The 72,089-nt window shown below is 42.7% G+C and overlaps 2 protein-coding genes across 2 annotated transcripts in view; one reads left to right on the top strand and one right to left on the bottom strand.

Moving 5' to 3' along the window:
- Window positions 1-20,138: 20,138 nt before the first annotated feature.
- ube2ql1 (ubiquitin conjugating enzyme E2 QL1) lies at window positions 20,139-53,255 on the bottom strand. The gene is made up of 2 exons (XM_073024365.1): window positions 51,726-53,255; window positions 20,139-21,529 (listed from the first exon to the last, which is right to left on the bottom strand). Exons 1-2 carry the CDS (start codon window positions 52,458-52,460, stop codon window positions 21,398-21,400), a joined length of 867 nt encoding a protein of 288 aa, XP_072880466.1. The 5' UTR covers window positions 52,461-53,255; the 3' UTR covers window positions 20,139-21,397.
- A 16,333-nt stretch (window positions 53,256-69,588) lies between these two features.
- Window positions 69,589-72,089, top strand: part of med10 (mediator complex subunit 10) — a 14,534-nt gene continuing 12,033 nt past the window's right edge. The window contains exon 1 of the mRNA XM_073024364.1: window positions 69,589-69,798. Within this exon, the coding sequence (XP_072880465.1) occupies window positions 69,677-69,798 (122 nt within the window). The 5' untranslated portion in view covers window positions 69,589-69,676. The remainder of the gene's footprint in view (window positions 69,799-72,089) is intronic.

Below are 72,089 nucleotides of genomic sequence, written 5' to 3'. Positions count from 1 at the left end.
TTATATTCCTGGCTAGCTTGCGTTCATACCTCATTTTTTCTCCCCGTATTGCCCTTTTAGTTAAGTTCTGTTGTTCCCTAAAAACTTCCCAATCATCTGTCCTCCCACTCACCTTAGCTCTGTCATACTTACTTTTGATAGGGATCCTGGACTATCCCTACTACCTTTTTTTAACAAGGGGACAACATTCGCCTCTCTCCAATCCTCCGGTACCATTCCCGTGGACAACGAGGACATAAAGATCTTAGCCAGAGGTTCAGCAATCTCTTCCCTTGCCTCATGGAACAGCCTGGGGAATAATCCATCAGGCCCCAGGGACTTATCCGTCCAAATGTATTTTAATAACTCCAACACCTCCTCTCCCTTAATATCAACACGCTCCAGAACATCAACCTCGCTCATATTGTCCTCACCGTCATCAAGTTCCCTCTCAGTGATGAATACTGAAGAGAAGTATTCATTGAGGACCTCGCTCACTTCCAGAGCCTCCAGGCACATCTTCCCACTTTTATCTCTAATCGGTCCTACCTTCACTCCTGTCATCCTTTTGTTCTTCACATAATTGAAGAATGCCTTGGGGTTTTCCTTTACCCTACTCATCAAGGCCTTCTCATGCCCCCTTCTTGCTCTTCTCAGCCCCTTCTTAAGCTCCTTTCTTGCTACCCTAGCTCCCTAGCTTCACAGTCATAAGCATAAAATGAGCAGAGCAGGGAACTATGCACGCAGCCATGTGGTGCACTTGTGCTGATGGAGATCGTAGAGGAGATATTGTTGCCGATCCGAACTTGATTGGCCATTCTAAGTTAGAAACATAGAAAACCTACAGCACAATACAGGCCCTTCGGCCCACAAAGTTGTGCCGAACATGTCCCTACCTTAGAAATTACTAGCCGCTAGTGTACAGTTGAATGGCAGAACGCAGGGTGAGTTGAGAGCAAGGAGAGGAGATTGTGCAGAGGGCACCTCTCACTGTGTTAAAGAGCCTGGTTCTGAGCTGTACAATTCCATATTACAGCCTTATTTCTGACACACCATGGGGAATTTTAGTTCAACGTGACAATGTAAAAGAAACATTGTTGATATTGTCATTGTTGTGTATTTGATATTTCAGTAATACTTGAGTAGTATTGTAAATATATTGCTTGATTAACCATTCTTTATTGTTTTAACGATTAATTATGGTTTATCAGTAAAAATATCTGAATGGCCCACGTCATTACACCACCACATCATAAATGCAGTCATTGCTAAAGTAAAATTAAAAAGTAGACACACATCATCCTGGCCCAGTGTTTCTCTTTCAAATTGTTTTGTGTTTTGGTGTTACAAGCCGATGTCAATGGACCGAAGCCTGCACCTTCTGACAAAGGTAGGAAGGCCACCACTGAACCGAGGTATTGTTCCTGTTACGTACCCCGTAACTGGGTCACTTACCAGCAAAGATAGAGAGGTCTGTTGAAGTCTGATGGTACTATTTTTAAACGTTTTTATTTATAAAGGGGCACAAAAATAAGATTAATACAAACATTCAGATAATATATGTCGTCAATACTCAATCTAAAAGCGAGGGTATAATCATAATCATCAATAAGAAATAACTCTATCGTTTGTCTAGGGGTTACTGTATTGTCCGATGAAGAAATAAAAGTCAATTGTCATTAAAGAAGCAGCTCTTTTGGGTTGTAGAGAGAGACAGTCTTAAACTTGCCCGTGTCTTTTATGAGGCCAATCTGTTGAGTCAGGGGAGTGGGTTCCCCGTTATTAGTTCAAAAATCGTCGTCCGTGGTACCAGCCACCGGCTCCCAGGCAAGGGAACCGAACGCACATGGCTTCCTTCAAATGGCTTCCCACTATTATGGGATCGCTAGCGTTTCTTCTGGTGCGTCTGAGGGGCCGTCTCTACAGCCCCTCTTTTATCTTGACTCGCAGGGTAGTAGATGTCAATCAGGTTGGGGGTGATGCAATCTCTCTCTCAACCAGCCCACTTTGCCCGAGGGCTTGCACGTAGCATAGTCCCCAATCCACAAATGTGTCTCCAAGAGACAATGGCCAATGTTGCGTTATTTTGCATCGCTGGGGAACGAGGCATCCTGCACGTCTCTCTCCCATTTCCTGGGTCCGCTGACCCAACCCACTAGTGCCCTTGCGATTCTCACAAAGGAGGGGGCTGCGGGCATAACATTCCGTATAGCATTACATCAAAGTTACACAAACATTTCAGCACAAGGACAACACATCGAGTTGATGACAGTGTTTTTGTGCCGCTTCCCACACGCTGTCACCTGATTGCAAGATAAGTATATATTGTTGAATGCTCTGCAGACAGAAGCTTTTACATTAAAAGTTATTCTTGCTAGTTCTTTGTGTGACTTTCAAGGATTTTCTTTAAAAAATTCAATAGCCGCCAAAAGCGACTGTTGTTGGTGTGGAGTCTGTACAACTTCCCTGTGATTGAACAGAGAACATCAGGGCACAGAACACCCCCTTCAGCCTATGATACTGTGCTCACCTTTTAACCTAGACTATGATCAATCTACCCCTTCCCTCCTACAAAGCTGTTCATTTTTCTGTCATCCGTGTGCCTAACTAAGAGTTTCATATCCTATATGTCCCTATGTATGGCAAGGCATTCCATGGACCCACCACTCTCTGTGTAAAATACCTATCTCTGACACCTTCCCTGTATTTTCCTCAAGTCACCTTAAAATTATGCCCCCTGATATGAACCATTTCTGTCTTGGGAAAAAAGCCTCTGGCTATCCAGTTCATCGATGCCTTTTATCATCTTGTACACCTCTATCAAGCTGCCTCTCATCCTCCTTTGCTCCGGAGGGTCAGAATCAGATTATCGCTGACCTACGTTGTCAAAATTGTTGTTTCTCAGCAGCAAGACATAAAATTTCCTCGAAGTTGCAAAACTGGATAAACGGTGCAAAAGAGGAATAATGAAGTACGGGGGCCCATAGACCGTTCAGGAATACGATGGCAGAGGAGAAGAAGCTGTTACTGAATCACTGGGTCCTCAGGTTCCTGTACTACCTCCCTGACGGTGATAGCGGGAAGAGGGCATGTCCCCGATGATAAGAGTCCTTATCATCAAGGTGCTGGCTTCTTGAATCACTGCCTTTTGAAGACGGTGGGGAGTGTTGTACCCTTGTTGGAGCTGATTGAGTCTACAACCCTCTGCAGGTGGAGGGACACAGGGAATCCAACGCCAGCAGCCAGCGGATGGGGAGAGGAATCTCTGGCAGCTCACCAAAGTGGAAAGTCACACCCAATTTCTGACGATCAGCCATCAGTTGAAGCCTTGATGGGGCTATTCATAGAAGAAAGCAAAGCTGTACTTGCAATAAACAATAATTTCTCAAACTTCTAACTTTCCTTGCTCCTTCCTCTCTTCTTCCATTCCCCTCTCACCCTTTAACCTGCCCATCACCAACCCCTGGTTCCCCTCTTCCCTTCCTAACCTGGTCTGCTGTCCTCTCCTTCTTTTTCAGCCAATTACCTCTTCCCCCCCCACCCCCCATCGCCGCCCAGCTTTTTACTTCACCACCCATCCACATTCCCCCTTACCTGGTCTCACCTATCATCTGCCGGCTTGTACACCTCCCTCTCTCCCACCTTCTTGTTCTAGCTTCTGCCATTTTCATTTCCAGTCCTGACGAAGGGTCTTGACTTGAAACGTCAACTGTATATTCCCCTTCATAGATGCTGCCTGACTTGCTGAATTCCTCCAGCGTTATGTGGGGGTTGTTGAGGTCCCCGCCTGTAGGACTGGCAGTGATTCTGTAAAGCTTGATACTCAGTTTCATGGTGTTTGTCAGCCACCACTGCCTCCCTGCCTGCTCCCCTGCTGTAGGTGGCCACAATGTTGCTGAAAAACTATTTTCTCATTTGCAACACACGCACAATGCTGGAGGAGCACAGCAGGCCAGGCAACAGCTATGGGAAAAAGCACAGTCGACATTTTGGGCCGAAACCCTCCGGCAGGTCTGGAGGTAAAAAGTTGAGAGTAGATTTGAAAGGTGGGAGAAACAGAAGGGAATAGGTGAAACTTGGAGGGGAAAGGATGTAGCAAAGGGCTTGGAGGTTGATTGGTGAAAGAGACAGTAGTCCATGGAAGGAAGACAAAAGGGGGTTGGGGGGAGGAGCACCTGAGGGAGGCGATGGGAGGGCAAGGAGATAACATGAGAGAGGGAAAAGGGGATGGGAAATGGTGAAATTCACTTCCCATTCCGAGAAGCACCCATTTAAATTCCACTTCCCATTTCCATTCCAATATGAAAAATCCCGCCATCAAACACATCTTTCCCTCCCTCCCCACTTCCTGCTTTCCATGGGGATTGCTCCCTACGTGACTCCCTTGTCCATTCATCCCTCCCCACTGAACTCCCTCCTGGCACTTAAAGTGGAACAAGTGTTACATTCGTCCCCACACCTCCTTCCTCACTACCATCCAGGGTCCTAGACAGTCCTTCCAGGTGAGGTGAAACTTCACCTGTGAGTCTGTTGGGGTCATCTACTGTATTCAGCCCTCCTGGTGTGGCCTCCTGTGTATCAGTGAGACCCGACATAGAGGGGGAGATCGCTTCACCGAGCATCTACGCTCCGTCCGCCAGAACATTGGGATCTCCCAGTGGCCGTCCATTTCAATTCCACTTCCCATTTCCATTCCGATATATCCATCCATGGCCTCCTTCACTGTCGTGATAAGGCCACACTCGGGTTGGAGGAACAACACCTTATATTCTGAATGGGTAGGCTTCAACCTGATGGCATGAACATCGATTTCTCAAACTTCCGGTAATGTCCCCCACCCTCACCATTTCCCATCTCCTTTTCCCTCTCTCATATAATCTCCTTCCCAGCCCATCGCACCCCCCCCCCCACCTCTGGTGCTCCTCCCCCACCCCCTTTTCCCTTTCTTATAAGTTATAGACAATGACGGGAATTGAACCCCATTCACTGGCACCGTAAAGCGTCTTGCTTACCACTACGCTCCTGATTCTCATCTGGTAATCAGTGAGTGAGAGACTCAACCTTAAGTTCCTCATGTACTATGATGACACCAGGCAAATTCTCAGCACCACAATTCCTCCGCTGTTCACTTCTTTAATCCTTCAAGCTGATGAAGACTGAATCCATTGCTTTTAGTCTTTATTGAAAAAGCTTTCTTGGTCTGTTACTTCCACCTCTATATCGTCACCCAACTCAATTTCTCTGTTGATATCCACATCCATACATATGTTACATCTGGATAATGCTCCCTTAGCTGCCATTCTAGCTTGCAAATACCACAAGCCTGATGCTCTAACTGGTATCAAGTTCTCCTGTTACATTGAAACTAGGTGAAGCACATTGCCACTCACACCATTAATATCTCATTCATATCTTGACCTCATCTATGGTATTCCAGCCTTAATCTCTACAAACCTTTTAGGTCTATTCACTCCTCTAATGCATTTCAGAAAACCATTTCACTAATGGTAGCCATGTGTTTCACTACCTTGAGCTTAAGCTTTGCGATTCCAGATCTCTTTACTTCCTTTCTTTCCCTCAGACTGAAATTTTGGTAAACGTCTGTTTAATATTGTGGGCATGCTATGTTGGCATCAGAATGTGTGGCAGCACTGGATGGTGCCCCTGATATATTCTTCTGTATATTGGTTGTTAAAGCAAACGTCACATTTCACTGTATGTTTTTGTGTATATGTGACAAGTAAACTTGAAACCTGAAACATCTTGAAACTTAATAACGCTCCTGTGAAGTGCCTGAGGGTATGTTAATACATTAAATACAAGCTGTTGGTGGCCAGCCAAGTTGTCCTCCTTTTCACGTCAGGACGGTACAGTCAGAAGCTTGGTTTTCCAGGCGGAGAGCTGCTGAAGTCACCCAGCAAAGGTCACCTCCAGCCCACCACTGGAAGTTGGCAGCCTGGCATGGTCTTTGCTGCAGCCAAAAGTGTGCTATTAAATATGAGCTCCAGGACTGTCAAAAATACATGAAAGGCAGGCACCAAAATAATACGTACACTCAGTGACCACCTTTTAAGGTATCTCCTGGATTTGATTTACTGCCGCCTTCCTGTCAGCTTGAAACAGTCTGGACATTCTCCTCTGACCTTTCATTAACGAGACATTTTCCCCCCACATAACTTCCACTCATTGAATGCCTACTTATTTTTTGCACTTTTTCTCTGTAAACTCTAGAGACTGTTGTGCATGAATATTCCAGGCGATCAGCAGTTTCTGAGATACTCAAACCTCCCTGTCTGGCACCAACAATCATTCCACCCTGAAAGTCACTTGGATCGCACTTCTTCCCCATTCCGATGTTTGGCCTGAACAACAATGGAACCTCTTGACCATGTCTCCATGCTTTTAAGCATTGAGTTGCTGCCACATGATTGGCTCATTAGATATTTGCATTAATAAGCAGGTATACGGTGCTGGGACAAAGATAATACCTATACTGAGTGATTACTTTATTATCCTGTATCTAATAAAGTGGCCACTGTATGTATTTTGATGCACTAGAGCTTACATAGATTCATCAACTTGTTCCGATACTTTTATTTATGCCGTTCACTTTAGCATCGTGGCCATATGCCTATTGTTGGGATCAGTAGCAGAGAGAAGTATCTAAGTCAAAGTCAAAGTGAATTTATTTTCAAATTAAATTATCAGGAGAATGATGGTTGGTGGGTAATAAATGTTCCTGAACTTGCTGGTATGGGACTTAAGACTCCTGTACCACCTCCCCGATGGCAACATGGAGAGCTTGGCCTGTATGATGGAGGTCCTTGATGATGGATGCTGCTTTTCTGTGGGAGCGCTCCTTGTAGATGTGCTCATTGGTGAGGAGGGCTCTTCCTGTGACGGACTGGGCTGTATCCACCACTTTCTGTAATTTTTTTTCGTCCCTGGGCACTGGTGTTTCCATACCAGGAATTCATTGGCGAATGGGATTGCAATGGCAAAACGTCCATCCTGACGGTGTTCCTCCAGCACGGCAAAGGATGGGCTCCTTGTGGGGGCGTGAATGTGAAAACCACTAAAAATAGAATGGGGAGTTGGAGTTTGAAATTATTGTGCATTCGAAAGAGCTTATTTCAAAGCCAGCTGCTGACAGTCAGATCAAAACAAAAGTCAGAAGCTCTTATCTCCTACATGTTGTTGGCTGGTGGCCAGCTCCAAAACAGAGACAGCATTTAGCAAAAGCAAATATGTAATTGTGCATGCTTTGCTTGCCAAGTTTATTTCAAAACGGAGTACTTATGGATATTGTGGGAGCACCATATTCAAGTGTTAAACATCTTTCACACTTATGAACTAAATAATCATTTGTGTCAGATATTAACCAAGAGCTAAAATTGAGGAGCATAATGCAGCCTAATTAGACACCAGTCACTTATTGGTGTCATTACTCTTCTCGTGAATCCTAATCCCATCTGAGTGATTGATATTTTTGTCATCGCAAGTCCCTTTTAAGTAGCATACACAAAATGCTGGAGGAACTTGGCAAGTCAGGCATGGAAGAGGATAAACAGTCTACGTTTCGGGCAGACACCCTTCATTAGGACAAATACAGGAGTGCAGTAAATGTTGGTCATGCAGAGATAGCTGGGTCCTGAAAATGATGATTGAAAAGATCTGTGGATTTATTTATTTATTGATTGAGATACAACATGGAATAGACTCTTCCAGCCTTTTGAGCCAAGCTGCCCAGCAATCCCCAAATCCCCAAATCTAATCCTATCCTAATCACGGAACAGTTTACAATAACCAAATAACCCATCTTCAAGGAGCGGTGTCTCAGAAAGGTAGCATCCATTAGTAATGACCTCCAGCACCCAGGACATGCCCTTTTCTCACTGTTACCATCAGGTAGGAGGTACAGGAGCCTGAAGACACACACTCAGCGATTCAGGAACAGCTTCTTCCCCTCTGCCATCTGATTCCTAACTGGACATTGAACCTGGGAACACTACCCCACCTTTTTAATATATATTATTTTGGCTTTTTGCACAATTTTTAATCTATTCAATATATGCATACTGTTATTTATTTATTCTCTTCTATATTATGTATTGCATTGAACTGCTGCTGCTAAGTTAACAAATTTCACAACACATGCTGGTGATAATAAACCTGGTTCTGATTCTAACCTACCAACCAGTACACGATTGGACTGAGGGAGGAACCCGGAGCCCTCAGAGGAAACCCATGTGGTCATGGGGAGAATGTCCAAACTCCTTATAGGCAGCAGCGGGAACGCGTTGTGCTAACCACCACACTAACGTGCCGCCCCATCTGAATGTAAATGTCCTTCACCTGCTCCAGATAGTAATATTTTGTATCTTATGGATAGGGGAATCAAAGGATATGGGGACAAAGCAGGAACCGGGTATTGATAGTAGATGATCAGCCATGATCTCAGAATGGCGGTGCAGGCTCGAAGGGCTGAATGGTCTACTTCTGCACCTATTGTCTATTGTCTATTTTGCTATTCATTTTTGCATTTACTCTCCTTATTTATCCTCTTGAAATGTATTACCGTCCATTCTGTGTTAAATTTCACTTGGCATTCATCTGGCAGATTTACTTAACTCTATCTTCTGTTACTTTCAAGTGCCGTTTACAATTAATTGCACTCCTATTTTTGTATTAAATGCGAATTTTAACATTGTGTCCTGTAGATCCAAGCCTAGATCATCTATATACTGTACTGAGTCCTAACTGAAGACTATGTGCTTACTTTTATTGTTTGCATGATTTGTTTTTTCTCTCAGCACACTGGGTGTTCCATGGTTTTCTTTTGTTTCAATGGGTTCTATGTCTTGTGGCTGCCTGTAAGAAGTTGAATCTTATGGGCGTATAAAGGATACATACTTTGATAAAAAGTGTAGTTTGAACTTTGACCCACACTCTGGCTCAGACTACTGTCTCCAACAACTGCAGAAGCACTGAAGTTGCTCTCCACTATGATCAGCCCATTGCCCATTGCACTATGTGTCTCTAAATTAATGTCCTTAGTATTAGAAGTATCTATTAACCATCTATTCTTTCGCAAAATGCCTTTCCTCTTACATTCATCCAACAAAATCACATGTCTTTCAGGAAGGCTAACATTATCAGCAAGGTAAGAAAGGACTCAGGAACAATTTTTTCCCCACTGCTATCAATGGTACCATGCTTCTGTTTAATATCAGAGAATGTATACAATATACAATCTGAGATTCTTACTCTTTGCAGACATCCACGAAACTGAAGAAACCCCCCCCCAAAGAATAAATGACAGGGAAAGGTTAGAACCCTAACACCCCCCTCACCCTCCCACGCACAAACAGAGCAAAGCATTAACCCTCCCCCTCCCCCATTTATTGCAGCAAAAAGCACTTGCCTCCCAATCACCCACCAGGCAAGCAATAGCAAAGCCCCCAAAGAGGCCAATATCTAGGGTGCATCAGAAACCACTGTTCTCCCAACAGCTTGACACGTCACAGGATTTCTCTCTCACTAACTCTCGCTGTTTCAATGTTGTGGAGAGAGAGAGAGAGCGAGAGAGAGAGACCGACCCCCAAAAGGGCCACACCCCAAAGACAGCACCAATCACCTCTTTCACATCTCCTTCCCAGTGGTGTTGCCACATTCACATTCTTGGATTCTTGACTCTATCTCTCTCAATTATTCCTTTATTTTCCACTTTGGCACTTCTTCAGATTGCATCTTCAAATCCTTAAGAGCACTTTGGAAAAGCTATTCAATAACACCTGAGCTGATTAACAAGGACACAGGCCCATAGATGGACAAACAAGGAGTTCAAAACCCACTGTGGCAGCTGTGGAATTTACATTCTGGATCTGAAAAAAAATAGATCATTCTGAATAACTGGATTGTAGCACAGATTCATTTGGTTCACTAATGGCTGACAGGGGAGGAAAGATCTGCCATCATTATTAGTCCTGGAGTAAGTATGACCAGAACCACTTAATGCTGTCTGGACTGGCTCAACCAGCCGTTCAGTTTTAGGGAAATTGAATATCGGACTGGAAAATTGTTAGCTTTGCAATCCAGATCCCAAAGCTAAGCCAACTTGTTAAAGATGGTCATTGAAATGATTTTAAAATAATTCATTACCAGCATAGCGGAGTAACATAAAAGTGGCTGTTATTGACTGTAACCGTCACAGATCCTCATAATTCTCAGCAATGGAAATCTGCCAGTATCAGTTTGACCTTGTGTGATCTGCCGTACCGTTCTGGCAGTCAGGATGTGCTGCTCTACCTAGGCTCTAACAATGGAAGAAGCAACTCATTGAGATTCACAGCTGGAGCTTGGCAGAATTTGAGATGTGGAGTGCTGTGCCTTTGTAATTTATTTTTTTAATCTTCTTCATAATTACGCTGCACATTAGCAGGCAATTTTTCAAACCTGAGGTTTGATCAGAAGTGGAAGTGAATCACAATGATTTCATTAGAAAAAAAAATATTCTGACCCTTTATATATGAAGAGGGATAACAAGTTCAAGGATGAAAGGTGCCCAAGGTCATTAATCAGATGTCAGATTTGTTTAATTAACAAGGGTAATTAATGCATTTATGAGCTCCATACGAGTCATAGTTATCAATCTAATATCGAATTGTGAATTTCTTGTCAGACTACATTAATATAACTTAATTAAATTTCTGAAAGGGTATTTTTTCTTGGGTAGAACGTCCCAAGAGAGAAATGAGCATAAAAAGAGATGTTTAAAGGAAATTTCAATAAAACATCATATACAATAATATTGCATAATGGTATTCAAGAGAATGTGTATGTTAATGTAGATAAAGTATTTTTATCTTCATGCATACTATTGCCTCTGAAATAAAAACAATATTTCATTTATACATTTAATGGCCACTTTATTAGATACTTCCTGGAGCTTCTGCTGCTGTGGCCCATCCACTTCAAGGTACGATGCGTTGTGCATTCAGAGATGCTCTTCTGCGCACCACTGTGGTAACACGTGGTTATTTGAGTTATTCTTGCCTTCCTGTCAGCTTGAATCAGCGTGGCCACTCTGCTCTGACCTCTCTCATTAGCAAGCTGTTTTCACCCGCAGAACTGCAGCTCACCAGATTCTTTTTGGGTTTTATTAAACTCCAGAGACTGTTGGGTGTGAAAATCCCAGGAGATCAGCAGTTGCTGACATAGTCCGTCTGGCACCAACAATCATTCACCAGTCAGAGTCACTCAGATCACGTTTCTTCCCCATTCTGATGTGTGGTCTGACCATCAGCTGAACCTCTCTACCATATCTGCATGCTTTTATGCAATGTCTTGCTGCCACATGATCAGATATTTACATTAATGAGCCGGTGTTTCTAATAAAGTGGCCATTGAGTGTATATTGCTAAACGGGGGCATAACCTCCAAAAAAAATTCTGTGATTCCTCCAATACTTCATCGACACTGCCTGTGTCTCTGCAAAAGAAAAATAGGGCTGCGACCTCACACTACGAGCATGGCAGATTCAACCTGTCAGGGTGGTGTTTGTACGTTCCCCCTGTAATTACATGAGTTTCCTTTGGGTGCTCCGGTTGCCTCCCATGTTGCAAACACTTACTGATCATTAGTTTAATTGGCCACTGTAGTGTGTATGTAAGCGAGGGATTCTGGTGAGATTAGAGTCTATCGATGGGAATGTGGGTAAGAGGATAGGTTTTTTGGGTGGGATTCGTGCAAAATGGGGGCTTGCACACTCAGTGGATCAAAGGATTTATTTCTGTGGTGCATTTCTCGGAGGGGGAGGGAGAAGGGGAGGGGGTGGGGAGAGGAGAGAGGGAGGTAGAGTGGCAAGGGAGAAACGGAGAGGGAGAGGAGAGAGATGGAGGGAGGGGGGCAGGAAGGAGGGAGAGGGAGAGAGCAGGAGAGGGAGAGAGCGAGAGAGGGAGAACATTCCATTATCCTTGAGAGGTTGTGCCAGGAGCAGACAGGTTATCTGTAAAGGCATAAACAGCGATAATTGCTGGCAAAGCAGCTGAGGTGATTATGAAAGCCAGCGGGAATCAGAAGGAAGTTAAGAAAAAAAACAAGGACATATAATGAAAGTAATCGATAATTTGAATTACGATAGTCCATGAAACCAAAGCAGTGTCTCAGAGGTATGCAATGAAACGTGCCTCACAGGATGGGTGGGAGGAACAATTCTGAAGAATAACCATCTCAGCAGAAGATCCCGAGCCTGGCACGTGGAGAAGAACTTACTACGTTGAAACTCATGTAAGGTGTGTTACATCTGATTACAAGTAGTGCGTTCGTAAATTGTGATGCTAAAGAGCTGTTTAATTAAAAGAATTGTGTAACAACAGCATTAATGAGTTTTCTTTGAAACTATGTAATGAATCTTCAGGTTGTTTGTTCAAATCCTGATTAATAAAGTAGTCATTAGGCAAAGTAATTGCTGTGGTTTATTGTTTGCTGAATCTAACTGGCAAAAATATGATGTTTTCATTCTTAAACAGGCCTTCCCTGGGTGGCTGTACTATCCACCTACCGATGGGGTTTTCTTTACAAAAGATTAGCTTTATTTGTCACATGTATGTCAAAATATCGAAAGATACACTGAAATGCGTTGTTTGACTTTATGACCATCGCAGTCTGAGGATGTGCTGGGGGCAGTTTGCAAGCATCGCCAACTCAGCATCCCAGGACGTACTAACCCTAACCTGTACATCCTTGCGATGTGAGAGAAAACTGGAGCACTCGGAGAAAAGCCACACACTCACAGACCGTGGCAGAAATAGACAATAGACAGTAGGTGCAGGAGTAGGCCATTTGGCCCTTCTAGCCAGCACTGCCATTCACTGTGATCATGGCTGATCATACACAATCAGTACCCTGTTCCTGCCCTCTCCCCATATCCCTTGACCCCGCTATCTATAAGAGCTCTATCTATAAGTTTATTTCTATCTAAATGAACCCAAGTCGCTGGCGCTGTAAATACTACACTAGCCGCTATACTACTGTGCCACCCTTTATGGAAATCATGAGCCTGGGTTGTAGCTTGGATGCCGATTGCAATTTTCAGAGGTAGATGGCTGGAGATAAGGCAATTCACATCTCATTTTCCAGTCCTATTTCAGATATCTAACCTACAGTCTTTAAAGGTTCAAAGTTCAAAATGTATATATGGCACCATCTATAACCCTGAGATTTATCTTCTCGTGGGCATTTACAGTAAATAAAGAGAAACATAATAGAATTAATGAAAAACTGCACGTAACAAGACAGAAAAACAACCAATATGCAAAAGATAACAAACTGTAAATGCAGAAAGAAAAATAATAATTACTTTATTGATCCCGAGTGGGTAATTCTTTTGTCACAGCAGCAACATTTAAAAACACACTTAGCAGTGTGCAGACTTAACTAATAATAAAGATTAATAACATACACAATAATAATGTACAGAATAATAAAGCAGACTATTGTAGTATGATATGTGTTCTCCTGTCGCACAGTTGAATATCCCTATTGCATTTGGTAGGAAAGATTTTCTGTAACAATCCTTGTGACAGCGGAGCTGATTGAGTCTGTTGGAAAGGATGCTCCGCTGCTTACTCAGTAGGTCATGGAGAAGATGTGCCAGATTGTCCATAATGGTTAACGGTTTATTTAGTGACCACCCTCCCCCACCACTAACTCAGGGTCCAGTTTATAGTCCGGCCTTTTGATGAATTTATTTAATCTTTTTGCATCATCAGCATTGATACTGCTCCCCCAACATAAAGACACAAAGAATAAATAAATAAGCAACACATTGAGTCCATAGGTGTGGGAACAGGTCAGTGCTGGGGCAAGTGAAGTTGAGTGACGTTATCCCCTCTGGTTCAAGAGCCTGATGGTTGAGGGGTGATAACTGTTCCTGAACTTGGTGGTGTGGGTCCTGAGGCTCTTGTACCTTATTCCTAATGGCAGCCGTGAGAAGAAGGCATGGCCTGGATGGTGGGGGTCCTTGATGATGGATGCTGCTTTCCTTCCACTGCACCCCGTGTGTGTGCTTAATGATGGGGAGGGCTTTACCCATGATGGACTGGGTCATATCCACTAATTTTGTAGGCTTTTCCATTTCATGGCATTGGTGTTTCCACACCAGGCCATGCTGCAGCCAGTCGGTATACACTCCACTGCACATCCATAGAAATTTGACAAAGTTTTAGATGGCGTGCCAAACATCTAAGAGAGTAGAGATGCTGCCGAGCTTTCTTCATTATGTGTGGGACCCAGGACAACCCTCTGAAATGACAACAGATGAATTTGAAGTTGCTGACCCTCTCCACCTCTGATCCCCTGATGAGGCCTGGCTCATGGATGCCTGGTTTCCTCCTCCTGAAGCCAATAATCAGCTCCTTGATGTTGCAGGCATCGAGTGCAAGTTGTTACTGTGGCACAACTCAGCCAGATTTTCGATCTCCCTCCTATATGATGATCTGTCACATTTGATTTGGCCAACAACAATGGCATCATCAGCAAACTTAAATATGGCACTGGAGCTATGCTTAGCTTCCCAGTCATAAGTACAAAGCAAGCAGAGCCCAGGGGCTAAGCACAGCCTTGTGGTGCACCTGTGCTGATGGTGACGTGGAGGTGATATTCTTACCAATCCGAACTTACTGGGGCTGCAGGGGCAGAAATGGAGGATCCACTTGCACAAGGAGGTATTGAAGCCAAGGTCTTGGAGCTGATCACTGAGGGGGATGATAGTATTGAGAGTAAGATGAGAGAACACACATCACTCCTCATAGAAGAATCAGAGGTGGAAAGGTTGAGCAATTTCAAGTTCCTGGGTGTCAGCATCTCTGAGGATCTATCCTGGGCCCAATGTATCGATGCAGAAACAGCATGACAGTGGCTATATTTCATCAGGAGTTTGAGATTTGGCATGTCACCAAAGATACTTGCGAATTTCTACAGATGTAACATGGAGAGCATTATAACTCACTGCATCACTGTGCGGTGCGGGGAGGGGGGGTGGGAAGGGCTACTACACAGGATTGAAAGGAACTGCAGAATGCAGCTCCGTCATGGGCACGAGCCTGCACATCATCCAGGACATCTTCAAGAAGCAATGCCTCAAAAAGGCGTCATCCATCACTAAAGACCCCCATCATCCAGGACATGCCCTCTTCTCATTGCGACCTTCATGAAGGAGATACAGGAGCCTGAAGACACACACTCAGTGATTCAGGAACAGCTTCTTCTCCTCTGCCAACTGATCTCGGAATGGACATTGAACCCATGAACACTACCTCACTACTTTGTTATTTCTTTTTTTGCACTATTTATTTAACTATTTTATATATGTACTTACTGAAATTCCATTTTTATTAAGTATTGCACTGTACTGCTGCTGTATAACAATAAATTTCACAATATATTAAACCTGATTCATATTCTGATTCTGAAATACTGAGCTGTAGTCAATGAAGGGCATCCTGATGTAGGTACCTTCGCTCGCACAGCAGCCCAGCAAAGCTAGGATCTATATTTTCACACAGTTGATTGGCATGTTCCGCTTTGATCCATCAAAGCAGGCCGATTTATGATCAACGCCTTCTAGGTACCTACCTGAGCTGGTAAACTCATAATCCATCCACCTGGAGTGGGTGTGCCCCTCTGCGATACCAAGTCGACGAATGCCAGTTCCGGCTGGATGAAAATTATAGCTCTTGTGCTTTTTTCCCTGCAACAGCTAAGTCACAGTTCTGCTTAAGATTCGCCCTCCAAACAATCCATCTTTGTTAGCGTCGATAACATTGAAGTGTATTCCAAGCCTCCATTGAACTTTATTCTCAGAGTCTCTTTGACGGCCCTTCTGCCCCTGATAACATCAGTTACCAGCAAACAGGCTATGAACTTATCTCCCCTGTTACTTCCCAACAACATCAATGGTCATTTTCCATCCTCTTGCAAATTTCAAGTCATTTTAGGTCAGCCAGCATTTCAAAGATAAAAGTTCACAAATAGTTATTGGAGTGCAAAGTTAATTACACTGAAAAGAAAGGTCATCTGTCTGGAGAAGGTGGTGGGTATTGAACCTAATTAAAGTACAAGTGCACTTCATCCCTTGCTGGAACATTCATTATCAATAGAATAATGGACTGTTTTCAATGTGACACAATGCTATAAAGCAATCAGAACCCAGAGAAACATTGTTGGCTGTAATAGTGAATTTCAAATGATTTATGAAGTCTTCTGATCTCTCAGACTCTTTTGTGGCTTCATTGTAGACAAAGGCACTTTTTTTTTGTGTTGTGTCCACAGCTGCTGATTAGCTTTGTTATTTCAGTTTTGTTTCTGTTCAGGGCGCCGCAGTATCACATGACCGTAATTTTCTCTCCGTTATTACAGAATTCTTTATTCTTCTACTATCATTTCTTGCAGAAATCTAGAAACAAATGACTTTCTGTTGTTTTGTAACTCTTAACCCATGATCAAGCTGTCATGTCAGGATATTTAGTACCATTTTTAATATGCTGAGACTTATACAGCCATGGAATAATATAGGATGGGTACAGGCCATTTGGCCCATCTGGTCCATGCCAACCACTGTGCCCACCCAACTTGGCCCAGTTGGTTTTCCTCTAAGCATCTCACCCCCATTATGCTCACGTGATGGAGATACCATTGAGAACTGGGTTACCCAGCGCTGGATTAGGCAGTGACCATAAGATATAGGAGCAGAATTAGGCCATTCAGTCCATCAAGTCTGCACCACCATCCAAGCATGGCTGATTTATTATCCCTCTCAACCCTATCCTCTTGCCCCCTCCTCATAATCTTTGATGTCCTAACTAATCAAGAACCTATCAACTGGGTGTCGAGGTGGAGATACATCTCTATCAAAGGAAGTGCAAGGTGTTCGTTCCCTCTGCTAACCAGCAGGTCACCCTTGGGCAAGGTGTAACACCTGCTTAGCCCCCCGCCCCTCTCAGATCATGGTCACGTGAAGCAATGGGTGGTCATATGAGCAGCCTGTGGATATCACAAGTCCTGGTTGTGCGACCACTGGCACCAGGCAGACAAACTCTGAAGAGTATTGATAATGGCTGGGGTCACCCACCTTGTAAAGACACCGCCCAGAAGAAGGCAACGGCAAACCACTTTTGTAGAAAAATTTTGCCGAGAACAATCACAGTCATGGAAAGGCTGCGATTGCCCATGCATAGCAAATAATCAACCTCAATGGACCCAATGACTTGGGCTCAACAGCCATCTGTGGCGATGAATTCCACAGATTCACCGCTCTCTGGCTGAAGAAAATCCTCATTAGACTCCCTCAGGGAGATTACAAGGGTTATGCTTGGAGTAGGAGGAATGCAACTTTACTGGAAGACCAATGTTGACTATTGATCAAGCTTGGTGGGTCATGGGACAGAGTTTGCAATTTCAATAAACTACGTATTACTTCTAAATCAGGGGGTCCCAACCTGGGGCCCACGCACCCTTACTTAATGGTCTCGGTCCATGGCCTAAAAAGAATTGGGAACCCCTGTTCTAGATAAATGCAAGGGAAATTGAGAAGGGGTTGTAACGGTGGTAATAGATTTGGGGATCCTTTTATGAGAGGCGTTTTAAGGGAAGTGAGGCTTCTTCCATAAAACCAAAGGCTCAGAAAAATTAACTGGATGCCGAGGAAAATTTGTTCTCACTTGTCAATCAGTTGTTAAGTGTCTTCACAATGAGTCAGATGCATGCAACATGGAATGTAAACCTGACGGGTTAAATTGAAATAAGTCACTATTTTGTCAAATCTTGACATCAATTATGGACGCAATACTTACTTGAATCACCCGTTAAAATAGTAGAACACAGCAGGCTAGGCAGCATCTATAGGGAGAAACGCTGTCGACGTTTTGGGCTGAGACCCTTCATCAGGACTGTCCTGACGAAGGGTCTCGGCCCGAAACGATGACAGCACTTCTCCCTATAGATGCTGCCTAGCCTGCTGTGTTCTACCAGCATTTTGTGTGTGTTGTTGTTTGAATTTCCAGCATCTGCAGATTTCCTCGTGTTTGTAAGTTAAAATAGTATGGTTTGACACTGAAATACACAGAACAAAATAGATAATGCTCAAGATACTCAGCATCTGTGGAGAGAAAAGGAAAATTGCTGTTTTCTGTTTTTCTTTCAGATTTCCTTAATCCACGAATATTTAGCTTTGTGATGAGATTCCCAAATTTGGCTTTCCTTTTCATAAGCCAGCCATCTCGAATGTATATCACAGTGAGATATCAAACCAATGATTCTTCCCGTATTACATGTGCTGTTTATAGCATTGCACTCACGTCTTTGTAACTACTAATAGTGGCATGATACAGCAGCATTGTGAATGCACTAGCAGACAGGTATTCTAGCAGATTGGACTGATAAATTACCAGACTTGGCATGGGAGTTTGTGAACACAAATTCATTTTAACAAGCCGTGTATATTAACACTGGTCATCTGCGATAACAGAACTGAAACTGACAGTATCCTTTAGGGAGTAAATTATGTTGTCCTCAAGTTCTATAGCATTGTGGTTGCCTCTTAATTGTTCTCTGGAGTAGGCTGCAAGATAGTCAGGCATGTCTCCAGCTGGATGGATAATGAGAGATGGTCATTAAAGGATTGCCTTGTGGGTATTTTATCATTAAGGACTCTCGCCACCCCAGACATGCCTTCCTCTCATTATTACCATCAGGGAGGAGGTACAGGAGCTTGAAGGCACACTCAGTGTTTTAGGAATATCTTCTCTTCTGCCATTGGATTTCTGAATGCTGCATGAACCCATTTCACTCCCTATTTATATTGCTTTGCATATTTCCTGTTAAAACTTAGATCTTTAAAACTGTTGCCACAAAACAACAAGTTTTGTGATGGTGATAATAAACCTGATTTCTAATTTCAAGAAGTCAGGGACAGTTCATGCCGGGGCTCTGAGCTTTCTAGGGAAGTTAAAAAAGGATTTTGTACATTTAAGTTATACTATCGATATACGCTCAGTGGCCACTTTATTAGGTACACCTGCTCGTTAATGCATCTATTTAATCAGCCAATCATGAGGCAGCAACTCAATGCATAAAAGCAAGGAGACATAGTCAAGAGGTTCAGTTGCTGTTCAGACCGAACTGCAGAATAGGGAAGAAATGTTTTCTAAATTACTTTGACTGTGGATTGAATGTTGATGCCAGGCAGGGTGGTTTGAGTATCTCAGAAACTGCTGGTCTTCTGGGATTTTCACACGCAACAGTCTCTAGAGTTCACCGAGAATGGTGCAAAAAACCCCAAAAAGCATCCAGTGGGCGTCTGTTCTGTGGGCAAAAACACCTTGTTAATGAGAGAGGTCAAAGGAGAATGGCCAGACTGGTTGAAGCTGACAGGAAGGAAGCAGAAACTCAAGTAACTGCACATTACCACAGTGGTGTGCAGAAAAGCGTCTCTTCATGCACGACATGTTGAACTTGAAGCAGATGGGCTACAGCAGCAGAAGACATCTCAGAAGCGATGTGTTGTCTTTGGAGGAAGTCCAGAGGAGGTTCAGGAGGATGATTCCGGGAATGAAGGGGTTAACATATGAGGCGCATTTGGCCGCTTTGGGCCTGTACTCACTGGATTTTAGAAGAGTGTAGGGAGGGATCACATTGAAACCTACCGAATGTTGAAAGGACTAGATAGGGTGGATGTGGAGAGGATGTTTCCTATGGTGGGGATATCCCGAACAAGAGGATACAGTTCAAAATTGAGGGGTGACCATTTAGAACAGAGGTAAGGAGGAATTTTTTTTAGGCAGACAGTAGTAAATCTATGCAATGCTATGCCACAGACTGCGGTGGAGGCCAAGTCCATGGGTATATCTAAGGCAAAATTTGATTGTTGATCAGGGCATCGAAGGATATGGCAAGAAGGCAAGTGTGGGATCTGGGATCAGCCATGATGGAATGGTGGAGCAGACTTGATGGGCTGAATGGCCTAATTCTGGTCTAAGGCCATGAACATACACTCAGTGGCCACTCTATTAGGTACAGGAGGTATCTAATAAAGTGGCCACTGAATGTAGTTTAAAATACGACTAAAAATACAAGAGAATGAAAAATTACTTACACTGGAACAGGTTAAAAAGAGCATTTATTTTCTATCCAATATGATATTTTTCATCCATTCTTCTTTCTTTCTCTGCCTTTTACATGCCGCTCCAAATACTTGGTCACTAAAGAACTGTACATAAGTGCGATTGACCCCTCACTACACTTCTATCAAACTTGGTTATCTCGAAGATTTGTTTTCCCCCTTCAGTCAGAATACCCGTCACATGCTCAAAAGGTTTTGCATTTGGCAAACCACAAATAAATTAAACAGAAAGACACAAATGCAATTACCACTTGACAAAATGTAATAGCTCTTGACACAGAACGAATGACAGCAACATTCTTTCAGCAAACTAGCAACCACTTATTCCTTAAACATGCAGATATAGTAGGAATTGAAACATCGGAATCGTTTAAGACATTGAGTTAATGCAGGAATTGGAATCGTATCTCTGCAGTGTCTTAAAATCTACTCCTCTACAATCTATCATGAGCATGTTGCTTTCCTTACTTCCACACACATTTGATGTACAATTCTACTATTAACTGTGACATTATTTACCACATTGGCACATTAACCCTATGAGATGTTGGTTTGAATGACAGGTGCGACTAGCCCTGCTAAAGACTGCTTTCATAAATAATGTATAGGGGTGCCAATCAGCAAAGATGCTGAAACATGTTAAACCTTCTTCTTTCATTTCACTGGACTTGAAGTTAAAACAGTTCACTTTCAGTGATCAATAGCCAGCTACAAGACAGAATTTTAAATTTTAGCACAATAGAGCACAGCTCCACACAAATTACGATCTTCAAGTTGCATTGACAACTGACCTGTGAAAAAACCGCACAGCAAAATGTCAACCTATGCTTGCCGCCTGGGTATTAAATATTAACTGCTTCATTTAAATTTAAATTAGTAGAATGGTGAGGAATGAAATACATGATGTCATCTGTTTATCATTAGCATGGAGAGAAGCAAACTACAGCGTAGTAGAATGGGCAAAATGATGCAAACCTGATGCAGAAGAAAACCAAATTCAGGTGAACTCAATTCCAGCAACAAGCAGGTCATTACCCCCCTCCCCCACCCCTCCCCACCCCCAAAAAAAACAAATTCCCTTCAGGCTTTTATCCGTAAACATCTCTTTTCATAAATACAGTAAATGTTTCCTTTGCGTTGCCATGTCTAGTTGAAGCTGAAATAGAAAGAATGGATCGTAAACAGCACTGAGAGGGTGGAAGTGTTTTTTGGGTTTGAAAACTTTGGGAGTTCAGCGGCTCAGCCATCGGACACGGGGGGAGTAACCCAGCCGTACTTCTCGTGCGTCTTCACCAAACTTTTAAATGTCGCCTCGGCTTCTTTGCGAGTGAAGGCTTTCTTTGTCTTCCCCACTTTTCTGCAAATTCGACCCTACGTCAGAGAGGAAAACACAAAGTAAATCAGACCACTTAGTCAAGAGACAGGAAGCAACCAGTTTTCACATAATGATGCATGGAAAGGTGAACGATAAGGAAAGCTTGATCCAGCACTTTCTCCAGGAGATAGTGCATTTTTAAGTCTCACCACTATTCCACAGAACCTTGGTAAACATTGCAACTTGGGATCCAGTAGTTTGGGCAATTGCATCATCAATCGTCAGGGGCCTGACCTCCTTAAATTTGACAAGCATTTGGTGCACGTTGTCTTACTGATAAAGAGGATGCCCATACCTAGAGAGATGCCAGCACAAGTTTCTTACGGGGTGATGGGCAGATTGGTTGGAGGGCGACAGTGAGAGGTTTAGTTAATGGAATAGGAATTTAGTAGGAGATCCACACTTCCAGATTATTGTCTGGAGAGTTGCAATAGTTCTCTGGACTAGAAACACTAAATCTGGCAAAATTTCGAAAAGCATGTTCTATCAAAATGGTACCTTCAATAAATTTACAGGTCCCACAAGAGCGTTATTAGACAATAATTTGTTCAGCAAACCACTTAATATCGTGGTATATAACATCAAAGAAGTGGGTGCACCTTCACAGAGGATTTCTCCTGGATCCAACACATTGATGCATCACAGTGTGCAAGGATTGCAAACGCATTCTGACTGGTGGTATCAATCGCCTGATTTGAAGGCTCCAATGCACAAGTGTCTATAGGATATAGCTCCATCAGAGACAAAGCCCTCCTCGTCACTGAGGACATCCTCAAACAGCTATGCCTCAATAAGGCCGTATCATTATTAATCACCGTCACCATTCAGGACATACCCTCTTCTCATTACTACCGCTGGGGGAGGGATGGGGAGGCACAACAGGCACAGGAGGCTGAAGACGAATACTCAACATCTTAGGAATCCCTTTGCCCTCAGATTTCTGAAAGGTTCCTGAACCTACAAACACGACCTCACTATTCTTCTTTTGCACTGTTTATTTTTGGTTGTAACTTACTGGATATCTTTCTATGTCATGCATTATACTGCTGCCACAAAACAACAACCTTCATGACTTATATCAGTGATAATAAACCTGATGCTGATGAAGAACACAGAACAGTACAGCATCGCACAGGCCCCTCCACCCACAGTTTCATGCCAGTCTTTTAACCTACTTCAAGATCAACCTAACCCTCCCTCCTACATAGCGATCCAATTTTATATCATCCATGTGCCATCAAATAGTTTCTTAAATGTCCCTAATGTATCTGCCCCTACCATCACCCAGGCAACATGTCACATGCCCTCTCTCTGTAACAAAACTAGCTCTGACATGGCCCGTGTAATTTTCTCCAATCACCTTAAAATTATGCCTTCTTGTATTAGCCATTTCCACCCTTGGTGTTGTGGTTACATTAAAAGACCAAAGCTGTTGAGAGATTAAGCTAGGAGATCGACACTATATGATGTGCTTCCAAAATAACTTAAATCCAAAGTTGAAAAAACTTTGATCCTTTATTACGAAACCAGCAAAGACGAACGACCCTATAGTGATAACAAACTAACTAAACTAAATTAGCGATATAGCAGTCTTAGCATTCAAACTGGTGCAATTACGTGATATTTGAATGAGCATTCTATATGCATTTAAACATTCCAGTTAGCATTCCAACAACGTCCCAATTAGCGACTGAATAGCGGGTCGAACTAAATTAGCGTAACAAAAAAAAATCACCCCACATCTTACCCCCTCTCAACTAGACTAAGGCTACGTCCACACTACACCGGATAAATCCATAACCAAAGCTTTTTCTCTTTGTTTTTACCCTCCATCCACACTAAAACAGCGTTTTCATCCCCCGAAACCGCAGCTTTTCAGAAACGCTTTCCAGGGTGGGTATTTTTGAAAACGCCGCTTGGGCAGATCAGTGTGGATGAGGTAACCGGAGAAATTTTAAAACGCTATCAGACGGCAGCGCGCTATTTCATTGTTTTCTTGAACGCAACCTAACAATTTCAGAACAGACAGAAATGAGACTGAAGCCAGAAGAGTTAGAAATGTGCTCACCAAATACTTTCACCGATAACTCACTGAATAAATAAGTATACTCACTTTGCCGTTTTCTGTCCTTGCTTGTATGAAGGTGGTTTACCTATTTATGCAAGTACTTCTCTGACAATAGATGTGTAACAGCCTAATGTAACATTGTATGGAAATACAAGATAATACTGATGCAGACATGTTTTACACATTTAACAAAGTGCTTTATTAATGCAACAGAGTTAGTCAGTTTTTCAATGTTCGTAGTCAGCCAGGTCATTCTATCTGTGAACTCCCTGTCGGTTGCCTCCATACACTTCAGTATTTGTTTTTTTAACTTTTAAGTCCTCCTGTGCGAGAGCCAACAGCTGCCCGTCGTTTGAGTTTTTCTAGTCTGTAACTACACAAACGCGCACTTTCACAGTGGGATTCCACACCAAACATGTCGCTTGTTTTCGGTAGATGTGTCTTGCACATGCGCAGTAGGAGGAGATTCGCTGAAATATCCATTTCAATGTGGACGGAGATATTTTTAAAAACACATAGTGTGGACGCCTATCATTTTTACGCAAAACCAGCGTTCTCAAAATTATCAAGTCTAGTGTGGATGTAGCCTAACCAACTAGCTAACCACAAACATGAATATGTAACTATATTCATTTGCTTCTACCACGCCCCACCCCATGTGACAGATTACCATAATAAACTGCCACAAAATACAGTACAGAGAATTGATACGTGGCTCCAACGGACATGAAATAGATATGTGGCTCCTACACTGGATGCCCACCATATTTATGCTTATCATCTTGTACATCTCCATCAAGTCACCTCTCATCTTCCTTCACTCCAAAGAGAAAAACCCTAGTCGCTCAACTTTTCCTCTGCAGACATGCTCTCTAAAGCTGGCAGCAACTCCTCTGCACTCTCTCTAAAGCTTCATAAACACAATGATGGAAACAAAAGTCAAGTAGGGAGGTAGAGAGATTCTATTTGCATAAATAATTAAGTCTTCCCTCAAAACTATACTGTCAGAAACTTGAGGCACTGATTGTAGTTTACGTACACAACGCTGGAAGGACTCAGCAGGTCAGGCAGCATCCGCGAGAAAAGAGTAGCCAATGTTTCGGGCCGAGACCCTTCATCAGGAATGCTGATTGTAGTTTTATTGGCAAATATGGTGCAATGCAGACTTCAAAATGAAAATGTTATAATTTTGCATTTTTACACAATTATTTTAAGTAATTTAATTGACATTGATGTCTAAGGTATCAGTGCAAAAACAGAAAATTCAGGAAATGTAAGTAAAGTGGAAGAAATCAATTACTTTATTTATGGGGAAATATTGGATAGACTGGGTTTGCTTTGCTTGAGTAGAAGGAGACTCAGGTGTGACTGGGTAAAGGTACATACATTCAGTGGCCACTTTATTGGATACCTCCTGTACCTAATAAAGTGGCCACTGAGTGTACGTTTGTGGTCTTCTGCTGTTGTAGACCATCCAGTTCAAGTTTCGATGTGCTGTGCATTCAGAGATGCTCTTCTGCACACCACTGTTGTGATGTGTGGTTATTTGAGCTACTCCTGTCGCTTGAACTACTCTGGCCATTCCCCTTTAACCTTCCTCATCAACAAGGCGTTTTCTCCAACAGAACTGCCACTCACTGGATGTTTTTTGTTTCTTGCACCATTCTCTGTAAACTCTAGAGACTGTTGTGCATGAAAATCCCAGGCGATCCGCAGTTTTTGAGATACTCAAACCTCTCCATCTGGCACCAACAATCATTCCTTGGTCAAAGTCACTTAGATCACATTGCTGCCATATGATTGGCTGATTAGCTATCTGCATTAACGAAAAGGTATAGGGGTGTACTAATAAAGTGGCCACTGAGTTTAATAAGAGGGAAAAGCAGGATAGGTAGCCATAATCTTTTGCCCATGATAGGAGTATCAAAAACAACAGGGCATAGATTTACGGAGAGAGGACAAAGTTTTAAAAGCTTTTTTACATATTTTTACATATGATCCATAATGAATAATTTAAATGAATAAGAATGCTTAATCAAATAATATATAAACAGGATTACTCAAACATTACTTAAATATTAAATATACAATACGCACTTAAATCGGCCAGGTGTGGTGTGGGCAAGTGGGATTAGTATTAATGGGCAATGGGCCCCATTTCAGTCCTGTACAATTTTATTGCTTTGATATTTCCACTTGATCACCTTTCCCCTTTTCTGCTTGTTTCCCGCTATCACCGGTAATTTAATATACCTAGTACAGAGCAGGGCCAGGCCATACGTGCCTGTGCTAACTATGAAACAAATTTAATCTAACCCCATCCGTTCCATATCCTTCAATACCCTGCCTGCACGTGTGCCAATCTAAAGGCCTCTCAAAAGCTGCCATTGTAACTGCTTCTCTACCGGCAGCTCATTCCGGGTGTTGTAATGAGAACAAAGTCACTGAGAGACACTGAAACTCGTGGATACAGAGTTTTTTATTCAACAAACTGAGACACTCTTGGAGGAAGAGGCCTTCCAGCCCAATATTATGTGACATTTTTATATGCTAAAATTCAAATGTAACAACAGGGCAATTCTACAGTTACGATGTATCTGCAATGCTTCCTTTGAATTACATATAGTTTTCACACGCATCCTTCTTCGCACCCACACGCCAGACGCCCAAAATGAATGTTAATCATCACTGTCCGGTTTGCAATCAACTCCAGCCCACAGCTCCATGAAAATTATTGTTCAGGGCTGCATTTTAAATTCAATCTACAATCCATGTCCATGTCTGAAGATTGGTTGCTGTTGAAGTTCATATTTGCGACGTACCTAAACACCAGAATAGAATGCACTCTAACACCAGGCACCTGCCACTCTCTGTGTAAAAAATTGCCTCATAAATCTCCTTTAAAGTCCCTCTCTCTCACCTTAAACTCTAGTTGTTGACACCTCCATCCTGGGGAGGAAAATAGAACTCCTCAATCTTTGCCTCTCGCAATTTACAATACTAACAGGTTGCCCCTCACTCTCAGAATCAGAACCAGGTTTATCATCACCGGCACGTGACATGTAGTTTGTTAACTTAGCAACAGCAGTTCAATGCCATGCATAATCTGAGGGAGGGAGAGAGGGGGAGAGGGGGGAGAGAGAGAAATAATAAATAGAATAAAACATAATAATAAATAAACAAGTAAATCAATTATGTATATTGAATAAACTATTAAAAATGTGCAAAAACAGAAATACTGTGTATTAAAAAAATTGAGGTAGTGTCCAAAGCTTCAAAGTCCATTCAGAAATTGAATGGCAGAGGGGAAGAAGATGTTCCTAAATTGCTGAGTGTGTGCCTTCAGGCTTCTGTACCTCCTACCTGATGGTAACAGTGAGAAGAGGGCATGCCCTGGGTGCTGGAGGTCCTTGATAATGGACGCTGTCTTTCTGAGACACCGCTCCTTGAAGATGTCCTGGGTACTTTGTAGGCTAGTACCCAAGATAGAGCCAATTAAATTCACGACCCTCTGCAGCTTCTTTCGGTCCCGTGCAGTAGTCCCCACCCCCTCCCCCATACCAGATAGTGATGCAGCCTGTCAGAATGCTCTCCAGAGTACAACTATAGAAGTTTCTGAGTGTTTTTGTTGACATGCCTAATCTCTTCAAACTCCTAATGAAGTATAGCCACTGTCTTGCCTTCTTTATAACTGCATCGATATGTTGGGACTAGGTTAGATCCTCAGAGATCTTGACACCCAGGAACTTGAAACTGCTCACTCTCTCCACTTCTGATCCCTCTATGAGGATTGGTTTGTGTTCCCTCGTCTCACCTTTCCTGAAGTCCACAATCAGCTCTTTCGTCTTACTGTCATTGAGTGCAATGTTGTTGCTGTGACACCACTCCACTAGTTGGCATATCTTACTCCTCTCTTGTCTCTTGTCTCCATCTGAGATTCAACCAACAATGTTTGTATCATCAGCAAATACTGATTTGCCACATCACCTGATACTACAACGTCCATGCCTGATGGATCATTACTTTTAAAGACAACAGTCCTCAAATAAAATAGAAGAGATTTCTACGATACTGCCCACTCATCTCTGGTTTTAAAGGTCCTTACATATCATATTTAATTTTTGCTTGACATGTATGTGTGAAATTTCAAGTGCAATGTTTAAGTCAATTAAGTTAAAACAAACGTGAAAAAGCAGTAATTTAATGGATATATTTTCCAGTCCTCGAAAATGACAAAGGACGTTAAATAAAAGATAACTCAATTTCTCTGCACACTTTGAACATATTTCCGCTCGGTTGTACAGAGTTAACTATCAATGGATGTAATTAAATCACAAATCCTCAGGAGATGGGAGAGGTGCAGCAAGCCCTTCGTGATACACTGATATTAATATTGAAGTAAACAACATATGTTGAATCACAGCACTAAACTGCTCATTTTCCAACCTGAATTCCCCACCAGGTATCCTGCCTGCTGGGATCACATATTGAAGATGCACACATGCACTCTGCATGTTCTTCTGAGTAATTTGTCATTTTTTTTTTCACCTGTCTGCACTCCCAACAACTATTCCTGCTACATGGCGGTAGGGGATAGCACAATGGTTTACAGTATGTACAGGCAACCAGGGTTCAATTCCCGCCGCTGCCTGTAAAGAGTCTGTACGTTTTCCCCGTGACCACGTGGGTTTTCTCCAGTTGCTTCTGTTTCCTCCCACAGACTAAAGGTTAATTGGTCATTGTGAATTGTCCCGTGATTAGGCTAGGATTAAATTAGGAGATTGCCGGGGGGGCAGAACCCAAAGAGCCAGGAGGGTCTATTCCACACTGTATCTCAGTAAATAAATCGAAACTCCCGAATGCGAATGTGGCATCAAAAAAGTGGGCAGAATAAGACATTGCTGCTAAGTTGTCATAATTTTGGTTGGAGCACAGACCTTCGGCCCATCTGGCTCATGCCGACCCAGATTTCCATCTACGCTAGTCCCATATGCCCACGTCTCTCTGAACTTTTCCTCTCCATGTATCTGTCCAAGTATCTTTGAAGTAAATAACATTCATGACATGTCTTAGCACATGGTCATCAGATGAAATTCGGAATTCTAAGGAACATCTGTCACAAATTAAGCATCATATTAAAATGGTTATTTTCCTAAATGGGAGGAGATTGAAAGAGGCTATTTGGCCCCATTCCCATCTGAGGATTGCATACTGCATACATACTTTGATAATACATTTACTTTGAATAGTTTAGGAATTGCCTGGTTAAACTAAATTGCACTAACGTTCAAAGCCAAGGAATACAAGCTGGAGGAGGAGTTCATCTCAATAATATTTTCTTGGTTGACATGGAAACAAAGGACTGAATGACCCCTTTAGTGACATATATTTGGGGGGTGGTATGGTAGTATAGTGGTTAGCACAACGTTTTATAGTACCAGTGACCCAGGTTCAATTCCCTCCACTGTCTGTAAAGAGTTTGTACTGCATGGGTTTCCTCCTACAGTCCACAGACCAACTGGCTGGTAGGTTAACTGGTCATTGTAAATTGTCCTGTGATTAGGTGAGGGTTAAATCAGGGGTTGAAGTGCTGCGTTGTATTTCCATAAATAAAATAAATAAGTAACTTTCTACTGTTCCAGTTTCTGGAGATATTCTGCATACAGTTCTGTCATGCAATGTTGAGTTTTCAACATTCTCCTAACTTTACACCTCGTATTTCCATACAACATAGGCTGAGCCAATTCAACCTGTTGAGTGTCTGCTGGTTTCCTGAGCAACCCATCAATCCTATACCCTCATTTCTTTCTTGTTACCTCTCCCATGACCATCAACACCTGCCCCATCTTCCATCACTCACCTATCCCACCCTGTAGCCAAACTCACCTACCAAACAGAACATCTTTGAAATGTGGGAGCTGCTTCTGTTGAAGTGCAATGCATCTGTCATGAGTTCTTATCTCCACAAGAAATACCGTACAGTGCAAAAGTCTTAGGCACATATAACTAGAATGCCTAGGGCAAAAGTCATTTGATTCTAAACAATTGGTTTATTGATATTACTCAATGTCTCTCTGGTGCTTCCTGCTCCCTCCCCCTTTTCCCAACCATGAATCCCCTCTCCTTGCCACCCTCCCACTCTCAGTCCACAATGGAGACCCATATCAGAATCAGGCTTATCATCACTCACATGTGTTAAAAAATGTGTTTCTTTTTGCAGCAGTACAGTGCAATCCATAAAATTACTACAGTACTGTGCAAAAGTCTTAGGCACATATATGTAGCTAGGGTGCACAAGACTTTTGCACAGTACTGTAATCCTAATTGCTTAGAAATATGAAGCCTTTCTTCTTACATCATCTCTTCACGCAAGTGTTCATCTGTTTTATCTTCCTATTCCTGTCCTCACCAGCAAGTGTTCACTTGTAATAATCAGCAGATTATTACTTCTGAGATCCTACTTTTTAGCCTTTATCCTAGAACCACAAACTCTATCTAGAGGACCTCATCCCCTTTCTACTTCTGCACGTTTCCATTTCTGAACGCTTCTCCCTCCGCAGAAACTGCATGACCATCAGTTTTCAGCTTTTGCTTTAACAGTATCTGCGATTTCCCGTGAAACAAATTCTCCTCTTGCACGAGAGATATGTTCTGTGGTTTTCTCATTTACTCTCGATACCTGGCAGGTGACCTCTAAATATTCTGCCAACTATTTGTCTCTACAAGAGAATCATCCAACAAACTTCACAGGAGCTTTTTGCCACTGCAGCCAATAATTCCAGAAGCATTTCTTTAGAGTACAAGCTTTTGTTTTAAAAATAAATCTCCATAGGGTAAATTTTCTGTTTCTGTTTTCCAAGTCAACACATTCAAAGCACCCAAATAGGGCCCAGTGTATTGAAACAGGCAGGAAGATGAGTTGCTCCAACTTGCCAATGGCAGTTTGATAAATGGTATTGAGGTCTACACTCTTCTGCCTTGTAAACATCAAAATCAATTTAGGTCAATGGATATATCACCTGAGTTATAGGAAAAGGTTGAATAGATTAGGACTTTATTCATAGAGCGCAGGAGAATGGTGGGAGGTCTTATAGAGGTCTTCAAAATTATGAGGGCTCTAGATAGGGTGAACGTTTGTAGGCTTTTTGCCTCGGGTTGGGTGAGAGTAGAACCACAGGTCATTGGTTTAGGGTGAAAGGAGAAATATTTAAGGGAAATCTGTGAGGGGGGGGAATACTTCTTCACTCAGAAGGTGGTGAAAAATATGGTATGATCTACCAGTGGAAATGATAGATGCAAATTCATTTGTAACATTTAAAAGAAGTTTGGGGGGTACATAAAAGGCAGAGAGAGGAATGGAGGACTATGATCTGGCTGCAAGTAGATGGGACTGGGCAGAAGAGCAGACTAGCATGGATAGATGGGCCGAATTGCCTGTTTCTGTGCTGTGGTGCTCTATGACAAAAGAATCAAACTGCAGGAGGAGCTTGGTGGACCCAGTAACATCTGAGGATGGTCGGTGTTTCACGTCGAGGCAATGTTGCAAGTTCTGTGCTCCTTTTAACTAACTTCACCCATCTCCCTGTTAACAGATAATTTGCATGACTAAATCCACACTCTGCGCAATGTAATTGAACAGAACCCTGCAGTCCTTCAGCCCACAATACTATGCTGACCTTTAAACATATTCCTAAGACAGGAGTCCCTTACCTGGGTCCATGGACCCCTTGGCTATTTGTATTGGTCCATGGCATAAAAAATGTCGGGAACCTCTGCTCTGGACTACCCATCTGTTATCAAAATTCCTGCTCTCCTTCTTGCCATAGAAGATGCAAAACTTGCCCTTCACCTTCTCCCTTCCCGCTGGTCAGGGTACCAGCAGTTCCTTCCAGGTGAAACCTGATAATCCTGATATTTCATTAGCTGGTCACTCTGTTCCTCTACAAAGTTCAAAGTAAAATTTATTATCAGAGTACAAACACGTCACCACTTACAACCCTTTTCCTTTTTCCTGTGGGCATTCTCAGCAAATCCTTAGAATAGAGACTGTAAACAGGATCGATGAAAAAGCAAGTAGAGCGTAGAAAACAACAAACTGTGCAAATATAAATAAATAGCAATAAATAATGAGAGCAGGAAATAACAAGCTAAAGAGTCCTTAAAGTGAGATCATTTGTCATGGGAACATCTCAATAGCTGAGCGTGGCAATCACCTTTTGTTCAAGAGCCCGATGGTTGAGTAATAATAACTGTGCTCAAACCTGGTGGTGCGAGTCCTGAGGCTCTTGAACCTTCGACCTGATGGCAGCGGTGACAACAGAGCATGGCCTGGGTGGTGAGGATCTCTGATGCTGGATGCTGCTTTCCTGTGACAGTGTTTCATGCATACTGGGGAGAACAAATGCCAAAACTTTCTCTTTAGCCTCCTACACTGCTCCAGTGAAACTCAGCCGAGCTTTAATGTAAACCACTTTGAACTACATTGTTTGCATGAAAAGTTCTCTATAAATAAATTATTATTATTTAAAAGCACTTGACCTATCAATATGACATTTTGCAGATTCAGTGGTGTTAACCAATTCCAACATTCACTCCTTCCATTTTTTCCCTCAATAACTGGTATGGGAATTAGCTCCTCTTGATCTTTTGTTCTTGTTTTCTTATTCAAAAACTAGCTCATTATTGTCCTCCCATTACCTAGAAAACATTGAAAGGACATGGAGAGGATGTATCCTGTGGGGGTGGGGACGTCCAAGACCAGAGGACACAGCTCAGAATAGAAAGTCAGAGGGCGGTGAATCCTGTGAAGGACAAGTCATTGGGTATACTTAAAATGGAAATTAATGGGTTCTTGATTAGAAAGGGCATCAAAGTTTATTTGGAGAAAACTGGCGAATGGGTTGAGATGAAAAAATAAACCAGCCATGATTAACTGGTGGAGCAGACTCGATGGGCTGAATGGCCCAATTCTGCTCCTCTGTCCTCTGTCCTACTTGTTCATTCCCTGGATGTCCACCGACACATCGGCAACACTTTAGAAGATTAGTTCTTTCTTGAACCAAAAACTTCGGCTGACCTGCAGGACACTTCTGGCATTTTCAGATTAACTTTCTCAAAATTTTTGCTACTCAATTTTATAACATTACCATGATTTTGATGTGTTTGTTTATTATTTCTTTCTTTTTTGTATTTGCACAGTTTGTTGTCTTTTGTACACTGCCCTCCCTATTGGTGTGGTTTTTCATTGATTCTAGTATGGTTTTGGATTTATTGAGTATGCCAGCAAGAAAATTAATCTCAGGGTTGTATATGATAACATATATGAACTTTGATAATAAATTTACTTTGAATTTTGAGCTACACTCTCTAGCCAAAACCTAATCTATGCTTTAATACAACTTCCTGATGTCTATACTTTCCCCTGGCTATCCTGTCAGTGCTGCTTAAAACCTTATTCCTGATACATCTGTTCACAGTTTGTGAGCACTGTAATAGATCAGCAGGATTTCAAGTGTTTGTCTGGGCTCGGCTCATGGTCACTTGACCAATACCTTTCTGTTATATTGAGTGCAATTGCCCTGGAGTACTTGTGTTTAAAATATGTTTTCTTTACATGATCATTGCAAACAAGGTCAACCTTATCAATGTCATCTGTGATCTCTCGTGAAATGGCAATGCTCAGCCTCCTGCTTTGTTTAAGTTCAAGTTTATTGTCATCTGACTGTACATATATACAACCAAACAACATTCCTCCAATTCACATCAAACACAGAACATGAACCTGAATATTATACAATAACTTTATCAGGGTGGCACGGTTGTGTAGTGATTATCACAATGCTTTACAGTACTGGTGACCTGTGTTCAATTCCACTGCTGCTTGCAAGGAGCTTATACATCCTCCTCACGACCGTGTGGGTTTCCTCCGGGTGCTCTGATTTCCTCCCACAGTCCAAAGACATACCAGTCGGTAGGTTAAATGATCATTGTTAAAATTGTCCCATGATTAGGCTGGGGTCAAATCAGGGGTTGCTGGGCAGTGGTGGCTCGAAGGGATTCCGTGCTGTATCTCAATAAAAAAAATTCAAACTGTGTGTAGTAAAGTGCAGCACAGATAATCAGCCAACAGTAAGCAGCTTGCTGTCAAGGTGATGAGAACTTCAGAAGTGCGGCAAAATACTCTGGTGATGCTCCCAGGTAAAGATTTCTAGAGTTTAGATGCAGTGACAGTGAAGGAGCGGCAATGTGTTTCCGAAGCAGGTTGATAGGTGAATTGGAGTAGAAACTGCAGGTAACTCCCGTCTCTTCTGTTGACAGAGTTAATGTGGAGTAGTGCAGTTATGGAACTACAGTGTACAGGTGATGGCCCCCGCTGTTTGAACGTTCGCTTTACGACAGCTCGCTGTTACGAAAGACCTACATTAGTACCTGTTTTCGTTAACCAAAGAGGATTTTCGCTTTTACAAAAAAAAGATGCGTGTGTTACCCTGAGAAAGACTACCATGACCGTGAAGCCTTGTGCAGGCAGTTGTGCGCGCATGCGTGTACGTGCGTAGGCGTGTATGTGCGCTTGCGTGTACATGCTGATTTTTTTTCTCCACATTGATTTTGGCTCACTGTCTTCCTGATTTTGATAAGTGAAACTACACCGTACATTCAATATTTCTATTTTATATAGGCTGTACAGGTTTCCCCTGCAATCCGAAGGTACAGCGTTCCTATGAAACCATTTGTTATCCAAAATGTCATAAATTGAAGAAGCAATTACCATTAATTTATATGGGAAAAACTTCTGAGAGTTCCCAGACCCAAAAAAATAACCTACCAAATCAAAACAAATAACACATAAAACCTAAAATAACACTAACATATAGTAAAAGCAGAAATAATATGATAAATATACACCCTATATAAAGTAGAAATATTGTAGGTATGGTGTAGTTTCACTTATCAAACTCGGGAAGACAGCGAGCCAAAATCGATTTGGAGAGAAAAAAAAAATCGGCACGTACATGCATACGTACGCACATGTGTAAGCACGTACATGCATGCGCAAACAACTGCCTACACAAGGCTTCACGGTCATTGTAGTCTTTCTCGGGGTAAACACACGTATAAAGCCGGCGTCTTTTGTTTGTAAAAGTGAAAATCCTCTTTGGTTAGCGAAAACAGGTACTAATGTAAGTCTTTCGTAACAGCGAGTTGTCATAAAGCAAACGTTTAAAAAAGTGGGGGCCACCTGTATACTTATCATATCATTCCTGCTTTTACTATATGTTTGTGTTATTTTGGGTTTGATGTGTTATTTGCTTTGATTTGGTAGGTTATTTTTTGGGTCTGGGAACGCTCAAAAATTTTTCCGTATAAATTAATGGTAATTGCTTCTTCACTTTACGACATTTCTGCTTACGAACGGTTTCATAGGAATGCTCTACCTTCAGATGGTGGGGGAAACCTGTATGTTGTACACAATGATGAAGGTTAACCACTGTGTCTGATCACATTTAACGTAAAATCTTTTTTGAAAATACTTGACATACTTTTTAATAAAGAGGTTAACTTTATTTGTCACATGCATGTCGAAACACACAGTGATCCTTGTTGCTTTGCGTCAACAACCAACACAGTCCGAGATGTGCCATGGGCAGCCCACGGGTGTCACAATGCTTCCGGCAACATAGTCACATGCCCACAACTTACTAACCCTGACCATACATCTTTGGAAATGTGGGAGGAAACTAGAGCTCCTGGAAGAAAACCACTCAGTCACAGGGAGGATCACTGAGGACCTGAATCACCCCAACCACAAACTGTTCCAGCTGCTACCATCCAGAAAGGTTATGGCAGCATTTAAGGCAGGGCCAACAGGCTCCAGGACAGCTTCTTCCATCAGGCCATCAGACTGATTAACTCACACTGACACAATTGTATTTCTCAGCTATATTGACTGTACTGTTGTATACCTTTCTGTACATACTACTTATTACAAATTACTATAATTTGGACATTGTACATTCAGACGGAGACATAATGTAAAGATTTTTACTCCTTATGTATGTGTAAGAAGTCAATTCAATTCAAACTCCTTACAGACAGGAATCCCAGGTAGACACTGGGAGGATGTACAAACTGGGCAGCAGTGGGAATTGAACCCCAATCTTAGAGCTGGCGCTGCAAAGCGTAACACTTCGCTACCGTGCCACCGTACTCCATGCGTGGGACATACTCAACCGTGGTTAGTTGGTGGTCGACGGAATCAGCGATTCAGATGGTGGAGGGGGTGCCACTCAAGCAGGACGATTTGTGCTGGAGGGTGCTGCACTCACCCATGGCAAGCCGAGACATATTACCTTTCTCCTGTCCACTGATCACCTACTTTTTTTTTTTAAATGTAGTAGAATAAAATGAAATAATCAAACCAAAATAATCACAGATTCCTCTCTAGTGGCCTTGGGCAGCTACAAAAAGTGTGCATTGTCTTTATCTTATTTATGAAATCAGCCTGCACAAGGTGTCCAACACATGAAGCTGCTCAGAAATTCGGTTTAGCTTTTGCTTACAACAGTCTCCACAAGGACTGAATTTATTTTTAAATCCTGCTTCTTTATGGATTTTCCCTCTACCCTGTCATCTTTCATTAATATTCTGTGCTATTTCATCTGCACTTGCTTCTCAAACAATGAACCTGTCCTATAGTTTCACAGGAGAACTGAACACAATATAGTACATGATCAGAAACACAAGAGATTTTGCAGATACTGGAAATCTTGAGCAGCACACACAACATGTTGGAGGAACTCAACAGTTCAGACAGCATCTATGCAGAGGAACGAACAGCTGGTATTTTGGACCAAGACCCTTCATCGGGACTGGAAAGAAAGGGGACAGAAAAAATTGGTGGAAGAGGTGAAGGGCTGAAGGAAAAGGAATCTGATAGGGGAGGACAGTGGACGGTGGGAGAAAGGGAAGGCAGAGCTGGACAAGAGGGAGGTGATACTCAGTTCAGGAGAAAAGCAAGGGTGAGAGGGGAACCGAGAATGGGAAATGGAGAGAAGTGGGAGTGGGGAGAAATTACTGGAAGGGAAACTGAATTTCATGCCATCCTTTTTGGCAAAAGTATAAATATAGTTTGAGAGGATGTTTTCAAAGATCCAAAGGATCATAAAACCAAAAGAGATAGGAGGTGAATTAGGCTATTTGCCCATCAAGTCTGCTCTATTGTTCCATTGTGGCAAATTTATTAACGTTTTCAACCTCATTCTCCTGGTTTGCCCTGGCAAATAAAAACCCACCAACTTTAAATTTACTCAATGATTTGGGCCTCCACAGCTTCCCCGTGGCAATAAATTCCACAAATTCACCACCCTCTGGCCAAAGAGATCCCTCCTCATCTCCACATCTCTCTATTCTGATGTGTGCCCTTTGGTCCTAGACTCACACATTATATTCTCTCCATATCCACTCTAGACAGATAAATAAATACTTAATTGATCCCAAAGGAATTTACAGTGCCACAGTAGCATTACAAGTACACAGACATACAAATATTACAAGTAAGGAAGAATTAAAAAAACCTCAAACAGTCCAACAGGAGGGGGCATCACTTCCCCAGCAATAGGTTGACTCATTATAGAGCCTCATGGCCAAGGGTAAGAATGACCTCATATAGCGCTCTTTGTAGCGGCAGAGTTGTCTTAGTCGAACTAAAAGTGCTCCTCTGTTCAGCCAAGGTGGCGTGCAGAGGGCAAGAGACATTTTCCAGAATTGTCTGGATTTTCCACAGGCTCCTTTGTTCTACCACAGCCTCCATCCAGTGTGTCCAGTTTGATTTTCTAGTCAGTTTATTGAGCCTTTTGGCATCACCTGTGTTGATGCCATTGCCCCAGCACACCACCGCACAGAAGGTTGAACTGGTGACACCAGACTGGTAGAACATGTGAAGGAGAGGCCTGCATACTCCAAAGGACCTCAATCTTCATAGGAAGAAGAGGTGACTTTGGCCCTTCTTGTACATGGCCTCTGTGTTTGTGCTCCTCTCGAGTGTCAACCAGTTGCACTTCCAGGTACTTCCAAGTCCTCAGTACATTTAAGTCCTCTCCATCTATAGTAACCGGGAGCAGTGCAGGTTTAGTCTTCCTAAAGTTCATCACCATCTCTTTTGCCTTACTAATGTTGAGCTGCAGGTGATTCAGCTTGCACCATTTGGCAAAGTCCTTCACCCAGGCCCTGTATTCATCCTTTCATTCTCCCTTTATACACCAAACGATTGTTGAGTCATCAGAGAATTTCTGCAGATGACATGACTCAGTGTTGAATCTAAAGGCCAAGGTATACAGGGTAAGCAGAAGGGAGCCAATACAGTCCCCTGTATCTAGGGCTTTCAATATTCTATAGGTTTCAATGAAATCCCCCCCTCCCCACCTTCTTCCAAGCTCCAGCAAGTACAGGCCCAAAGCCATCATATGCACCTCATACATTAACCCTTTGATTTCCAGAATCATCCTCATGAACCTCCTCCAGACCCTCTCCAATGCCAGCACATAATTTCTTACATAAACTGCTCACAATACTCCACGTACAGTCTGACCAATGTCTTATCATGCCCTGGCATTGCATCCTTGCTCTTGTATACCAGCTCACTCAAAATAAATGTTAGCATTGCATTTGACTTCCTTACAACTGTTTCAACCTGCAAGTTAACCTTCAGGGAATCCTGCACAAGGACTTTCAAGTCGATTTACACCTTGGAGTTTTGAATTTTCTCTCCATTTAGAAAATAGTCTACATCATTATTCCTTCTACCAACGAGCATGACCATACACTTCCTTACACCATATTCCATCTGTCGTTTCTTTGCCATTCTCCCAAAATGTCCAAGTCCTTCTGTTTTCTCTACACTACCTGCTCCTCAACCTATCTTTGTATTATCTGAAAACTTGACCACAAAGACATCAATTCCGTCATCCAAATCAATGACATATAATATGAAAAGAAGTGGTCTCAAAACCGACCCGTTAGTTAACATCACTATTAACTGGCAGCCAATCAGAAAGGGCCCTTGTTATTCCCACAGTTTGGCTGACAGGCAGGAAGCAATCTCCTATCCATGCAAGTCTCTTTCCTGCAACACCATGGGCTCCTGTCGTGTTAAGTAGCCTCATGTGCGGCACCTTGTAAAAGTCCTTCTAAAACATCAAGTAAACAAAATTTATTGACTCTCCTTTGTCTACCTTGCTTGATGTTTCTTCAAAGAATTCCAACAGGTCCACTGGATGTGATCTTCACAGTTACTCGAGGTACCAATACACGTACATTTCCAATGTCTTCCTGCCTTATACAATTATTTATTTTATCATCACTGTAGAAGGGACAATTTCCAGGCCTATCCACACAGACATATATATACACCTTCTGACTTTCAAAGTTGAAAGCCAATTTATTATCAAATTGCATATATGTTACTATATACAACCGAGATTCACTATCTCACAGATATTTACAGGGGGAAAAAAAGAAATACAATTGAATTTATAAAAAGCTATTAATAAACAAAGACTGACAAACAACAAATGTGCAAAGGAAGACAAATTGTGCAAATAAAAAATAATATTGAGAGCTGTAAAGAGTCGGTGAAAGTGAGTCTGTAGGTCCTAATGGAATCAGTTAGGAGTAGTGGTGGTTGAAGTTATCCACACCAGTTCAGGAGCCTGATGACTGTAGGGCAATAACTGTACCTGATCCTGGTGGTTGTGGGCCCCCTGTACCTCTTGCCCATGTTAGTAGTGAGAAGAGAACATGGCCTGCATGGTGGGGGTCTTTGATAATGGATGTTGCTTTGTTGTGGCAGTGTTCCATGTAAATGTGCTCAAGGGTGGGGAGGACTTACATAGAAACATAGAAAATAGGTGCAGGAGTAGGCTATTTGGCCCTTCGAGCCTGCACCACCATTCAGTATGATTATGGCTGATCATCCAACTCAGAACCCTGTACCTGCCTTCTTTCCATACCCCCGATCCTTTTAGGTACAAGGGCCATATCTAACTTCCTCTTAAATATAGCCAATGAACTGGCCTCAACTGTTTCCTGTGGCAGAGAATTCCACAGATTCACCACTCTCTGTGTGAAGAAGTTTTTCCTCATCTCGGTCCTAAAAGGCTTCCCCTTTATCCTTAAACTGTGACCCCTCGTTCTGGACTTCCCCAACATCGGAAACAATCTTCCTGCATCTAGCCTGTCCAATCCCTTTAGAATTTTATACGTTTCAATAAGATCCCCCCTCAATCTTCTAAATTCCAGTGAGTATAAGCCTAGTCGATCCAGTCTTTCTTCATATGAAAGTCCTGCCATCCCAGGAATCAATCTGGTGAACCTTCTCTGTACTCGCTCTATGGCAAGAATGTCTTTCCTCAGATTAGGGGACCAAAACTGCACACAATATTCTAGGTGTGGTCTCACCAAGGCCTTGTACAACTGCAGTAGAATTTCCCTGCTCCTGTACTCAAATCCTTTTACTATGAATGCCAACATACCATTTGCCTTTTTCACCGGCTGCTGTACCTGCATGCCCACCTTCAATGACTGGTGTACAATTACATTTCCTGTGATGGACTGTGAACACAGAAGGCAGTGCAGCACCTCTACTTTCTTAGAAATTTGTGAAGATTCGACATGTCATCTAACACTTCGACGAACTCCTATAGATGCAGGGTGGAGAGTATTCTGACTGGTTGCATCACAGCCTGGTATGGAAACACTAACACCCTTGAATGGAAAAGCCTGCAAAAAGTAGTGGATATAGCCCAGTCCTTCAAAGATAAAGCCCTCCCTACCAGTAAGCACATCTATAAGGAGTGCTGCTGCAGGAAATCAGCATCCATCAAGCCCCCACCATGCTCTCTTGTCACTGCTGCCATTGGGAAGGAGGTACAGGAGCCTTAAATCCCACACCACCAGGTTCAGGAATAGTTATTACCCTTCAGCCACCAGGCTTCTGAACTGGTGTAGATGCCTTCAATCACTACAACTCCAATCCTCCCAACTCTGAACTGATTCCACAACCTACAGGCTCACTTTCAAGGACTCCACAACTTATGTTTTCGATATTATTTACTTATTTTGTTTTGTTTTGTATTTACACAGTTTGTCTTCTGCACTTCTTTCGTGTGCAGTTTTCACAATACTATTTTGTTCTGCTGTGAATGCCTGCAAGAAAATGAATCTCAAGGTAATAAATGGCAACGTATACATAACATACAATAAATTTCCAATGAACTTTGGAAATCTAGAACAACAAACAGAAAATATACAGCAGGTCAGGCAGCATCTGTGGGAAGAGAAACAGATAGAATGCCTCAAGTTGGAAATGCTTCATCAGAATATTGTTACCTCCCTAGACTTCTTGATTGCCAGGCTAAACATCAAACACATCAATCTGATTATTTGAAATATGACAATCAATTTAACCATCCTTTAACTCTACCATTAAAGTCGCCATGTATTTTCTCGGGCACCTCGCACTCACATTCACAAGGAGTATAGATGGAAGGTGATGTTAAGGATACTTAGCGCTTTGCTCTATCTGCCACATCAGCCAGGGTCTCTCAGTGGTCACCATTTTAATTCCATTTCCATTCCCATAACGACATGTCTGTCCACAGTCTCCTCTACTGCTAGGTTGAGGCTAGACACTGACTGGAGGGACAGCATCTTATATTCTGTCTCGGTAATCTCCAACCTCACAGCATGAACATAGATTTCATCTCACGTTCTCAATATTTATTGCTCCTTTTTCTTCTGTATTTGCACAGTTTGTCGTCTTTTTCATATTGGCTGACTGTCCGCCCCGTTGGGTGCAGTCTTTCATTGATTCTATAATGGTTTGAGGACTTACTGAGTATGCCCACAAGAAAACAAATTTCAGGGATGTGTACGGTGACATATACAGTATGTACTTTGATAATAAAGTTATTTTGACCTTTGAACTTTCAGTAACCACCCCACTTCTGTTCCCTTTTTTCCCCTTTGTCCCATCACACCCTCTTCCCCTTCCTCACCATCTGTCCATCCCTCCCTCCAGTTCCCCTCCCCAATTCCTTCCCATTGTTCTATGCTCCACCTTCGCCTCTCATCAGATTCCAACTTCTTCAGCCCTTTGTCGCTTCCGCCCATCATCTCCCAGCTTCCTGCAGCATTCCCACCCTCTGCTTCCCTCACTTGCCCATCATCCCTCTCACCGAGCGGCAGGCAAATCCTGCTGTACCCCTCCCCTCCCACCTTTTCATACTGGCTATCTCCCCTCCTCCTTCCCAGTCCTGATGAAGAGTCTTGGCCCAAAATAATGACTGTGGAGGTTTTTCTCCCCTTGGTAGATACAGCCGGACCTGCTGCTGAGTTCCTCCAGCATTGTGTGTGTTGCTCCAGATTTCCAGCATCTGCAGTTCCTGTTGTGACTCTGTAATATTATCCCTGTTTCTGGCACATTCCTTGAAGAATATCAGGACACCTACTTTTGGGTTTGATCCAGCAAAAAGGATTTTGCCTCCTGTAGCTCTTTAACTTGCTATTAGCTGTCATAGCAAGCTTACAATCAGTGGCCACTTTATTAGGTACACCTGCTCGTTAATGCAAATAACTAATCAGCCAATCACGTGGCAGCAACTCAATGCACAAAAACACGCAGGCATAGTCGAGAGATCAGATGTTGTTCAGGCCAAATGTCACAATGGGGGAAGAACTGGGATCTAAATGACTTTGACCGTGGAATGGCTGTTGGTGCAGAAAGGATGGTCTACTGATCTGGGTTTTTCAAGCACATTTCTCTAGAAGTTACACCAAAAAAAACATACAGTGAGGGGAATGCGCGGTAGATCTGCCTTATTAATGAGAGAGGTCAGAGGAGAATAGTCAAACTAGTTCAACCCGACAAGAAGGCAACAGTGACAAAAACAACCAGGCGATACAACAGTGGTGTGTAGAAGAGCATCTCTGAATGCACAGTGTTATTTTATTGAGATACGGCATGGAATAGGCCTTTGTGCCACGCCTAACAACCCCCGATTTACCCTACCCTACCCTACTAACCAATCTATCAAACTGTACACCTTTGGACCGTGGGAGGAAACGGGAGCGCTCAAAGGAAACCCACGCGTCACAAACTCCTTCCAGGTAGCAGCGGGAATTGAACCTGGGTTGCCTAACCGCTCTGCTGCCATGCCGCGCTGTCGAAGTACGTGTCGAACTTTGAAGTGGATGGGCTACATTCACTCAGTAGCCACTGTACTGGGTACAGGAGGTGCCTAATAAAGCAGCCACTGGGTATAATTTTGGATAAAAGCTTGACTGCTGTCATTTGAGGGATTACTTCACTTTCAGCCAAGGTATGGATTTGCAGTGTGCGGTACTACCAACAATTCATTCAAAGAAAGGTTTAATACACAATACATTTCTTCAAACTGGCTTTAAGGTCTGCCAACAACTTTGTTTTGATTGCATTGCCCACTGCAGATTTGATTATGTGCATAAATAAATCCTTCTGGAAAGCTGCAACTATTCAGTACATTCATTTGACCTTTCATAGAAACAGGGCTCCTTGCTTTGTATTTTGCTTGTTATTTATTAGTGATTTTATTCTAAGGTTCTGCAATGTTATTGCTTCTTGCTACAACACTGCAGGGCACGAAAATCTACATTCTGCAAACCAACAAATCGGGAGCAGGTGCGGGCCATGGTCGTCAGGTCCATTCCGCCATTCAGATTTATTACAAGTACATCGAAGATTGGGTGGCGGGATGGAGATATGCCTCTACCAAAGGAGGCACTTCTTCCCACCACTAGTCACCCTTGGGCACGGTATAGCACCTGCTGAGCCTCCCGATCAGGGTCACGTGAAGTCATGGGAGCAGGTGGTGGATGGTCGTATGAGCAGCCGGTGCATTTCACAAGTCCTGGTTATGTGACCACTGACATCAGGCAGACAGTCTCTGAAGAGTATTGATAATGGCCGGTGGGGTTACCCGTCTTGTAAAGGCACTGCCTAGAAGGAAGGAGGCAATGGCAAACCACTTCTGTAGAAAAATTTGTCAAGAACAATCATGCTCACAAGGAACATGGCCGCCCATGTCGTACTGCAAACGGACATCGAACATACAGTGAAATGTGTTGTTTGCATTAACAACCAACACAGCCTAGGGATGCGCTGGGGGCAGGCCGCAAGTGCAGCCACACATTCTGGTGTCAACACAGCACGCCACAATGCTTGGCAGAACAACACAGAGCACAAAGGGCAACAAAGCAACAGCAAACAAGTCCCTCTGCGTGCACACCCTCACACTCCAGCTCCAGGCTTCAGCCCCTGGGCTTCGATGTCCAGATGCCACATCCCTGTCCATAAACCCTATCCTGACCTCTAACTCCCCTCGCGGTCCCCAAAACTATCCCTGTGAACTTAAATAAAACAACAAGGTTGAGCCATAATCTCACCGGAGAGCGCAGCTCAGCACCATCTTGAAAAAAGCATTCAATCAGTTCATCACAAACATGAGAAAATCTGCAGACGCTAGAAATCCAGAGCAATACAAACAAAATACTGGATTCATCAGTCCTAAAGAAGGGCCTTGGCCCAAAACGTCGACTGTTTACACTTTTCCACAGATGCTGCCTGGCCTGCTGAGTTCCTCCAGCATTTTGTGTGCGTTGCTTTCAATATGTTCATGCCTGAACTGACTATAACCTCATTTCCACCTTTCTACCTGCCTCTGGTACTCTTTCACTGCCTTGCAAGAATCTCTCTACTCTTGCAGCTTTTGTGTATTTAATCAAATATTGGTTCTTTCCTTTGCTGTACTCATTGCTGGTTCTGCTATAGCCAGCATGAGCTGCTTAGATCAAACTTCACAGCCCATGGGGAGCATGACGTGCCAAATGATTTCAATGCAGCTTTCACACCCACGGCAGACTGCCTGCTTATTTAAAGATTTCAGTGCCCACACTGTAGACACAGAACGAGTCAGCAGGGTGCTGATACCGTGAGTGGTTAGATCTGGTTTAAGTCAGGCTAAAATACTTAAAGCTAGCCAGCAAAGCAAGCGACACAGCTTGATATTGCAACTGCTTTGCCCATGACTGCAAGAAACTACACACAGCTCAACACGTCACGGAAACCAGCCCTCCCTCCATGGATTCTGTCTATACTTTTGCTGTCTCGTAAAGCAGCCAGCATAACCAAAGACCCCAGCCACCAGACCTTCTCTCTTCTCCGCTCTACAGTGGGCAGAAGATACAAAAACCTAAAAGCATGTTCAAAATTCAAAGTACATACTGTAATCATTGCTTATGTATTCTTTCATGTGTAATGGGAATTTGTATGTTTGTAATCCCTTGGTTAATATATCAATTGTATTTTGTTCATAATATCATTAATACTAATAAAGAGATTGAAAAAGAAAAGAAAATTCAAAGTACATTTATTATCAAGATATATATAAATTATACAACCTCGAGGTTTGTCTCCTTACAGGCAGCCACAAAACACTAAACCAAGAGAACCCATTAAAAAAAAAGATCGGCAATCTGGTGGTGCCATAAAGCGTTACGCTAGCTCCACGCTACCATGCCACCCACAAGTAATTACTACTAACATCATTACCAATTGTAAGCACAGAGCGAGAGGGGAAAGTACTAAATAAATCTCAACATCATGATTTGACTTGACCAAATATTTCAATGGGCTACTGATTTCCATAGGTCTACTGGCCACATTACTACTCAGCTATTTTAATAAGTGATGACACGCAGTCATCTTTCCTTCCCTTTCCCTCTCAATGCAGAAAGTGACTCTTACACAATACCCTTGCACTGAGGAAACCATTACAAACACAGTAGTCATAAACTGACAATGGTTACTATAAACTGCGGAATACAGAGTTTAGTTCAGAGATAGAAATCTCAATCAGTGGATGTATTTACTTTGCTATGTGAATTCTCCACTATTACACCATTCTGTACTGTCTTGGCAATTGTGACTTGCTTCCTTTTGTTGAATTCTGTGAAGGAAATCATTCAATGTGGCAAGGGTTTTCAAGTAGTTTTAAAAAGTACGTCAACTATGATTCAAATTTTCAACCATCAACTCACCTGTTTACTTTTCTAAAATAAAAGAGACTTTTAATGCAAGGCTATACAGTTCAAAATGATTATAATTAATCTAAACTTTATCATGCTTGCAATATTCCCATAATATTATACTACAAATATATTTTCTGTAAAAGTATAGGGATAAACATCCAATATAACTTCCTAAAATAAAACAGAGTTTCTTTAAGCATATCATATTGTACAATTACCTTCACGTAAATAACTCTTACATCAGATGCAGGCAAACCTATTGATTGGCAATCTGGACTACAATTGTACATCCATCTGGATAGCAAGAAAGTGAACCATTTCTGTAACTTTGATTTATTGCCCTCTAGTCCTGTTGTAAGTGCCTTCTTCTCTGTTACATGGTTATAAGGACACATTGCTTAAGATATACAACAAGGAACAAGCGATTTGATCTAATCTGTTCATGCTGGAGTTCAATCGCTCATTTTTTCTGTAGCTTATTTAAATCCATCAGCAGAGTTCTCCCTTCCTCTCTTGCAAGCTTGTCCAGCACCCCTTATCTGTTGGTACATCTTGCTTCAGCAACACTCTTTCATCCTTGAAAACACTGTCTACTATTTTTAATCAAACTTTTACAACTCAGAGAATCATACAGCACTAAGGCACGGAGAAAGGTCCTTTTGACCTATCTTGTCATCATTTCCTTAGCGTCATCATCGTAGGAAAGTAGAGCATATAAACGGGTCCTTTGGCCCATCTAGTCTGAGCCGAGTCATTTTAAACTGCCTACTCCCATCAACCTGCACCCAGACCACAGCCATCCATAACCCTCCTATCCATACACCTATCCTAATTTCTCTTAAATGTTGAAATCAAGCCCAGATCCACCACTTCTGCTGGCACCATCTGTACGAAGTTCCCCTTCATGTTCTCCTTAAACACTTCACATTTCATTTTTCACTTGCCCCACATCTAATCATTTGAATGTGATATAATCTGAGTGGTGTTCTTTACACTCCTCTGTTACAAAAAAATAAATAATGGGCTACTTTTAATATTCTAAATTCAAGTCATTTACTTTTCTACCTCAGAAAAAACTTTGAGTAAAAAACATTTAATCAAAACTCTATTAGGAATCACAACTAGAATCCCCTTTAAAGAGCCGTTCCAAAAGAATTATGATTTTTTACTTTTTTTCCTATTTGAAATATTTAATTATTTCCCCAGTATCCAGGCTATGTTTTCTTTTCCCTCACACCATCGGGCAGTATCACACCATCAAATTCAGGAACAGTAAAATTCCTTCAACCATCACATCTCTGAACCATCTTGGACAAGTTCACTGACTACAACAGTGAACTGATTACATAGCCTACAGACTCACCTTCAAAGAGTCTACAAATCAAGTTCTCAATATTATTTACTTTTTAATTTTCACAGTTTGTCTTCTTTTGCACATTGGTTGTTTGTCAATCTTTGCTTATGTACAGCTTTTCATAAACTCTTTTGTATTTCTTTATTTTCCTGTAAATGCCCACTAGATAATTAAACTCGAGGTTGTATATGTTAATATATACGTACTTTGGTAATAAATGAATTTTGAATTTATGCAGGAAATGATGTCAATTAATGAGGAAAATGACTGGTTCCTGATCTTTCATTATTAAAATTCTGTGATCAAGTTGTACACATCTTAATAAAGCTTATTACAATTATACTAAAGGAAATTCCCTTGAATATTTCATTACTTACTATGTAGAAAAAGAAATCTAAAAATATTTCTTATTTTTCAAAGCTTCAAAGTATTGATTGATTAAAATTTAAAAAGGAATATTGTTTGTTACACTGACAGTTAGCTCCAAAAATAAATGAACAAATCTGCAACTTCCAACAAATTTATTGTGGGTGAATTTGGTGGCAGCACACAACCTGATTAAAAAGATATAAACAGCCAGTGGTTTGGATTGAAGATAAGATGTTGAGTTGGTACAAAACGAAAATTTTGCCATTCTTCAAGTATTATCATCAAAATAGCAGATGGGTGCCTCAGCACGTCTAACTGAAGAGCAATAGCACAACAAAGCAATTCCCATGTGGGGTAGTGATCACAAACAGGAGTTCCACCTGCCTAATCCACTTGTATTAGAGAATGCACTCCAAGAAGAAAGCACAAAAATAAAATGCAATAGCAATGGACTCAAAATGGTAATCTATCACTAGGAAAAATAAAGCACAATAAAATTAAATGAAAGGCCTTTAAACGAGAAACAAAATAATTGAAAATCACCTGTGGAAAGATTTTGCCATGTACATTCATGACTGTGGATTCACAAGAGATTGCAAATGCTGGAAATCTGGAGCAACACACAAAGGAGCTGGGGGAAGGCCACGGGTCAGGGAGCATCTAAGGAGGGAAATGGCCAGTCGACGTTGCAAGTTGGGAGTGCTGAGAAAGGGTCTATATCACTCGCCCTTTGGTGGCCAGCTCTCCTGCCATGCACTGAAAATCCTTCGAAAATTTGCTGGAAGTTTCCCTAGTTGGAATTCCATGTACATGACTTCTTGGGATTCAATTCATCAAAACCAAATTCATTGATGAAGGATTTGGTCAATAATTCTCACATCTCTTTGGGCATCTTAGTGTCACTTTCTGTATGACAATCTAACTGTGAAACACCCTCAGGCATCTTACTGCCTGGGAGCTGTTACTGATTTATGGTATTCTATTCATCAACCCTAGAATATATCTTAAAACCATACCTTTCTGACCCCAAATTACTGAGCAAGGTCACCAATGATGCATAGCAATCCAATGTAAGGGAATAACAGTCATTAACCTCTATTATTTCCTTACCAGCTTGAGTGATGGGACATACTTAAAACAAGAGTGACATAGTACTTTGAGTGAAATATGATCAACAGTGCCTATCCCATCACATAATGGATGTCTTCTGGCGTCAGAGAAACACACACAAAATGCTGGAGGAGCTCGGACAATCCAGGCAGCATCTACGGAAAAGAGTAAACTGTTGATGTTTCAGACCAAGGCTCTTCATCAGGACTCCTGTCTCATCAGTTGAGTGACAGTAGTCATTGGTACCAGTCTGCCGACAGAAACGCCCTGCTAGCCACAGGAAGCACAAAACTGTAGAATGGAGAAAGGTGTATGTAGGACGAAGATACACCAAACAAGAAAAAAATCAGGAGTTTACACTGCAGTTTTTAAAATAATAGTCAGATTTCTAGAATGTGTCTATTCGCAACACTGGTCTGGTGATGTATACACGAAGTTAGGGTGCAACTGTCAAAGCACTGAAATAATTGGGTCTGGTAAATAAATAGATGGAGAACACAGACATACAGACCCAGACACACTCAGACACAATGCTGGTAACTCAGCAGGTCAAGCAGCATCTATAAACAGTCAATGCTTCAGACCAAGACTTAGAATGGTCGATATTTCAGTTATCATTGAATTTTATTAAAATGTATTTAATAGTTTACAATTATTGAAGACTACATATGGTTTGTGTAGAAGCAGGAAGGAGGGAGATGGTTAGATTTTAATCTATGCATTTGCCATTAACTTGGATACTTCACTTAGTCAGGTGGCACGGGGAGCTGACGTAAAAACTGAAAGTACTCAGCAGGTCAATCAAGAGCTGTGGAGAGAAAATAAAAGTTAAGGATTCAGTTTGATAGCCTATCATTGGAAGTAGAAAGGGTTAAAGATGTAACTGGTTTAAGTGGAGACTGAGAAAGCAAGGATAAGAGGAAAGAACAGAAGGGAAGATTCCTGATAGGATAGACAGGAGAGATTAAATGAGTAGACCTTAAGATGCAGAGAAAAAAAATGTGTAATAAAGAGATATGCAAAGAATATTCTAGAAAACCCCCGATAATAGAATGATGGTAACACATAGAAAATGCTGGTGGAACTCATCTATGGAAAGGAATAAACTGTCAACATTTCAGGTTGAGACCCATTATCAGGATCATCACCTGGTGAAGGGTCTTGGCCCAAATCATCGACTGTTTGTTCCTTTCCATGGATGTGGCCTGACTTGCTGAATTCCTCCAGCATTTGCGTGTTACTCTGGATTTCCAGCATCCGCAGAATATCTTGTGTCTATGACAGGTGGGTGATGGTCGTGGTTAATGATTCACCAAATGCCTGGCTCCAGGTCCAATGAAAGACCAACTCAGGCTAAAAAGTCAACGCAATTTTCTCCTCTATGGATACTGCCTGATTGTTGAGTGTTTTCTTGTTAAAAACTCAAAAGTCAACACTTTTTTGCATTTGTACAAATAAACTAAGATAGTTTTTGTTGTACACCCGACAAAATAGAAACGTTCAACAGGACCATTTGATACAGTAATAATTATACTGGAAAGTGGATGGAGCAGGTTACAACTAAACCAATTCAGTTAACAAATCCCATTATCTCCCTGTCTTTAAATAAGGCCATAAGAATTAGGCCACTTGGCCCGTTGAACCTGTTCCACCAATTCATCATGGCCAATTTATTCTGTTGCTTCTCCCCTTTGATGTCCTCACTAATCAAAAACCTGATTATATTAAATTGAGGCTCCATCTATCTGGAAGAGCCTTAGAAACTACTCCCAAGTCCATCCTCCCAGTAGCCAACTTGCACAGTAAGCAACGCACACCCACAAAACTGAACTTTCATCTCCGGTGAGGACCTTCTTTAGGCTGCTGCTAGAATGGGTACAGCAATTCCTAATAGCCAACAATGCAGTTATTTTCTTAAAACTGGGAAAATTATAATATTAGGAAACTCTGCTATCCTTTGACTTAGTATATTATTGCTACTTACCGTTCACATCAGTGGTTATAGAGTGGTAAAATATTTTGCCTTCCTTATCAACAAAAGATATGCAATAAGAAAATCGACAGAATTAGAACATCCAACCAACACTGGCTCAATCAATAACTCATTCTACAACCAACCTCATACCCAGCTGCAAGCTCTGTGCAGTCTATCACCCAGCTGCTTTTCCAACAGAATTATGAGGCTTGGAGTTTTAAATATCTCATTGTTGTGCTGATAAAGTGATACTTGCTTTTGAACTCCAACAGCAGCTAATGAGTTCTCCAAAATGGTATCTGCACATCAAATTGCCTGTAACTTGATTCGCTATCTCATTAGCTTGAAAAGCCAATAGAGTGGGGGAGGGGTCCGCTGTCTCAAAGCCCTCAAGATGATACCTAACCAACTAATGCTGACTTAGCACACTGACTTGTGACCGCTATTCTCCTTGTGATAACTTGGGGGGGGGGGGGGGGGGGGGGGTATATTATTGCCGTCAACGCCAGTTGCCAATACAAGGCATCTGATTCATCTGCAACAAAAAAAGATCCTTTTTATTACAATTCATTTCAGACCACTCTGAAAATTTAGTTAGAATGTCCCAAAGCTATATCGCGAAAGCCTGTAGACGTCTATGAGGAAAGCAAAATCTCATTAACCAAAACTCACGGGTTCTATTATATATCAGATGTTAAAGCTAGTCATTTGGGTAATTTTATTCTTAGATTTTGATATATTTCGTGAATTACAAGAAAATTATGCATTCATTCAAGAGCGAAATTTCATTAATTGTTCTATTAGTGTTTTTCCATTGCGAACTTTTTGGACGTTTAGACCAGTTCCGACAATGTTCAAATCATCCTCAGGCAACCAGACTAAAGCTATTGCTGTCTCTACACTGCTCATCAAAGAATGCGTGCTGGTACCCACAAAACTCTCTCTTTTTTAATGGCAAGAGGTTATCGACCTGAAATGTTTAAAGCTGTACACTGTGTCACTGGTGCTGCTACTAACAATTTATGCTTAATTTCAAATTTACAGCAACAGGGGCATTTTGCTTTTGAGATGGTCACTGCTGATGACTTAAGAGTTTGGGTTTGAGAACTAGCCTAAAAAGCATCAGAAATAAGGACCGCCGGCAGCGTTAACTCTGCGGACTGAGACTAGATGCTGATGCTGTGCCAGGCTTACCTGCCCCTTCACCAGGCTGGCTGCGAACTGCCTCATGACCGCCTCCACGGTGTAAGCGCTGGACCAGCCTCGTGGGGTCAGCAGCTCCATGCAGATCGCGCCTCCGTCCAGCACGTAGCCGTTCTCCAGCCGGGGGCTTAGCACCCTCATGAAGGGCGGCGAGAAGGGGAAGTTGTCGGGGAAGTTGAGGTTGAGCAAGATGCACTCGGTGCTGGTCTCCTTCATGTCCTGCCACAGCGCCGAGTCCTTGTCCACCTGCAGCAGCTTGACGTTCCACTCGAAGAGGTTGTCCTCCACCAGCTCCACGCTGATGAAGTGGTCGGTCAGCTTGCGGATATCCTGCAGCTCCTTCATGAGCCTGCGGCTGCGGACCTGCGCGCAGTGCTGCTTGTTGGGGGGCTGCCCGGGGACTGAGCTGCTGCCGCCGCCGCCGCCGCCTCCGCCGCCGCCCGGGGGCACCTTGCTGCCGTTCTGCTGCTGCGGTTTGTCCTTGCCGGTGTCCTTGGAAGGGGGCTGCTCGCACCTCTTCGAGTTGTGCGGCGGCTGCTGGTGGTGGCTACTGCTGTGGTAATGGTGGTGGTGGTCGGACTGCAGCAGGATACTCTCGTTGCCCGGGGCGTTACACTGCTTCCCGCCGTTCTTCTTGCTCGCCTTGCGGGAGCCCTGGTGCTTTGCCCCGTCCGTGTCCCGGTCGTGCAAGCGGATCAGACCGATTTTGCGAAGCAGGGTAGCCATCTCTCGGCAGGCTGAGCTGCAGCAGCGACCGGCTGTAATCTATTTATTTTTCCTCCCGGAGGCTTCTAAAGCAGTCGACGCGAAGAAGTAAAATCCGCTTGCTGCTTGGTGTAACTCATCAGAATGAAGTCATTTTTAGAATCCCATAAATAGGTGCCAAGATTACGAACACGAACGGAATATCAATTGTGATTTTTTTTCTAAAAATAAGCACTTTAAGTATCAATTCGGGGTCGGTAAAATGACCGCTCCTTTACCAATCGCAACTGCAGCACAATGGCAAAAAAAAACACACACACACACAATCCTTTCTCTCTCCTCCCTCTTTTTTGCGGCTCTTCCAACCTCTTGCTGCGTGTTCTCTCCAGATCTCGCAAAATGCATAAAAATCCACCAAGATTTTGTTTTGGTCAGGAAATGTAAATCAATATGGGGGGGTGGGGGGGAACTAGACGTTCAACCTGGGCCCGAGTTGTTGTCGCTGTCTCTCTGGAAGGGGGTAAGAGGGGATGTGTTCCAGCGCGGTTCAGCTCCTGGGCGGCCTTTGCACGTTTGTCATTGCGCTAAAGCGCTTCCAGCCTCCCTCCGCTGTGAAACTGCACTCGATCCGGGGCGCTCCGGACCTGACGTCCACCCCAGAGCTCTAATAAATACACACCGACCGCACGCCTGTGTCCCTGCTGTCCGCGACGTCAACCTCACGTCGAGATATATCACCCGGAGACATACAAAAGCGGCGCTTGCTCAGATTCAAATTCGGGAGCATCTGTCTGTTCCGCCTTTGCTGCACTGATTAAAAGGTTCAATCCTGCCCCTTTGTGCCTCGTCTAACAATTTGCATTATTTGAAAAAAAAATCATTTGTAACACAAAAGAAATGCAGGGTTTCGGCAGCACTCTGCTTTGGCGGGTAGGAGGGCATCCAGTGGAATAAAATCGGCGTTTCCATCGGGATTTGACCAGAAATCCATTTCCAAGACGGTGCTCCTACACTTAAAGTTGTAACGCATTGGTTTTTTAAAAAAATTTTCAAAACAGGCGCTGCCAGTCCCTGTTTTCCATTTGTTTGGAGGCGCACAAAAGAGAGCAAATCCTTCCAAATGCTAACGTAATTTCCCTGACCTCGATTGTAATTCGTGCCTTTAATGTTCCCTTTCTTATCCACAAAAGTGGTTTAATGAAAACTGAAAAATGACATTCTGTAAGTTGACGTTCAACAACTTTATCAGAAGTCTGTGAATGGACGTACAGTATACCGTAGAGATCAGTGCAGGGACCCTTGCAGTTTGTGATATACACTCAGCGGCCACTTTATTAGGTACCCCCATTCCCAAAGAAGTGGTCACCGAGTTCATCTTGGTAAGTATCTTCTACTGTAGGCCACCTACTTCAAGATTCGACGTGCTGCGCGTTCAGAGGTGTTGCAATTCGTGGCTTGTTCAACTACTGTGGTTCTTCTGTCAGTCTGGTCAATTTCCTCTGACCTACAACATTAACAAGGCTTTTTTTTTGCCCAAAGAACTCCAGCTCACTTTTTTTTTGTTTGTTTTTCACATTTTCTTCTCTAAACCCTAGAGAGCGTTGTGCCTGAAAATCCCAGGATCAGCAGCTTCTGAGATACTCAAACCAGCCCGTCTGCCACCAACAATCATTCCACCGTCACTTAGATCACATTCCTTCCCCATTCTGATGTTTGGTCTGAACAACAACAGAACCTTTTTTTTAAAACCATGTCTGTATGTTTTTATGCATTAAGTTGCTGTCACATGATTGGCAGATTAGATATTTGCATTAGCAAGCAGGTGTACAGGTGCACCTAATAAAGTAGCCACTGAGCGTATATTAATAGCTTGAATGTGAATGTTGGAGGTATGATTAGTAAGCTTGTAGTTGACACAAAAATGCGGTGTTATAGATAGCAAGGAAGGTGTCTAAGACTACATATAGCACGATATAAATCAGATGAAAAGTTGGATGAAGAAATGGCAACTGAAATTTAACCCCAGGTATGAGATAATGCTTTTGCATGTCAAGTAGAGATCGGATATACACGGAAAATGGTTGAATTTTAAGGATTGTTGATGAAAATATGGACCTTGGGGTCCAAGCTCATAGTTCCCTGCAAGTGGCTACACAGGTACACAGAAAGCATTACTTTCATAGGTTAGAGCATAGAATATAAGAGTTGCAATGTTTTGTTTGAATTTCTGTTGCAGCTTGAGAAGAATATAGTTAGGCCATATCTGGAGCAATGCTGACAATTCTGGTTGCTCCATTATAGGAAGGAGGTATGGACTTCGGAATCAGAATCAGGTTTATTATCACTGGCATGTGTTGTGAAATCTGTTAACTTAGCTGCAGCAGTTCAATACAATACATAATATAGAAGAAGAAACTACCGTAATAATGATAAATAAATCAATTACAGTATACATATATTGAATAGATTAAAAATCATGCACAAAAACAGAAATAATATATATTTAAAAAGTGAGGTAGTGTTCATGGGTTCAATATCCATTTAGGAATCAGATGGCAGAAGGGAAGAAGCTGTTCCTGAATCGCTGCCTGGATTAGAGGGCATGTGTTATAAAGAGAGGTTGGATAAACCTGGATTGTTTCCTCTGCAGTAGTGGAAGCTGAGGGAGACCCGATAGAGATTTATAAGATTATGAGATAGATAAGTAGACAGCCATTATCTTTCACCTAGAAATGAAATGTCTAAAGGGCATGTATTTGAGGAGAGGGGGTCAAGTTGAAATCGGTTTGTTATTGTGACGTGTACCGAGATACAGGGAAAAGCCTGGCTGTTCATACAGATCAGATCATTATGCAGAGCAGAACAATCACAATGGAAGCAGTGAGTTGATCTGCAGGGGGCACTTGGAATGGGTCAGAGGGGATGTGCAGGCAGTTTTTTTTTTACAGAGAGAATAGTGGGTACCTGAGGTCGTGATGAAGTCAGATATTTGGAGGCATTCAAGAGGCTCTCAAATAGGTACCCACTGTAAAAGTGCAAAAAATGGAATGAAATACGCATGGTGTAGGCAGAAGGGATTAGTTTAGTTGGGCATTTGATCACTAGTTCAATTGGATAAACACAACAGTCCATTGGGTCAGTTCCTGTGCTGCACTGTTCCATGTTCTGTGTCCTAACTTTACAGAACACTGGCTAGACCACAATGGAAGTACTATGTGCACCTTGGGCTCCCACACTACGGGAAGGATGTGTTTATGGTGGAGAGAGTGCCAGGTAGATTCATCAGGATGTTGCCTAGAGGACTTTCATTATGGGGATGGACTGGATAGGCTGGGCTTGTTTTCCCTGGAACAAAGGAGGCTGAGGGAGTGACCTAACTGATATATATAAAGTTATAACATGGGTAGCAATGTTATAGTCAGAATCTTATTCCTATGGTAGGGATAATGAAAAAGGCCTAGCTTTGTGAGGGGAAGAAGTTTGAAAGGGGATTTTAAGGAACTTTTTTTTGCGACAGTGTCTGGTTGCTCACCATAAGGCAGAAATGGAGCACCATCTCTCAAACTAGCTATCCACTGCCCCATCAAGCAACATCTGTCCCACCGAAGGCAGGGTCTGCAAAGTCCTTCGTTGGCCTCTTCAGTCACAAAGAGCTAGTGAGGATATAAGCCACCCTAAGTCCAAAGGAATTACCTAAGGAAGAAGATGAGAGTGGAAGCTGGGAAGCTGGAAGAAGAATGTTATCAGGTTAAGATTTACAGTACTGTGCAAAAGTATTAGGCACCCTAGATTTTTTATGTAGTTTCAGAAGGTATGGCTTCTACAGAGCCCTGATCTCAACATCATCGAGGCTGCCTGGAATTACCTGGAGAGACAGAAGCAAACGGAACAGCCAAGGTCGGCAGAAGAACTGTGGCAAGTTCTCCAGGAGGCTTGGAACAACCTACCAGCCGATTTTCTTATAAAACTGCACAATGATGTGCCAAAGAGAATTGGTACAATTTTAAAGGCAAGGGGTAGTTAGATCAAATGTTGATTTGATTTAGTTTATTACTGTTCACTGCTCTTCGTAAATTTTCTGCTATTTAGAAACTTCTCATTTCATTATTTATAAAAGCATCTTTGCTTTACAGAATTTTTTGCATGTGCCCAAGACTTTTGCATAGTACTGTACATTGAAACGTGTTATTTACATTAATAGCCAACACACCCAAGGATGTGCTGGGGGTGCACATTCTAGCGACATCATAGCATGCCCACAATGTTCAATAAAACAACACCAACTGCAACAACAACAACAGAACAAAACAAAATAACAACAACTAAACTCGGTGCCAGAGGAGATGGTAAAGACAGATACAATTGCTTATATTTAGACAGCCATAGGCAAGCCATGTAGAAGGTTATGGACAAAATGTGACAATTGTAGTTAGCGTAGATTAGTGTAAATGAGCTGAATTAAATAGATTTTTTTTTAAAACAGAATGATGGGCAAGAAGGGAATAGGGAAAGCAAACTCCAGCAGAATTCTCCTCCTAATAAAATGCTTGGAGCACCATCTTGTTATAGTGAACATCCTGTTTCATCAGGAAGATGAGCACAAAACAATGCGCATGTACTTGTAGGCTGTATTCCAAGTCACTGTTGACTCATTCTTCACCAAAGTGTGCAAGAGATTGTGGCCTAAAACATAGCTCCTCCGCCAACACTCCCCGCTGTACAATACTCTGCACTCTAAGCCCTAATCTTACTCTCTATCTCCCCCACCGCTGCCCCCAGAGGAGTTTCTGGGAAGTGCAAACCACTTCTCATTTCTAGTGAGTCCATTCCCATACTGAAGTTCATCACTGAATCCACCTTAGCTTGAGGGAAAGAATATCTGGAAATCAAGACTGCAAACTTGCTACAATGATTGTGGTCTTGTTGGCAGTGGTGATCCCTATCCTGCTAAGTTCTTCTGAGAAATAAACCACCTACAAAAGGCACTTATAAACACAGGTGAAGTACTACCATCACTATCTTGTCAAAGCCTCCAAATCCACTCCCAAGTTGCATCCTCTCCTTGTTCAACATCCCCAGCATTGACCATCTTACTACAGTCAGTCAACTTCGACAGGCAGGCCACATTGCATCAATCAGGTGCCTAATAATACACTTCCAAATTATGCAGGTTCCATAAAAGCAAGGGTTTCTGAGGTGGTTTGGAAAAACTATTTGCTGATGTTCTCAGGGCTTCCTTGAAATATTGTAATATTCCCATCAACTCAAGGTAATTTCCAGACCATAGATGAAGATTGGCCTTATTTGTTACATGTACATCAAACATACAATGAACTGCATTGTTTGCATCAAATCAAATCAGCATTGTGCTCGTGTCATGTGGGGTTGTGGCTTATTTGCCAATCAAAACCCGATTCCGCCGGGTTGGCCGTCGATTGGTCTGTTTGATTTCTGTAGCAGCTCTTTCCTGTTGGTTGCCTTGTGGACCATAGCTCTGGTGTTTGCTTTCAAACATGTGCACGTGCGGGAGGATCTCTCTCTTCTGTTGTCTCCAGAGCGGGTGTCGCAGGACCACTGAGAAGGAGTGCTTCACGTGCACTTTTAGCTAAGTATCTGTTGAATATTTAATTTTGTAGTTTGTGTAGCTTGGGGAAACAAATGTTTGGCTGAATTTTTTTTACTGTTGGTAAACAAATGCGTATCTGCGGCCAGTGTTTTCTGTATCACTCACCAAACCCGTGAACCTGCTTCCATGTTACAGTGGGCAGCCTGCAAGCGTTGCCACGCTTCCAGTGCCAGCATAGCAGACCCGCAGCTTACTAACCCTAATCCATCCATCTTTTGAAGTGTGGAAATCGGAGCACCCAGAGGAAACCCATGTCACCAAGGGGGGGGGGGTGGTCTTCCAAACACTTTACAGACAAGGGTGGGAATCGAACCCCATCAGTGATCACTGGCGCTGTAAAGAGATTGTGCTAGCGTGCCGCCCCAATTGCCCCAGATGTGATAGCATGAATGGCCTGATTCTACCCCAGTGTCCTGAGGTCGTATAATGATTCAAATTAAAGAAGCAGTCAGGATTGCATCGAGAACCTGAGTACAGTAATGGAGCACACAGTCGCTCAACACGAGGCACAAGTCGAGCAGCATCTCTGAAATTAGCCATCCACTGTCCCATCAAGCACCATGTACCCCACATGAGGCAGAGTCTGTAAGGCCCCTTACTAGTCTCTTCAGTCATCTAGAACTGGACTAGACGTAAGACATCCGAAAACTGAGGAAGAAGGTGAGAGTGGAAGGTGGCAGAAGAACATTTTTAGATTCAGATTTACTTATCACATGTACTTTGAAACATTCTGTGAAATGCATCATTTGCATTAACAACCAACACACCCAAACAAATGTTGGGGGCAGGCAGCAAGTGACGCCAGATATCTTGGCACTAGCATAACATGCTCACAATGTTCAGCAGAACAATACAAGCAGTAGCAACAACAACAACAGAAGAAAACGACAGCAACAAAAGAAGCCCCTTTCCAATCCTCCCACTCCCCTCATGCACCAGCTTGAGGCTGGAGTAGGAGCAATTACAAAAACATGGATGAGGTTACCAGCTGTAGATGGTCTAAGAAACAGATTTGGGTTGTAAACAAGATAGAAACAAATGACCTTAGTGATAGAGTAGACACGTAGCCAGCAAATCATTATTATTTACGACATTATTTATAGACAAATTGTATGTGGTCATGGGACAAGCAGTAAGTATGGTGAAAGCATCAGGAGGGGTGGTGGACTAATACAGCAGGAGGCCATTGACTTCTATATAGAAACATCCCAGTAATAAATATTAACAAGGACAACAGCTCCAAAACCACACAGGAGATGGAAATGTAAAGATCTATGAGAACAAGACAATCAGCACCTGGAGATACCTACAGTTCTGGCAATATGCTTTGAAGACAATTGGCATTTAAATCTCCATCTTCCAACATCAAGATAAAGTGCTTAGCTTAGCTGCCAAGTTGGCCGATAATGCAATCATAGAATATACACCATCAGCTAACACATTTATCTGCTGGGAGCAGAGAACTAATCAATAATGAACTCCAGCAGATGTACAATTAATTGTTAAAGGCTTGTGGAAATGCAATTATAAGTGTGATCAAATGTGCAGTGAAATCAAGAACAGAGTAGATGTGTGAGGGAGATGTGTCAGTGCTCTGGGATTACGGATTGAAATTGGCAATTTATTTCAAAACATAGGCATTAGATTTATTGAACTATGGAAAATTCATCCTGCGAAGATTAGTATAATACAATATTCAGGACACAGGAGATACAACATTGGTAAAAGGGTAGAGAGAAATATTGATTCACTTCTTTATGAGATTATATTCCTTTATAGGGGAAATAAAAGTGGTGAGAATATTTTTATCCTTAATTGAGATCTCCAAAATGAAGTTAGCGTAGAATATCATTAACTTTCCTTTTTTTAAATATTCAAAACTAGATTTGTTTTGTTTCTACTAGTTTCTATCTATTTATTTTAAATCTCTCCATAAAGCTCCTAAAGTGTTAAACATATTTAAAGATAAAAGTTTAGTTTAATTTGTCATGTATACCTAGAAACATCAAAACATACAGTAAAATGTGCTGTTTGCATCAACAACCAACACAGTCTGGGATGTGCTGGGGGGAAGCCCACAAGAGTCACCACACTTCCGGCACCATCACAGCATGCCCACGATTTGCTAACCCTAACTCGTACATCATTGGAATGTGGGAGGAAACCTACACAATCACAAGGAGAACATGCAAACTCCTTACAGACAGCGGCAGCAATTGAACGCTGAGCTTACAGATGGCGCTGTAAACCAGTACGCTGACTGCTATGCTACCACATCACCCCAATTGGGCCAGTAGAGTGGCGATGGGGCAGAATGGGAAGAGGATTGTGAGGTTATTATACTGTTAGTAGGCATAACCTACTTTTGCCTGAATTATGAGGTGCTGATTTTGGCTAATAGTGACTACTGATATCCACAAGAAGGGAGTCAGTTTTCTTAACTACACTCTGTCCCTTTTGCTGCACGGTTGATAATTAATAATTCCTACATGGAAAATTATGATGGCAAACTCATATCCTGCCAGAGTAAGACAATAGATATGAGTATCTTGCTGCACGTGAACAATATAAATCGGCTGAAACATATTACAGTATACATTTGATATCTAGCCTTCACAGACAGAAGAAAATTACTGCAACCATTTTTGTATAATCTGGATCAATACACACATGTCGACTTGTCTAATAAAATATGACAGATTGTCGAGCGGCTTAATCCAGATAAGGCCTAAAGTTTGCTACATTAAGGTTATGGGTGAATGTCTCTATTTGTATAGTCTGTTATGCAAAAGAGGCTTTATGGTTTATGCTTTTTTATCAGCTGCTCTAGGGTTTATGATAAGGTGGTTTTTGTCAGAGATAGAGTAAGTTCCCTCAGAAGAAAAGTTTATTCACTGCTGTGCATGTTTTAAAAATGTGAGTGCAGTGAACATTGGGAATCTATGGTGTGACGAACCAAGATGAAGGGAAACGGAAGGATATGTAGGCAGAGGGGATCAGTTTAGTTGGCCATTTGATTAATAATTTAATTGGTTTGGCACAACACTGTGAACCAAAGGGCCTGTTCCTGCACTGTACTGTTCTATGTTCTAAGTCTCATATCGATGATCATTCATCAGCATCAGTTTAGTTCGGGGTTTCCCAACCTGGGGTCTACAGACCCATAGAATCTTAGAAAAGTACAGCACAGACACAGGCCCTTTGGCCTTCTAGTCTGTGCTGAGCCACTTAAGCTGTCTACTCCCATCACCTTCACCGAGACCAAAGCCGTCCATACCCCCACCATCCATGTACCCATCCAAACTTCTCATAAATGTTGAAGTTGAGCTTGCGTGTACCACTTGCACTGGCAGCTCCTTCCACACTCTCACGACCCTCTGAGTGAAGAAGTTACCCCTCATGTTCTCCTAAACTCATGATCTCTAGTTGTAGTCCCACCCAAACTCAGTAGAAAAAGACTGCTTGCATTAACCCTAACTATACCCTCATAATTTTGTATACTGCTATCAAACCTTCTCTTAATCATCTCATTCTAAGGAATACAGTCCTAACCCATTCAATCTTTCCTTATAACTCACGTCTTCCAGTCCCGGCAACCCCTTGGTTAATGGTAGGGGTCTATGGCATAAAAAAATGTTGGGAACTCATGGTTTAGTGTAAGGTCATTAACCTGAAATATTAACTCCATTTTACTCCACAGATACTGACTTTCCTGCTGAAAATCCAAAGTTTTCTGGTTTTATTTTAATTTTCTACCATACGCACAGTTTGCTTTTGGTTTTATGATTCACCACTTGTGCTTTTCTGGGACGCAGTGGTCACAGTAAATGTTTTTCCTGATAATTTACTTTCAGATTTAATCTAATAAGCTTTCCATGTGTTTTGTGTTTATTCCATTTTGGCTGTCGTCAACAGTTCCCATTTTTGATTTTCTGCCACTCTTACTGTCTCGTGCTCATGTGAGGCAAACACAAATCAGGTATGTCAGTTTTTCCCTGGAGTTTAAAAAAAAATCACCTAATGTATTGTCATGAGTGAAGTAACTACTTAATGGATTTCAGAACCATAGCAACCATGTGAACCAATAGAAATCTTTTAATATTGTTACAAAAACTTGATGTTGATCTTTGTGGAATTGAATTATTATTTTGTACTATTTTTTTCCACAGTTAATGTGATGAAATTGCATCAAATATAAGGGTTTTCCATCATTCCGATTAAAATCAATTCACAACTATCTCTATAGGTGGATCTAACGAGGTTTTATCTGCTTCCTAAGTTATTACATTGGATAAATTACACAGATGCCAATATAATAGGAATTATAGGGATAAGATTCAGATTCAGATTTATTTATCACAGGTACATTGAAAAATACAGTGGAAAGTGTCACACAAAATGCTGGAGGAATGTTTCACCAACATATCCAAGAATGTACTGGGGGCAGGTCACACATTCCTGTGTCAACATAGCAAACCCACAATGGTTGGCAGAACAACACAGGACACAACAACGAAACTGAAAACAACAAGCAACATAATAACAACAGCAAAACAAACCTCTTTCTTGCTTCCCTTCAACCCACCCACACAGACAGCCAGTGTGTCAACCCCAGGCCTCTGGCTCTCCATTTTCCAGGCTTTGGCTACTGAGACTTGCGATCAATAAAATGAGAAGAATTGCAAAGCTCTATTGGTGACCACTAGTAATGTTAAAAAGTCTCGTTTCTGCAACTGCCTTTTTGAACTGAATCAAAGGCATAGAAGTTACAACAGAATCAAATATCTTCAGACAGAGCGACACACACAAAATGCTGGAGGAGCTCAGCAGGTCAGGCAGCATCTATAGAAAGGAATAAACAGTCAACGTTTCGGGCCAAGACCCTTCATACGGACCCAAAATGCTGACTGTTTATTCCTTTCCAGAGATGCTGCCTGACCTGCTGACTTCTTCCAACATTTTGGATTCCCAGCAGCTACAGAATCTCTTGTGTTTGTTTCAATTTTTGGCCGTTCATTGTCACCCTCTATCTGTATCCAGAATCAGAATCAGTATCAGGTTTAACATCACTGGCGTGTGTCATTAAATTTGTTGTTATGTGGTAGCAGTACTTTGCAATACCTAATTAGCAAAGGAGATTTACAAGGATGTTGCCTGGATTGGGGAGAGTGCCTTATGAGAATAGGTTGAATGAACTCGGTCTTTTTTCCTTGGAGCGACGGAGGATGAGAGGTGACTTGATAGAGGTGTACAAGATAATGAAAGGCATTGATCGTGTGGATAGTCAGAGGCTTTTCCCCAGGGCGGAAATGGCGAGCACGAGAGGGCACAGTTTTCAGGTGCTTGGAAGAAGGTATAGAGAAGATGTCAAGGGTAAGTTTTTTACTCAGAGAGTGGTGAGTACGTGGAATGGGCTGCCAGCGGCGGTGGTGGAGGCGGAAATGATAGGGTCTTTTAAGGAATTCCTGGATGCCTACATGGAGCTTTGGAAAATAGAGGGCTATGGGTAAGCCTAGGTAGTTCTAAGGTAGGGAGATGTTCGGCACAGCTTTGTGGGCCGAAGGGCCTGTATTGTGCTGGAAGTTTTCTATGTTTCTATAATAAAAAACTGAAAATTACTGTAAGATGTATACAGCCAGGATGCCTAAGACTTTTGCACAGAAATGTATTTGTCAACATGGAGTGGACAATGCTCCATGGCTTTGGGGCAGGTGGTAGAAAAGAGTGCCGGGGCAGAGGGCTTTGGGGCAGGTAGTAGAGGAGTGCCAGGGGAGGGCTTTGGGGCAGGTGGTAGAGAAGGAGTGCCAGGGGCAGAGGGTGGCACCGGACCACTTCCCCCCCAAATTCACCGTTCACCATTTCCCTCTCTCACCTTACCTACCCATCACCTCCCTCTGATGGTCCTCCCCCTTTTCTTTCTTCCTTGCCCTTCTGTCCTCTTCTATTCGACCCCCCGCTTCTCCAGCCCTGTATCTCTTTCACCTGTCAACTTCCCAGCTCTTAACTTTGTCCCCTCCCCCCCCCCTTTTCCATGGATGCTGCTGAGTTCCTCCAGCATTTTGTATATGTTGCTTGGATTTCCAGCATCTGTAGATTTTCTGATTTGGGATTCCCCTCTCCCTGCCCTCTTCCCACTCTCACTCCACAAAAGAGACCCATATCAGTATCAGGTTCATCACCACTGACATATGTCAAGAAATGTTCTTTTGTGGCGGCAGTACAGTGCAATACATAAAATAACCACGGTACTGTGCAAAAGTCAGACTCCCTCGCTATATATGCTGTATGTGCCCAGGACTTTTGCACAGTACTGTATTTATGAAGCTTAATTGTGTTTTTTTGTCCTGTATTGGATTCAGAGTAACAATTATTTTGTTCTCCCTTACACTTGTGTATTGGAATGACATTAAACATTCTTGACTTATTAAAGTTTGTTTAAATATAACCAATTAATTCCTAACCGAATAAAACCAATCTTCTATCCAATGTAACACATTACTCTCAACCACAGGTTACCTTATGATGTAATCTTTATGACACTTTACTGAATGTATTTTAGAAATGCTAATTCACTAAATCCCTCCACTTCCCTTTTATAAATTTGTAGAAGACAATTCCTTTTTATAAAACCATATTAATTCTGCCTAATAGTCATGATTTTCAAGTGCAGTGTCATCATTTTTTCAACTTATGGATTCCAACATATTGCTTGTGTTAGGCTAATTGGTCAGCAATTTAGTTCTCTCTTCTTTCCTTTAACAGATGTGCTAAATTTATTATCTACAGAAACACCGACTGAATGGTGCAAATTGAAAGGAAAAGGGAAGGAGCAATAAGATGTTAATTCTTTGAAAACCAGTTGCATGAAGGAAGTGTGAAAGTAGCAAGCAGTTAAGAAAGCAAAGAAAATAAACACAAGATATTTTGCAGATGCTGGAAATCTTGAGCAACGCACGCAAAGTGCTGGAGGAGCTCAACAAGTCAGGCAGCATCATAGAGGGGATTAAATATTTGGCATTTCGAGCCAAGGCCCTTCATCTGGACTGGAAAGGAAGGGTGTAGAAGCCAGAAAAAGAAGGTGGGGGATGGTGTGGTGAACTACATATACCTGTCTGGACACGCCCCTCTGCTGACTGCTCTGGTGGGTCCTCCCACAGACCCCTGTATAAAGGCAATTGGAGGCACTGCTCCTCCCTCAGTCTCCAGGATGTTGTGTGGTGGTCTCTTGCTGCTAATCGTGGTCTCTTGCAGCTAATAAAAGCCTATCGTTCGCCTCCCGTCTCCGATAGTTATTGATGGTGCATCAGATGGGAAGCAGTACAAACTGATGGGTGATAGTAAGGGGAGGGGATGCAGTAAGAAGCTGGGAGATGATAGGTGGATGAAGTGAAGGGCTGAAGAAGGAGGAATCTGATAGGAGAGGAGAGTGAGCCATGGGAGAAAGGGAAGGAGGAATCAGAATCAGATTCAGTTTTAATACCACTGGAATATGTCATGGAATTTGTGGTCTTTGCGGTAGTAGTACAATGCAATACATAATAATCTCAAAAACATGAATTGCAGTAAGTACATATACTAAATAGTTAAATTAAATAAGTAGTGCAAAAATACAAATAAAAAAGTAGTGAGGTAGCATGCTAAGGTTCAATATCCATTCAGAAGTTGGATGGGAGAGGGGCAGAAGATGTTCCTGAATCATTGAGTGTGTGTTTTCAGGCTTCTGTACCTCCTTCTTGATGGTAGCAATGAGAACAAGGCATGTCCTGGGTGATGGGGGTCCTTAATGATGGATAATGCCTTTTCGAGGCATCGCTCCTTGAAGATGTCCTGGATACAATGGAGGCCAGTGCCCATGATGGAGCTGACTATGTTTACAACACTCTGCAGCTTATTTCGATCCCATGCAGTAGCCCTCCCCCACCACCACCCCCCCATACCAGTGATGCACCCTGTTAGAAAGCTCTCCTCAGTACACCTATAGAAATTTGTGAGTGTCTTTGGTGACGTACCAAATCTCCTCAAACTCCCAATGAAATAGAGCTGCTGTTGTGCCTTCTTTGTAGCTGCATCAATATGTTGGTTCAGCATAGATCCTCAGAGATACTGACACCCAGAAACTTGAAAATGCTCACTCTTTTCACTTCTGATCCCTCAATGAGGACTGGTGTGTGTTCCCTCATCTTACCCTTTCTGAAGTCCACAATCAATTCTTTGGTCTTACTGACGTTGAGTGCAAGGTTGTTGTGCATCATCACCCAGCTGTGTCAAACATCTCGCTCCTTTACACCCTCTCATCGCCATCTGGAATTCTGCCAACAATAGCTGTACGGTCAGCAAACTTATAGATGGCAATTCAGCTGCACCAAGCCACACAGTCACAGGTGTAGAGCAGAGCACAGAGGCGCGCCACTGTTGATTGTCTGTGAGGTGGAGATGTTATTTCTGCTCTGCACAGATTGTGGTCTTTTACGGAATTTATGGAAGAATGAACGAGGTTCTGTTAGCATCTTGTAAAATTTGACCCATCCTCTCCAGGACATCAGGAAATGTGGCTCAACCACTCTCCCCACCCCCCACCGACCATTGTGTATGATGGAGCCCTTATGCACATCTCCTCTACTTCTGATCTTACTCCACACCCCCCCCCCCCCCCAACTAGGTAAAACTGGGAAACTGACTCCTCAACCCTTATCCAGCAGTCCATCAGTCTTGACATCCAGGACATCATTCTTTGATACTTCCACCCGCTACAACATGATCCCACCGGCATTCCTGTCTTCCCCTCCACACTCCCCCACCCACCTGCAGGGACAACACTCAGCATTGCTCCCTGGACTATTCAGCCCTCCCTGTTGTTGGGCATTTTCCCCTTTAACTGAAGGAGTTGGGCAACATCTGTTGCTACACCTCCTCCCTCACCTCCATCCACAGACCTAAACAGCCCTTCCTGTTGAGACAGAAGTTCACAAGCACCTCCCTCAACCTCATTTACTGCATTTCGTGCTCTCAGTGTGGCTTCCTCTGCATTGGAGAGACCAAGCATGGCCAGTGGCCGGCCATTTTAATTCCACTTCCCAATCCCACCCTGACCTCTGTCCTCGGGCTCCTCCACTTCCAGGGCAAGGCCAACCGCGAACCAGAGAAGCAGAATGTCATATCCCTCTCGCTGAGCCAACACCCTGATGGGATGAACATAAAATTCTACAATTTCAAACTCACTATCTCTTCATTCCTTTCTTCTTATATTCATCCCAGGTTTTCTCTCTCTCTCTCACACACACACACCCCCAACCTTTCATCCCACCTTGCACGTCAACTACACCATCTTGTCTTCGTCCTCGTTGATTTCAGTCTGCAAGGATGAGAGTGGAAGGTGAGCGGGTGTTCAGCGCTACCTGCCTGCGAGTGACTGGTCTCCCTCTCCCCCTCTCGCGTTCTCACTCGCCGCTCCTGGAGGAAAGAGCCTGTATTTGACCGGTCTCTCTCGCTCGTTGCTGCCGGAGGATGGTGCCAGGAGCTTGGGCCTGGGGGAAAGTTTAATCAACGTGGTCTGTGGACTGTACTCTGTAGTTCACTATTTTGCTGTCTTTCTGGTTGCTCCTTTTATTGTGCGATTTTGATCGGGGCGGGCAGGCTCTGAGGCTTGCAGTCAACAAACAGCAGCACTAGATTGAACTGAAACGAGCTGAAAATGAAATTCCTGGACTGTTTCGTTGACTTTGTGGCTTGATGTTTTATATTCTGTGTATTTCACCTGTTTTTTGATGTTTGGGTGAATTGATCTTTTGTTTTGGTCAGTAGGGGTTTGATGATTCTCTCTGAATGGGTTCCATGATTTTGCTTGTTTCGTGGCTGTCTAGGGGGAAGACGGATCTCAGGATTGTATACTGCATACATACTTTGACAATCACATACTTTGAATCTATCCATCATCTATCTACCAGCAAATGCTACCTTACATCCTCTGTGACTTTTTCCACCCTTCTTCCCTCACCTGACTCCATTTGCTGACCTGGATCCATCTTTCACCCACCCACTCTAACCTCATCAACATACCTCCCTCTCATAGTGGATGTCTCCCTTGTGTCTAAATGAAAGATCTCAACCTAAAAAGTTGATGACCTATTTACCTCTACGGATGCTGCCTGATCCACTGGCTTCCTCCAGTATCTCGTCTGTTGCTCCAGATTCTTGCATCTGTACTCTCATGTCTGGACATTTTAAGGATAATCAGTTGTTTGTAATATCAGAACTATTACAGCCTATGTAATTTGTAATTTGCTATTGCTTGCATGGTGGGAGGTAGGGGATGTTGGTGCTTCTGCGTGGGAGGGGGGCTTTGGGGTTCTCACATTTCTATCATTCATTCTATGGGGTTTCTTGTTTTGCAGATCTCTGTGAAGAGTAAGAATTTCAGGTTGTATACTGTATACATTCTCTGATATTAAATTGAACCATTTGTCGAAATCTCACCCACCCACTTTGGAACAATGGATATAGAGACTGAATGAAATGAACTGTATGGAAAATATCTCTGCAAGTTTATGACTGAAAATGGACTCTTACCTGGAAAGATGGAGCTCTGTTATAGTGGGCCTGGTAAAATGTAGGACTTGAGTCGACTGGCTGAGGACTGTGATTTTATTTAAAATAGATATAAATCTACATTGAGGGGTGTATGTCTGTGTTTGTATGTGCTCTTTGGTTTCTTTTTTCTCTTGCTCCTACTCTTTTCTACCCCTGGTTTTGTTAATATAGGTATTTACCATTGTGTAGTGAACTGTGAACTGATAGCCGATGCTTGTTTGTAGGTATGAGTTAGTTTAAAAAAAATAAATTGAACCATTTGATGAAAGGGCAAAAAATTTCCTAACCAAACTAGACTGATGGTCAAGCAATGAACAACGATCCAAATGGGCCTAGTTCCGATTCCCCTCCATAGCTACCGCCCTGACTTGCTGATATCCTCTCAGCATTTTGTGTGCTGAGTCCAGGAATTCTGATATCTGCAGAATCTTTTCTCTAACTGTTTGATCTGCTCTGTACAAGAGGTGAATTAGTCCTCAGTTGCGGGTTCCCAAATCTACACCAGAATAAGGAACATCCTCACATCCTTCACATTAGGGTCTACACTGGGAGATCATCAGAGATATGTAATTAAACCCAGCAACAGTGTTGGCGGAGGGAAGCAGCGTATCGAGCAGGGCGACGTTTCGGGTCGTAACCCTGCATCAATTCTATCCTCCCTACAGATGCTGCTCGACCCTCTTTCGTTCCTCCAGCAGGCTGTTGCTTCAGATTTCAGCATCTGTAGACTTTTGTGCCTCCGTCTTAGTCAAATGTACGAAATCTAACTTTGGACTCAGCCCCTGGGCCAATCTGCTTTGTATTTGAGATCACACAACCCACTGTACAACTCAGCTCGACATGTTCTTCCTGGCTACAGGAGGAGGGGGAAGTTCCTCCTGTATCCCGGCGACCACAGCGCGCCGCCCGGTTGCCGGAGGACCAGGAGGCTCCTCCTGCATCCCAGCGATCGCAGCGCGCGGGCGGAAGTGCCCAAGATGGCGTTTTGAGGGTGTTGGTGGTGCGGATCGACGCGGCTCGCACCATGGCGGAGAAGTTCGACAGCTTGGAGGAGCATCTGGAGAAATTTATTGAGAACATTCGACAGCTTGGCATAATCGTCAGCGACTTCCAGCCCAGCAGCCAGGCGGGCCTCAACCAGAAACTGTGAGGATAGAGGAGGGGAGGGGAGAGAGGGGCCAATGGGGCAGGAGCGAGGGGATGGGGAGGGCGTGAGAGCGGACCGGGGTTGAGCAGAATAGGGGCGAGGTGGAGTGGGGAAGGTGTGCAGGTGCGCTCGAAAGGTAGTGTATGTTAGGGGTTGGAGGGTGTGCGAAGGGTCGGAGGTGGTGGGTTGGGGGTTCCCTGGCAGAGCATTAATGAGAGGGTCTGAGGATAAAATGAAGATGCGTGTGGGGAGAGGGGGCGTGGTAAACGGAGAATGTGAATGTGAGGTTTTGCGGGATGGGGAGAAAAGGTGGATGAGCGCCAGCGGGCCACAAGGCATCTTGGTTTTGTATGTTTCAGCGATTTGTTTTCATTTTGTAAGTGTGCAAAATGTTTTAGGTGTAGAACTTAATTTCAGTATTCAACTTGCATTCTCCCCTCAGAATCTGATTTTAGTGGCTTCTCTTACTAACATAATCCCATCAAAATGCACTTTCCCTTTAACTGGCATTGTGAGATCAGAAACATCAAGGATGGCTTTAAAATTAGGTTGTAATTTGTTTCAACGAACTTGCTGTTAATCCTCATTTCTCTTGTTTGTATAATTATAATCTGCTATCAGACCTCTGAATGGACATTGAACCAATGAACACTACCTCACGACATTATTTCTATTTTTGCACTTAATTTAAGTATTTAATATATACTTACTGTAATTCAGTTTTTCCCACTATTATTCACTGTATTGCTACTGCAAAGTCAACAAATTTCATGACATATGCAGGTGATATTAAATCTGATTCTGAAAGTGCATCTGAAAATCTTAGTGTGGCAAATGAAATGTGGAATCTGAATGCAGAGGGAAAGTAACAGATCTCTTTGACTAGATTAAAAAGATTGAAGTTAACATCGCAAGTGTGAACATCATACAGAAAGAAAAATGAGTTGGTGAAAATGAGATAAAGCTCAACATCTCTTGACAAAGGAAATGCTAGTTGCATATTAGCATGAAGGCAATTCTAACAAATTAAAATTTATGTCTGCCAAACCTCCGGAAACTATCATAATGAGCTTATATTGTGCTCTTCACAGTGCAATATAATGTGAGGTGGGGGGTATTTTGCAGTATTCTTGTTTCAAAACAGTGAGTAGTAGCAAATGAGACACAAGCTACCAGATTTGAATTGCCTTTCCCTAATGGTTTAGTTTGGATTGGATCTTCAGACTGTCCTTGCTGTGGCGGTGAGAGCATACAGCAGGATGGGGCTGACCGTCAATACCACCAAGAGAGATGTGATTTGCCGATGGAATGCCAGTGTCCCACCCACCCTACCTGCCTTCGCTGTTGGTGATGAAAAGCTGTCAGTAGTGCCACCTTTCAAATATCTGGGGAGCATTCTCACTGAAGATAGCAGCATTGACAAAGACATCCAGAGCCACATTAAACAGGCATCAGCTGCCTTTGGGAGACTTCGGCGTAGAGTCTTTCAGAACAGAAGCCTTCGTCCCTCCACAAAGGTCGTGTATACCAAACAGTCTGTGTCACCACCCTCCTTTATGGCTATGAAGCTTGGGTAACCTACAGCCGTCACATCAAGTCCTTGGAGCGCTTCCACATAAGCTGCCTTCAGCGCATCCTGGGAATTACCTGACGTGAGTGGGTGCCTCACACTGAAATACTTGTAAAGACCAACTGCAGAAGTATTGAGGCCATGATCACCCAGCGTCAGCTGCAGTGGCTGGGGCACATGATAAGGATGCCCCCATGTCAGCTACCCCGCAAAGTGTTATACGGCCAGCTACGTCATGGTCGATGCTCAGCTGGAGGGTCGAAGAAGCGCTATAAGGATCAGATGAAGAATGCTTTAAGGAAGTGCAAGATCAGACCCGAGGACCTGGAGGATGTTGCTGCTGACCGTAACACTTGGCGACAGCTTTGTAGGGACGGGGTTCATATTCTGGAGATGGAAAGAACAACCAGAAGACAGCAGAGGAGAGCCAGGAGAAATGCAGCCATGGTTGCCATCACTACCACCACCACTACCACATATACATGTCCCAGCTGCAATAGAACTTGTGGGTCCAGGAGAAGACTGTATAGTCATCAAAGATCTCACCGTTAAAGGAGTGGACGTCATCATCGGATTCCGATGGACAACCGACAAGGTTGGGTTGGAATGCTTTGAGCATCTGAACCTGGCAGCACAAAATCTCACTCACCTTAAGTGATTTTCCAATTTTAACTCAAGCGGCTCTTCATACTTAATATATTTTTTAAACCATAGTCTATT

The sequence above is a fragment of the Hemitrygon akajei genome, chromosome 20 (genome assembly GCF_048418815.1).
Source record: "Hemitrygon akajei chromosome 20, sHemAka1.3, whole genome shotgun sequence".
In the NCBI taxonomy this organism is placed as follows: Eukaryota; Metazoa; Chordata; class Chondrichthyes; order Myliobatiformes; family Dasyatidae; genus Hemitrygon; species Hemitrygon akajei.
The sequence above is the reverse complement of the archived record's forward strand: the minus strand, read 5'-3'. Positions and strand labels throughout refer to the sequence as shown.

Bases quoted from the DNA above. Each gene is read 5' to 3' on its own strand.
- ube2ql1 (XM_073024365.1), bottom strand. From the start codon at position 52,460: ATGGCTACCCTGCTTCGCAAAATCGGTCTGATCCGCTTGCACGACCGG. The intron at 21,530-51,725 runs GTAAGCCTGGCA...TCTCTGACGTAG, and splicing joins CCAGCCTGGTGAAGGGGCAG to GGTCGAATTTGCAGAAAAGT.